The sequence below is a fragment of the Giraffa tippelskirchi genome, chromosome 5 (assembly GCF_054371585.1).
Source record: "Giraffa tippelskirchi isolate mGirTip1 chromosome 5, T2T-mGirTip1v1.2.pri, whole genome shotgun sequence".
Taxonomy (NCBI): domain Eukaryota; kingdom Metazoa; phylum Chordata; class Mammalia; order Artiodactyla; family Giraffidae; genus Giraffa; species Giraffa tippelskirchi.
Genome location: NC_137279.1, coordinates 3,169,435 through 3,241,523, shown reverse-complemented (window position 1 = coordinate 3,241,523; position 72,089 = coordinate 3,169,435). Strand labels below are relative to the sequence as shown.

At 40.3% G+C, this 72,089-nt stretch overlaps 1 protein-coding gene and 1 long non-coding RNA gene across 2 annotated transcripts; one reads left to right on the top strand and one right to left on the bottom strand.

The window, feature by feature from the left end:
* Positions 1-15,332: 15,332 nt before the first annotated feature.
* LOC145504736 (uncharacterized) lies at positions 15,333-67,961 on the bottom strand. The gene is made up of 4 exons (XM_081486036.1): positions 67,706-67,961; positions 24,360-24,520; positions 20,461-20,575; positions 15,333-16,878 (listed from the first exon to the last, which is right to left on the bottom strand). Exons 1-3 carry the CDS (start codon positions 67,930-67,932, stop codon positions 20,526-20,528), a joined length of 438 nt encoding a protein of 145 aa, XP_081342162.1. The 5' UTR covers positions 67,933-67,961; the 3' UTR covers positions 15,333-16,878; positions 20,461-20,525.
* Positions 25,299-34,433, top strand: LOC145504737 (uncharacterized). Its single transcript, XR_014052462.1, has 6 exons — positions 25,299-25,332; positions 25,575-25,726; positions 26,172-26,298; positions 29,036-29,159; positions 33,321-33,573; positions 34,263-34,433. It is a non-coding gene; the product is annotated as an uncharacterized LOC145504737 (long non-coding RNA).
* Positions 67,962-72,089: the final 4,128 nt, after the last annotated feature.

Sequence of the window (72,089 nt, the reverse complement as noted above, 5' to 3'; positions counted from 1 at the left end):
TCATGATGTACTCTGTATATGAGTTAAATCAGCAGGGTGACAATATATAGCCTTGATGTACTCCTTTTCCTATTTGGAACCAGTCTGTTGTTCCATGTCCAGTTCTAACTGTTGCTTCCTGACCTGCGTACAGGTTTCTAAAGAGGCAGGTCAGGTGTTCTGGTATTCCCATCTCTTGAAGAATTTTCCACAGTTTATTGTGATCCACATGGTCAAAGGCTTTGGCATAGTCAACCTATATGTATTTGTTCTTTTTCAAATTCTTTTCCATTGGAGATTATTACAAGATATTGGATATAGTTCTCTTCTAGGGAATATTCCAAGGACCTCTTAGCTCTCCTCCCGGGCTCCAGTGACAGCTTTCAGGTGTAGGGCTGAGGCCCAGGACAAGTCCTCTGCCCCAGGGCAGCGTGGGGTCCCCAGTGAGGCATTGCTCTCAAGGAGGATTCAGCACAGCCACCAGGGACAGAAAGTCCGTCCCCAGGGAAGCCTGGGGACAGCTGAATGTGATAAAGAGCCCTTGTCTGTAGCTCCTGGCTCTCTGCTGAGGATGTGAACACAGACTGGGAAAACGCAGCCCCACAGAAGTACAGGGGCCTGAATTATAACATAGCGATTACTTAGGGCAGCTCCAACTCCAAGTTCTGGAGTAATGAACGTGTTTTCAGGACAAAGAAGCTAAATTCATAATATATAGTTGGCACTGTGCCCATTTCCATGCCTTTTGGACAAGTAAATAATTAGAAACCTACATATTGTACCAACTCTATGTGATTTTTTTGACAAATTTTTGTAATCTCTTTGGAATTAAATATAGCACATGCTTTAAAAAAATGTTTTTAAGATTTTTTTTAATGTACATCATTTTTAAAGTCTTTATTGAATTTGTTACAGTTTTGCTTCTGCTTTACGTTTTGGATTTTTGGCTGTGAGGCATGTGGGATCTTAGCTTCCCAACTAGGGATCAAACCCACACACAGCCCCTGCATTGGAAGGCGAAGTCTTAACCACTGGACCGCCAGAGAAGACCCTAGCACATGCTTTTTAAACTTGTCAAATAAAATCTGTGTCTTGTAATAACCTATAGTGGAAAAAATAATATATATATGGCTTCCCTTGTGGCCCAGCAGTAAAAGAATCCAGCTGCCAAGCAGGAGACATGGGTTTGATGGCCTGACAGGCTATGAGTCTGTGGGGTTGCAAAAGAGTCAGATATAACTTAGCAACTAAACAACCACCACCACACACTGTCAAATCCACACTCTCATCAGGGTTTACATGAATGATTACTTTGCCCCCTACCTCTCTTCTCCTAACTCCATGTGCTTCAGTCACATGGCCTTCCTGCTATTCACAGAACAAAAATACAAATGACCTCAGGGCCTTTGCACATGCAGTTTCTTCTGTCAAGAACAGTCAGCCATTGGTTACCCCATGGTTCATTTTTCTCACTTTATTCATGTCTTAGGTCAATGTTTTCTGAGAGAGGTCTTCCCTCTTCACTCTTTTTAAAATTAGTACCCAAGGGACTTCCCTGGTGGTCTAGTGGTTAAGACTTTGCCCTCTAATGCAGGAGCCATGGGTTCAATCCCTGGTCAGGGAACTAAGATCCTACATGCCTCACTGCCCAAAATCCAAAATATAAAACAGAAGTAATATTGTAACAAATTTAATAAAGAGTTTAAAAAATGGTCCATATCCAAAAAAAAAAAAAAAATCTTAACAAAATAGTTAGTACCCAAGTTTGCAAGACTAGTCAGGAGCTAAGCTGGAACTCAGTCTAAGTCAGTCTGATGCCACAATCTATGCTTGACAGGCGTCAGCAAACTGCAGTCCACTGGTGAAGTCTAGCCCAATGTTTGCTTTTGTAAATAAAGGTTTATTGGAATACACGCATACAAAAGATAAAATAGTACCGTGGTCACTTTCTCTGTCAACTTAGTCTATTTTGCTTAATTGCAAACATCACCATAGGACATTATATTAGATATGAATTTAGTCATTTAATAAATAGATCATGAACTCCCGATAGATACCAGGTGCATTCTAGACCCTTGGGATAGAGTAGAGAATAAAACAGACAAAGGTCCCTCCCTTCCTGGAGTTTATCCTTTTGTGAGGAAGCTACAACATAAACAAGACAAATAAGTAAAGATAGGGTGTGTTAATACCAAGGGTCAAAATTTTTTAAAAAAAATAGGGTAGAAAAACAATACAGGTTGTGACAATGGTTGACCTGAAATTTAAAGTAGGTAGCAGCAGCTGCTGCTGCTGCTAAGTCACCTCAGTCGTGTCCGACTCTGTGCGACCCCATAGACGGCAGCCTGCCAGGCTCCGCCGTCCCTGGGATTCTCCAGGCAAGAATACTGGAGTGGGTTGCCATTTCCTTAGCAGCAGCAGCAGCAGCCAGTAAAGGTGACTTTTCCGTAAGAATCTTAATGCTAGGAAGGGTCTAACCTTTTGCCCCTCTATAGAAAGAAAGCTCCAGGAAGAAGGAATGGCCTTGCTTTGGGTGGAGGAAGGAGAGGGCCCTTTTTTGGATAAATCAGTTTATCAGCTCAGTCCATGGGGTCGCAAAGAGTCAGACACGACTGAGCGACTGAACTGAACTGAACTGAGTTTATCAGCTGATTGCCTGTCTCCTAGCGCTAGAATGAATGGCCAGGAGAGCAGGACTTTTATCTGTCTGGTTCAGTGATAAATCCTCAGAGCCCAGAACCAAAAGCTCCCACTAAGCATGTCTGAATGAATTAAACACGTTTACGTACAGTTTGCAAATGAAGAAGTTGAGACACAGCAGTTGAGGAGCCGCCCAAAGGACCCAGGCGCACATAAGTGGTGAACGTGCACGCTGAGCAACAGCAAAAATCTCAGCTACAGTCTGCGTTCTCACCACTGCTGTCTGCTGCTATTCTAGGAGCCACCAGTTCTCTCTGAAGGCAAGAACACAAGGTACCTAGACTGAAGGCTGAACTGGGAATCAGAAAAGGTGACGAAAAGAAGGAAAGAAAGGAACTCTCCTGGATTATCTGTTTTATTCCCAATTTTAAATTTAGATTCAGAAAGCCTAACACACATTCCCCAAGTTTCATTCGAATATTATCTGAATTGAAGACTGATGTCATCATTGCTTGGCAAGGAATGAGTGGTTGGTCTTGGCCATTTTATACCACTGTGTGATTTGGGGCGATATTTCTCTCCACGCCTCAGTTTATTTTGCTGCAAGTAGAAAAGGTTGGACTGGATAATCCTGACATCCCTTCCCACTTTAATGGTCTCTTTTCTCTAAACATTAAGTCCCTGAAAATAGTCTCGAAAGTTTTGAACAACTCTTGTCCATTAAAGAGATAAACAATCCAATTTAAGAATGGGCAGAAGAACTGAATAGCTAGCTATTTTTCCAAAGAGGAAATGCCAATGGCTAACAGGCCCATGAAAAGATGCTCAGCTTCACCACTCATCAGGGAAATGCAAATTGAAAACACAGCGAGATAGCATATCACACCTATCAGAATGATTATCATCAAAATAACACAAATAACAAATCTGGGCAAAGATATGGAGAAAAGAGAACCCTTATGCGCTGTTTGTAGGAAGGTACGTTTATGAAGCCACTATGGAAAACAGTATGGAAGTTTCTCAAAGAATATAATCATGTAACCCAGCTCTTATGTTCCCGGGTAAGTATCCCCAAAACCCCACTAATTTATAAAAACATATGAGCCCCAATGTTCTTAGAAGCATTATTTACAACAGCCAAGACAGGGGAACAACCTAAGTGTCCATCAACAGGTGAATGGATAAAAAAGATGTGGCAGCCACCCAAAGAATGAAATGTTGTTGTTTACAACCACATGGATGGACTTGGAGAACATAATGCTAAGGGAAATCAGTCAGACAGAGAAAGAGAAACAGTGTATGAAATAATTTATATGTGAAAGCTAAAAAATACAAAAAACCAGTGAATATAACAAAAAACAAGCAGACTCACAGATACAGAGGGCAAACGAGGGGTTACCAGTGGGGAAGAGGAGAGGGGAAATACAGGGGGTAGGGGATTATACAAACTATTAGGTATAAAATAAGCTACAAGTATATATTGTAGAATATGAGGAATATGACCAATATTTTTATAATAACTATAAATGGAATATAACTTTAAGTTTGGAATCACTGTATTGTACACCTGTAAGTTATTTAATATTGTACATCAACTACATTTCATATAACAATAAATAAATAAAATAAAAATGAATACATATAGAGATGAGCAGAATTTATCCATGAAAAGAAATGGACAGAGGAGTTCCAAGGAGAAAGGCATTTTTAATAAATTTTATTTTTACTTTTTATTTTATATTGGAGTCCAGTCGATTAATAATGTGTTAATTCCAGGTATATAGCAAGGTGATTCAGTTCTACACATACATGTATCTATTCTTTTTCAAATTCTTCTCCCATTTATGTTAGTACATATCAATTCAGGCTTCCCAGGCGGCACAGTGGTAAAGAATTCACCTACAATGAAGGAGATGGAGGTTTGATTCCTGGGTTGGGAAGATCCTCTGGAGAAGGGCATGGCAACCCACTCCAGTATTCTTGCCTGGGAAATTCTATGGACAGAAGAACTTGGCATGCTACAGTCCATGGGGTCGCAAAGGAGTTGGACACAACTCAGCAACTGAACAACAACGTCAACCCCAAACTCCCAATCCATCCCCTCGCCCCCGCCCCCTGAGAAAGGATGTTTAAGAGAAGGTAACGGGGCAGAACAATTTATGTGTTAGAAAAATGGTGCTCAACTATTAGACCAGGAGGATTGGAATATATGCTGAAAAAGAGAGACAAGGTGGATGTTTGAAGATGCTAAGTTTCTGAGCTCAGAAGACAGCTTTCAACAGCCTGGCAGAAAGTTTGGACCCTATTTGATGAGTAGCAGAACATATGGACACATTCTACAAAGAGTCCACGGGGTTGTTCTCTGTATTTCATGTTAGAACGGGCTTCAGCAACGATCCGTTTCTTGTCCTAAGATGCTCTCTTTAAGACAAGGTGAGAAAGAAGAAACAGAGCTTTAAAGATTGATTGGAAGAATTATGTAGATGCTAAAAAGCAACATTAGCAGAACTTCCTTTCTCCCTTCCACTTTCTGCCCTGTGCCAGAACCTTGTAGACCGGGAGGCATATGGTCCACACTCGCGGCAGCTCATCCACAGGTGGAAGACAGTGTTAACAGACACAGAGCCTTATTCTCCAAGTCACTTGACAGTATATACAGTCTAAGACTTAAGAGACCAATTTTAGTATGAAATTCTAGAATGTTCAAATTCTAGAAAGATAAAGCCAGTTGTTTAAAAGACTTGCACGTGTATGTGGAATCAAAAGTACCACACACGGACTTCCTTGGTGGTCCAGTGGTTTTGGACCAGGGGTTGTGAGTTCAACCCCTGAGGAGCTGGGATCCCATATGCCTTGGGGCCAAAAAACCAAAAAACAACAAGCCCATAAAACCCAATATTTGTACCAAATTCAATCAAGACTTTAAAAATGGGCCACATTAAAAAAATCTTAAAGGAATAGGGTAAATAAAATAAAATACAACACAAAACCACCTCTCTATGAAACAGAAACAGACTCTGACTTAAGGAACAGACTTGTTGCTAAGGCGGAGGGGTGTGGGGGAAGGATGGACTCGGAGTTTGGGGCTGGCAGAGGCAAAGTACCTATTACATACGGAATGGATGGGCAAGAAGGAGCTCCTGTACAGCACAGGGAACTCTATGCAGTGTCCTGGGATAAACCATAACAAAAAGAATATAAAGTAGAATGTGTGAACTTGTATAACTGAGTCACTTTGCTGTAGAGCAGAAACCAACACAACACCGAAACCAACTATACTTTAATTAAAAAAAAAATGTTTTTAAAAAAGAGTTGCAGAGTTCTTTGAGTGGTTGGTTCAGTGGTAAAGAAGTTAAGGGACAGTGAAAGCCGCCTACCGCCTGCCCTGCCCCCCCCCACCCCCCAATCCCCTCATTTCCCCTGCCGGCCTCTCCCCTCCTCCCCCTCGTTCCTGGTCAGGCTTGGCTGCAGCCGCCTGTGTGAAAAGCTCAGAAAGCTCCTTTACAGACCGAGATTTGCCAGGTTTACACAGTGTTGCATTTCTTGGACTTACATGTCGGGTCACCCTTGTGCGCCCTGCATTTTTAACTGGAGATCGTGTGTCCTGCCCACCCCCCAACCACAGACTTGTGTATAATTCACGTAGTCTGTAACACATTAATACTTCTACAATACAATTTAAAAAATTAAAGTATAGGTTCTAGTAATAGCTGGTAAAATGCACTAAGAAAATTGAGTAGAAATCCATTTCTGAACAGATAAGTCAAAAAGAAAAGAAAAGGCTCTGGGCTTGGACCATATTTGAAAGGGACCATTTTTACCTACTTAATAATTCATACTCCAGGAATCAGTATGAATTCATACTTTCAAATCCAAATACTTAACTCATACGAAATCCATACATTTGACTTAGGCCAAACCGAGTTACCTCTGTAAAGCAGAATGGAGAGAGTAGCATGGAAACGTATACACTACAACCTGTAAAATAGACAGCCAGTGGGAATTTGCTTCTTGATACAGGGAACCCATCCCGGGGCTCTGTGACAACCGAGAAGGAATGGATGGGGTGGGAGGTTCAAGAGGGAGGGGACATACGTGTACCCATGGCTGATTCCTTTTAGTGTACGGTAGAAACCAACACAATATTATAAAGCAGCTATCCTTCAATTAAAGATAAATAAATTTAAGACATATTTTAAAAACGCTAAATTAAAAAGAAAAAGAAGACTGACAAAATTCTGGAAACTACTGCAATATCTACCAGTATATTGAATTTTGAAAAATCAAATTTGTTGTACTAGTCATTGTTTCAAAGAGGCAAAGGGATTATTGCATTGATGGTTTTGATGTGTACGCGTGTCACACATATCAACCTTTTGGTAATATACATGTATATGTATTTTAAAAATAGTATCATTGCCTTGCTATAAGTAGTGAATTATTGTCACAAGTTAATTAATTTTGCATATAAGCTTTATCTTGCCCTTCCCATTAGATCCTCTTATTTCCCGTATTTCTCATATTTAAATTTTTTTTTTAATTTTTGGCCTCACGGTCCGTTGGATCTTAGTTCCCTGACCAGAGATTGAACCCACGCCCCCTGCAGTGGAAGTGCCAAGTCCTAACTACCGCACCATCCGGGAAGTCCCTGTATCCCCGTATTTCCTCAGCAATGACACTCACGCTGCTGCTGGGCTCTGCTCAGTCAAGGCCAACTCTCTGTGATCCCATGAACGCCACCAGGCTCCTCTGTCCATGGGAGTTTCCAGGCAAGAACACTGGAGTGGACTGCCATTCCTTCTGCAGAGGATCTTCCTGACCCAGGGACTGAATCCATGTCTCTGGTGTCTCCTGCATTGGCAGGTGGATTTTTTTTTTTCACCATTGTGCCACCTGGGAAGCCCAATGACACTCACAGAACTCCCTTACTTTCCCCTATTGTTCTTCCCTCTGCCTTCATGACTATCATTCATATATTTTTTAAATTAAAGCCTTTTTTTACTCACCTGCCCTCATATATATTTTTTTAGAATATACGTTTTACCTTCAAATTGATGAAAGTTTTAAGATAATCCTGGGTCTTACTTTGTGTACCGTTGAACAATGAATATTTGGAAATGTCTGGAAGAGCGTTGTTATAAAGGAAGGGCCACTTCACAAACTTGAAAACAGGCTCTGGAGAAATATCTTCTAAGAATCAGAATGCACCCCTTCCAAACATAAATGATTCTATCAGCAGTAAATGGCAGATGTTTTTTGGCAAAGTGGATATCTGAGAGATAACTATTTGAACTTTGTAAGGGAAAAAAAAATCTGTGTGATTAATTAATCCATTGCAGCAAAAACAAATATTATTTTTAAAAGGGGAAAGTGAAGACAAATAACCATTCTTCCTTGGAAATGAAATTACGTTATCCTAATATGTCAGGATGTTTAGATTTTTAAACTGCATACATATTAAAATGATAAACATAGGTATGTTTCTATTTTTCTCTAGTGAGTTCTATTTTGCATGCATCTGAAAATATTTTGATAATATTATCATCTTTCTTTTACCAATAATATATTTTTCACTTCCTTTATTTTAGGTTTAAGTAATGATTAAGCTCTGTTTTGTATTATGCTAACAAATTTGAAATGTGGAATGAGCGAAATCAGTTGCACAAAAGTTAGTTTATTTAATAATTCATAATCCAGGAAAGAAGGACCATGTGGGTGTGGATGAGAGTCTGTTGGAGCACAGGCTTCACTGGAGGATTACAATAGAGGGGTCTCCCAAATATGCTGTCTACAAGAGACCCACTTCAGTCCTACAGACACATACAGACTGAAAGTGAGACATTCCATGCAAATGGAAATCAAAAGAAAGCTAGAGTAATAATATTCATATCAGACAAAATAGACTTTAAAATAAAGACTATGATAAACGTCAAGGAAGGACACTATATGATGATCAAGGGATCAATCCAAGAAGAGGATATGACAATTGTAAACATTTATGCATCCAAAATAGGAGAGCCTCAATACACGAGGCAAGTGCCAACAGCCTCAAAAGGGGAAATCGACAGTTAACACAGTAATAGCGGGCTCTTTAACACCCTACTTACACTAATGGACAGATCATCCAGACAGAAAATTAATAAGGAAACACAAGAACCTTAAATGACACATTAGACTGGATAGACTTAATTGATATTTATAGGACATTCCATTCAAAAGTATACAGGGCTCTCTAGGTGGAAATGAATTCCCACAGCAGGAGAGATGATAATAAATACACTTGTAATAAGAGGATATGATTTTCCATTTTTTTTTAGCATGAACCTAGGAAGGTATGGATTTTTTTAAAGCACCTCATTTTTTTTTAAGCTATGTATTTTAGCATTTACTGTGCTTTTCTCCTCTTTCTTTTTGGAAAGACATTACATTAAAAGGGGCAAAGATATTTTGCTGAAGTGACTAAGGGGTAAAAGTTTTAGAAATAAGAGTTCAATTAATCACATTTGTACCTGTTCATGGGCATACGAGTGCCAGGAATCAGCAGCCCAGTTCTTTGACATAAACTGGGTTAATCCAAAGGATAATGAACAGGTACCTTTAGGGGATTTGCCCCTGTGTGGTGATGCACATGTGACATTTTTTTGCACTAAAATTTTCAAAGTTGGCTAAATTACAAGTATGTGTAGTGATAAGTGCTGCATTTTTCTGTGGATAGATGATTAGCATGTTGGAATCCACTAAAAAGCCCTCTTATTGGGAGCTACTTATAAAGATCAGCGGAGGTGGCAACCCCTCGGGGATTCAGATCTAAAGCACCCATGCAATCTTACCTTATCAGGTCAGGACTAGCAGGAGCTGTAGCTAAGCTTAAAAATATCTTTAATACTACAAAAGCATACGTGTGCTCTAAGCTCATACTTAAGGAAACCTTGTGCAATAAATTGTCCTAAATGTAAAGAGATTAAGGTCCAGGTGATGGAGATGTGAGTTCAAGCTCAACAAATCTAAAATACGAGACTCGTTCTCTTGATAAAAGAAGCATAGTACCAGGCAAGCTTCATACTTCACTTATTTTTGAAAATATACATTCGATGTAGAGACTTCAGACTTCATCTTTCAGGGAAATGCACAGTATGTTAACTTCAGCAAAAACCAATGACATCCATGGGCTGCATAGGTTCAAAAAGACCCAGAAGACCTGAGTTTTTGCGCTAGCATCTATCAGCTATGAAATCTTAATTCAATGATTTAACGTCTCAAAGCTCTATTCCGCCAGAGAAAATGGACGGCTGCCAACTCCCCAGTAATCTCAGGGTGTTTGGGTGAGGATTCAGTTAGCTGAGGGGGGGCAGGATCCATCACAGTTAAAAGGACTCTGGTACCAGGGAGGCCTGAATTTGATTTTTGACTTGGCTGATTTTTTTAAAAACAACTTTTTTTTTTTTTTTTAAAATATTTGAGTATATTACTAAGTGCACTGAACTGAACTGATAGCCAGTTAACAATGTTCTGATGTTTTCAGGTGCACAGCAAAGCAACTCAGCAATGCATACACCCATGTTCCCCCACATTCCCCTCCCATCCAGGAGGCCGTGCAACACTGAGCAGAGTTCCCTGCACTCTTTGCTACTTTTGAATTGAAGGACCTTGAACACTTAACCTCTCAAAATTCCAGTTTCACCGTCTGTAAAATGGGTATGAAAGGGTCGAGCCGGACTGACTGGCTATCTATTTACCTGCGTGTGTGTCTGTGCTCAGTCGCTCAGTCATGTCTGACTCTGTGTGACCCCATGGACTGTAGCCCGTCAGGCTCCTCTGTCTATGGAATTTTCCAGGCAAGAATACCGGAGTGGGTTGCCATTTCCTCCACCGGGGGATCTTCCTGACCCAGGGATTGAACCCATGTCCCTTGCGTCTCCTGCCTTGGTAATCAGATTCTGTACCATTTGTACCACCTGGGAAGCCCATCTATCTTCCCACTACTGATTTATTTATCAAGCAATCATCACATCGTGAGTTCTGGTAAATATTAATAAGGTAAAATGTTGTGCAGATTAGTATTCCACACAAGGGTGCCCTATTATTAATAGAAGTAGTATGAGAAAGATTGCTTTTTTAAAATGAGCCCTTCAAAGTATCAGCTTTACACCTACAGTTAAAATACTCAAGCAATTTCATAATATTGAAGTTAGAGTATAGCAACTTGGATATTATATCAACGTCTAATTTTTATTCCTAGAAGAAATGAATACATTCAAATAACAGAAAAAATATTGTAAAATTAAAACGTATAAAAGCTAGTTTCCTCTATCCTTTCTTCTATCTAAAGAATGTATCCTTAGAATTTTCATTTAACCCCTAGAGGAGTAGTTGCTGAGGATACTGATTCATAGAAGTTCTTAAAAATCTTCACACCTAAAGAGAACTGCAAGCAGGACTCAAGAAGATACTGGTACACCCACATACAAAGCAGCATCACTGACAATAATCAAATGCTGGACACAACCTACTATCCATCAACGGATTAACAAAATGTGGTTCTGTACACACAACAAAATACTATTCGGGCTTAAAGACAGAGAAAGTCCTGCCACATCATGAATGAACCTTGAAGACACTATTCTAAGGGAAACAAGCCAGTCACAAAAGGACACATACTGCAATTCTACTTAAGTGCCTTGCTGCATGCATGTGAAGTCACTTCAGTTGTCTCTGACTCTTTGCGACCCCATGGACTGTAGCCCACAGGCTCCTCTGTCCATGGGATTCTCCAGGCAAGAATCCTGGAGTGGGTTGCCATTTCCTTCTCCAAGGGATCTTCCTGACCGAGGGATCAAGCCTGCATCTCTTAGGTCTCCTGAATTGGCTGGCGGATTCTTTATCACTGAGCCACCTGGGAAATATACAGAGACAGAAAGCGGAAGGGTAGTTGCCAGCCACTGGGGTGGGGGATGGGAGCTTTTGTTTAATGAGGGTAGAGTTTCAGTTTAGGAAGATGAAGAAGCTTTCGGAAGATGGAAGGTGGTGATAATTGCACAACAATGTGAATGTATATGAAGCCACTGAACTATACACTTAAAAATGCATAATTGCACTTATGTGCATTTTACACCATAAAACAACTTGCTATCTAATAATTTTCTGCATGCTTTTCTGCTTCCTTATATCTAAAACTGTAATTGCAATCTTCAGTTTTTGGTGTGTACATTCAATATCTTCAAAACATAATTTGAATGGCTTGAACAGGGCATGGAAAGTGGCGTAAAGTAGGTCGTCTTGGCCTTGGATGAGTTCTCTAATTCCAATCCTTCTTTCCTAAGTTTAAAATAAATACTTTTAATCCACATTAAGATAACCAAAAGGGTTTCTGGCTTTGCTTCCTCTTCTGGCTAATGGATTTGGATAAATGATTAATTGATTGTTTCACCAAACCAGGAATTTCACAGAACCACCCAAACAGCTACTTATCGGTGGAACTAATGCATAGCTGCAAATACTACTTGTACAAATACTGCAAGTATTAGAGACTTTTGGGTCTTTTAAAGAAAGCCTTATCTAGCCCAAAATAACATTCTTCATATAGGGCTTTAAGTTTTGCTTTTCATATTCGCATCCTCAATCCATGCACAAACCTTAAGACTCAGAAAGTCCTATTCTAGCACATACCTTAGAGCTTTGCTTGCCCATGTGTACCAAAAGACGTCTACGAGGATATTTACAGCCACAGCATACATAACTGCCAAGGAGATAACAACTCAAAGAAGTTTACAATTTCCTGCTTATACCTACACTTCTGTAAAAATGTAACTTCTCATTTTTATATCTACAGGAATATTCTAAGTGCTGATTTTATTTTTGTCATTACATAAACATTCTATTAAAGTACACATTCAAATTAAAGCTTGTCTCTCCAGTGACATTTGAAACACACTATCCAGACTGTGTGTTACAAAAGAATTCAGACCACGGACCCGTTCAGTTACATGTGATGCGTATCAGTTGCTCTGTTGTGTCCGACTCGGCCACCCCATGGACTGTAGCCCACCAGGCTCCTCTGCCCATGGAATTCTCCAGGCAAGAGTACTGAAGTGGGTTGCAATTCCATTCTCCAGGGGAATCTCACTGACCCAGGGATCAAGCCCAGGTCTCCTGCACTGAAGGCAGATTCTTTACTGAGTCACTCTGTCCACTATTATATGTGATAGTCACTCTCTTATATATCAGTTTAAACTGATACAAAACACATTGCTTTGAGAAAAAAAAATTCAGCTATAGTTCATTAAGTTCATAATTATATCAAGAACATATGCTCTTGATTTTCATTTAGTAAGTGTCTATAGTATATTCTATACAGGAAAGATTATAATCCTAAAAACAAAAATGTGGAGAGGGATATTGCAGATAAAAAGGAAGAAAAAATTAGATAAATTAATTAAATCGTAATAATGTAAACCAAAGTCTGCTTCTTCTCCTGCTTGATTAGGTCAATGCATAAACCCAGTTTAAAAGACAATTTGCTCAACTTTTCCAGTAAAGGAGGCAAATGAGGACAAGTACAGTATGGAAGGTTTTTAAATAAGACGAACTGACAGATTATAATATGGTGTCTCATCGGATGACGTGGTGTTTTGACTGCACGGCTACAGAAGGGCTATAATTTAAATGCCATTAAAGACACATAAGCTCTAGCATGGAGACAGGAATACTGTAAAAGTTTTTGGTCTGCAGTCACAATGCAGATAAAATTGTTCCTTTGATCTTGCAGTGCCAAAGTCTGTTGTCCAGAAGGGAAATGTCTTTGTGTTTCTGTCTTAAGCTAAGACAGATTTCACTTTCCATCTAAGTCATTTTGTTAACGCCACATAAAAAAATGAAGTGCATTTTATCAGCAGAGCTTAGTCTTCTTCCATTGTTATTTTAGGTTACTGTATGATTATGTACTACTCAAAAAAATGTACCCAGAATACCCTCATCTGGGTTTAAAGTGACAAAAGTCTAACCTCAAATGTCTTCACAGGGGCAGTTCAGTAGCATTTGTGTCTGAGGAACTAAGAACACTGTAATTTTCTTCTTTTACACACTTTTCTTCTTAAAGAAAAAGGACACATTTTGTTTATTAGACTCAGAAGCACATAAACACACACATCTGACCTTTGTGAGCAATGTTAGCAGCTAATAATCTGTAATAAAATCTATGCTCCAAACATTTGGAAAGCATGGTGAATTCTTTCCTGAGCAAGCCTCTAAATTATTTAAAATCTTGTGAAATCTTAACAATTTTTTTTGGCTTTAAATTGTAACTTTATATACTACATTTAAAGGGGAATATATGGTATGGAAAATTTTTCATAATAGATTAATTATGCTTTATTCTTTGGAAAACCATGCAAAAGGAGTTAAATCACTGTGATTTTCACTTAGCCCTGATGGTGCATTGTATAAGACCTGTTTACAATTATATCAAAAACCTATATTGTTTTGGGACCATGGTACATAGATGATACTCCCCAGAATCTAGCGAACTTTGAGTCTTAAGCATTTATATTTTGACTCTTCTATATTAAAAAATGTGGAATAATCTCTTTTAAAAAAGTATTTTTTAAAAAATACTGAAAATTCAGTATTTTGCAAGATTGAATCTAATATGACAAACCTAATTTGTATCTATCTCTTTCTATTCCCATTATACTTAAGAAAGAACTGGTTCAAGTTTCTCTTCTAGGTGAAATTCTGGGAATGATTGAAAGAAGTATGTTTAATGGCCAAAAATAACATTTTTTATTCTGTCAAATGTATGCTGTGAGGTGGGACAATATTGATAATAAACTACCAAAGTCAGGTTTGGAAAGCTTGAAGGCAAAATATCTTCTGCATGAACAGTGTTTCTTTGATTTTTTCTGCCTTGATACATACTATTATAACATGGCATAAGTAAATTCTAAAGTCCATTTTCTAGTGAATAATTCTTTGGGAAATTAAAAGTTATTTAAAAAGTGTAAGAAAAATGTTACAAAGCTTAATCAACACTTTCTGGCACAAATTCTGCTCAGAGTAAAACAACTCTAATACACTGGGCATTTTTCGAAATGTCCAATCAACAAGCAAACAAACAAAATCAAAATCCAGATCTGTAACTGAACTCCTCCTTAAAAGCTGTTCTTCTCAGTATTTGAGAGAGTGGTTTGACTTCAGTAGAAACGGGGTGGGTGGGGTCTTTTGCTGCCTGTCCCAGCGTGGGGGCTAGTGGAGAGGTCTCTATGGAAAAGTCTTTTCTAGCGTGTTCTGCTACCCACCATGGCATGTTATGAGCAGATTCAGGAGTGTGACCCTCCCCCATGCCAAGCGCACACATCCTTCTGTGCACCTCCCCCATCAGACCTGGACGAAATGACCTCCCCACCTGCTGAATGGTGGCCCAAACCTCTTCTGTGCACATGGATTCTCTGTCCATGAAAAGTGCATTGTTGGCATTTTACCTGAATCTATGCATAACATAAATGCCATGTGAAAATGCTATCCATAAAAATAATTTTGGTTTTATTGATTCTGAACATAATTCATCTACCTGTGAATGTCCAGGAACAACACAAAATTGATACAGAATGTCCTATTACTCAGTGTCTGCTGATGAAAAGTGAATTCTGGTTAAGGTAGTAAGAAAGGCAAGTGGTGCAGATGGCAACAAAAAACAATCCTTGAGAATACATTGGATATTTTGCATCTGATTCTAAAATGTTTTTTTTTTTAATATTCATAGCAACATCTTTCTAGAAAACCATAATTGTTAATGGTTACAAGTATCAGCCCCAGGCAGACTGCAGAGCAAGATTTTCTAAAGTTGTAAAGGTAAACAAGCCATTTACTATGCAAACAAATATTGTTTTTATGGTTATTTAAACACTCAGTCTACATTGGAATATTAAAATCCTAGGAGAGGCACAGATCTTCTGATCATCACAGGAAGAGCTAGATAAAATGGACCAAGTGCTTAAGCATGTGTAGGATCAAGAGCATAGGGAAAATACAGTAAACCCAGTGCTAAATCATTTCTAACCAGAAGGGGAATCAGAGATTACAGTCACTAGAATAGAAGTCATAAATAATTATTTAGAATCAATTCTTAAATTATGAGAGAGAGAGGATTAATGTCATCATTGAGTATAAAATTCCACAAGAAATAACTAAACAAAGAGAAATACCAAATTAAGTTGGAGATGAAGGCCAATACAAATATTCAGTGGGAAATACTGCTATGTTTTGGAGGAAATGTAAGAAAGAGAAAAAAAATTATAAAATGTGTAAACTAAATGCAAATCATCCATCATTGTATTTTTGCAGAGGTCTGCTCTGAATCAGAGCAGTCTTCAATCAGGTCTGCAGCAAACCAGTTCAGTTTCAAGGAGATCCCTGATAACAATTTTGATTAATGAGGTAATTGTAGAGTGTTACTAGAATCCATTTCATTCTCAACTTGCTGAATAAAAAGCACTAATGCTCTTACAATGAAGGTAATAATTATTTGTGGCCATTTCAATGATAAATCCAAAGTAAATCCATCCAGTAGTTATTCTCCTTGATTTTTTTTAAAAGATGAAAGCATTCTGCATGAACAGTATATAGATTTTATCAGTTCAAAACTTCATTTCAGACATTTCGTGAAGCCAAAATACAGTCGAGCTTGCTCAGCGCTGAATAATTTTGCACTTCCTTTGGAGATCTCTTGATTTCTAGCAAATCTATACGGATCTGAAAAGTCTCTGTTAATGCGGACATTATGTAAGGTTCTCCAGAGCACAGTGATTCCCACAGCACTGTGAGACTCGAGTCCTGAGCTCGTATTAATTCTTTTTCTTCCGAAGATTTAGAGTAAGACTTGAGAAAATGGCGGCAGAGTGAGGTCGTCCGACCAACAGACCACGGCGAGTGTTGTGTGGACACAGCCTCCATTAACTCTCTTAGAAAGCACTCTGTACCTCGCACGGTTACATTTGACGCTGGCTCACCATGCGCAGTGATGGCCATGAAGACGAAGACAATATCTGATACCGGGAAGTAGTTCAGGTTGCGACAAGTAACCCTTTTGTGTATGGTTCCAAAGTGAGGTTGGTACAAAAGAGTTTGCCCTCCAAGATCCAAGCTTCTTGAGCTGCCAGAAAAATCTCAAAACAATTAGGGCTCTTTGGAATGCGTGGTTAGCTTCCTGCTGTAGGACAGGAATGCCAGCTGCTCCTGTAGCAGGTGGGTCTCCAGACGTCAAGGCTGTATGGATAGTGAGGTAATTGCAGGAAGGAAGGGATACAATTTTGTTATCACAGATTACCATCCCCATTGAAAACCATGGCTACGGCATTAATGTCAGCGCTTCAGAGGCACACAGCATGATGGGAGGTCCCCGCGTTCAAGTGTGGAGGTTTGTACAGTTGCTACTGTGCAAAAGGATGGGTCAGAATGATCAAATGTGTGGGAGCCCAAGAGAGGGAGCCCCTCAAAGAGACAAAGAGAGGGAGCTCCCGCTCCCCAAAGCTATAGGCTACCAGGCCTTATCAGTGAAAATAGGTCTTATAAGACCAAGAGCCAAATAACAAGGTTTAAATTTAGTATAAGTGTTCTGGAACTATGGCTTGCCCATTGCATTAAGAAAAACAAAATGTTTAGACAAAGATTAATTAATCAACAACTCCATTGAGGGCTATCTTTGGTTGTTAGTGACTGTTTAGGGGAAAGTGGGTGGTGATTTTCCAGTGTTCATCCAAGAATAATCTCTTTCTCAATTTCTCCTGCTGTGTTATCAATAGACCATAAATTATCAAAAGCTCTATAGACTTTTAAAAAATATTTGTTGGAGTATAGTTGATATACAATGTTGTGTTAGTTTCAGGTGTACAGTAAAGTGAATCTGTCATAAATATATACATATATATATATATATGCATATTTTTTTAGATTCTTTTCCCATACAGGCCCTTGCAGAGTATTGAGTAGAGTTCCCTGTGCTATGCAGTAGGTCCTTACTAGTCACCTGTTTTACACATTGTAGGGTGTATATGTCAATCTCAACATAAACTTTTATTTCAAAGCTGGAATTGAGACTCCATGTTTCTATCTGGGAATTTTAAACTACCTTATTTTGGCATATTCCACTGGCAAAACCAGTCTATATTTCTTCCCAGATTATTAAAATTAATTAAAAAATCAATTTAGCAATTTCTTGCCTTTCTGTTTAAGGATCTCAATTACTTATATGCTGAATGTAGAAAATTTTTTAGTTTCTTTTTTGACTCGTGGACCATTTTTATAGTCTTTATTGAATTTGTTCAGTATTGCTTCTGTTTTATGTTTTTTTTTGGCTGCCAGGTATGTGGGATCTTTGCTGCCTGACCAGGGATCGAATCCTCAGCTTCTGCATTGGAAGGTGAAGTCTTAACCACTGTACTGCCAGGGAGTCCCATAGAACATTTTTTAAACATTGCTTGTAAGTGAACAGAACAGTCGGTGCTTTGGTTCACCTACGAACATGGCAGCATCAAGGATGGGGTCTGAAAAGTGCTTGATTCTGGATTCATTCTACCAGCCATGAAGATAAAGTCCTTCTCATTAACCCTCACATCAAAAACTCTATCCTACTAAAACACCCAGGTGTTCATGGCTTTGGTGGGCAGTTGCATATTACTACTGGCTTACACTGAGCTAAGAGCAGTCAACTAAATAGCTCTAAATCACCTTTGCAATTCTTAAGCCAGGCCTTCCCACCCGCTAGAATTCTGGAGTTAGGACAAGACTATAAGCCTGTCTTGTTGAACCTGCCCTATGGCTTCTGACTAAGGCACAGCTGATGGCATGATTCCAGCAGACCCTTGAAAATGTTTTTGAATCCTGAATAATTTATTCAAAATATTATATTCCCTGGAGCTTAATAACATCCTAAAAATCATAAGATCTTACCAAGTGCAGTGCATTTAAGGTACAAAACATCTAAGAACAAGAGCTAATGTATACATTGCAAGGGGGAAGACCTTGAGGGTAGACAATGATAAACTCTTTTCTGACAAGTGGAAAAACAATAATTAAGGAGAATATGAGCAAAATACTGACACCTAAGTGTTTGCTGGTGTAGAAAAATAAACTTTTACATTGTAGTAAAATTTTTTAGCTAATTTGAATCCCTGTTTGAGAGTAGTGCATCTGTTCTGATTTTAAGGATTCCAGTCTTTCAATGGTACGTGAAGACTCTTATTAAAAACATTCACTCTCATAAGTCATTCTTTCCAGTGACAAAGATGATTTGGTCTATTGCCGATGAGTAAACCCAAATTTATACAACTCCTTTATGTCTTTATGTTTATAGCCTCTGCCATTTCCAATAAAAGGTTACCCAGTCAGACTGAAAAGCTCCATCTGAAGCTGAACCCATCTCCAGGCCAGGGGATGTCTCTGGTCCTGGCTCACCTGACAACTTGTGAGAAATGCAGGTTCTCAGGCCCTGCTGACTAACCAGAAACTGGGCATAAAGCCCAGCAATTTTTATTTCAACAAGCCTTTCAACTCATCTGATGCAATGAAATTCTGAGAAACTTTGACCTAGGACATCTGTGGTAATCAAAATGTTTCCTCAGTCACTAAACAGCAAGCAACAGTCACACAGTATGTAAGTAAAAGAGATGGTCATTTCTTTTCAATTTCAACATATTTGCTAGAAAAGTGTTTTGTTACTTTTCAAAATTCCCTCGTGTTGATAATTATCTCATATCCACACCACCCCCCACCTTGTTTGCATGTTATTTATTACCAGGCAGCACCTTCATTGTCATTAAAATCATGCACATACAAAAATAAACATTGTCACTCTGAGCTCTTAGATTCCTTTTTTTAAAAAAAATTTTTTGAGATTCCTCGATTTTGTGTGCTACAGAAACACTTGCTTTATAGAGCTATTCTGCACTTGATACACGCCAGTTCTTTATGCAGAGTTTCTAGGACAGTATTGGGAAGAGGCAGCCTAACTCATTTTGCACTGAGACAGGAGAAGAAATGAAACATGTTCACACAAGCAGTTCTCCACCAGCGACCGTGTCTGCAGATACCCACGTGGGGGGGAGGGAGCTACCCCATCTGGTGAACAGAGGCCAAGGATGCTGACAAAAACCCTGCAATGCACAGGAAATCTTCCACACCCATAATTATCTGGTTCAAAGTATCAATAGCACTTCTGTTGAGAAGTTTTGGCCTAGACAAAAATGGAGTCATATTTCATCACACTAAGTTAGTGATAGTCACTATAATTTTGAATTGTGGTGCTTGAGAAGACTCTTAAGAGTCCTTTGGACTGCAAGGAGATCAAACTAGTCAATTCTAAAAGAAATCAACCCTGGATATTCATTGGAAGGACTGATGCTGAAGCTGAAGCTCCAATACTTTGGCCACTTGATGCAAAGAGCTGACTCATTGGCAAAGACTCTGATGCTGGGAAATATTGAAGGCAGAAGAGGGCAGCAGAGGATGAGATGGTTGGATGGCATCATCAGCTCAATGGACATGAGTTTGAGTGAACTCTGGGAGATAGTGAAGGACAGGGAAGCCTGGCGTGCTGTAGTCCATGGGATAGCAAAGGGTCGGACATGATTTAGCAATTGAACAACAACTATAGTTTCCATGTTACCCACTTGGGAAGCCCAAAGATTTTTACCACAACTGTACAACCCTGGAACCCTTTCTTATACTCAAAATCTCCAATTCCACACCAATCCCCAAGCCCTGAGGAGAGCTTTCCTTCTCTTCCTTCTCAGCAGAGAAAGTACAGCTAATTATTACAGACCAGCATTGAATCCCCTTTTAGGAGCTCACATTTTTTTGCATTGGCATTTTGAATTCCTGGCATGTTGCCTTGTGTGAATGTTCAGCTCTGTTAGTCAACTTCTTCTTTCCAAAAACATGTTATTTACTTGAAAGAAGACTTCATCTTGAAAAAAAACAAAAAAAACACAACCATTTACTTCACTATCTATAGGTTTATTGCTCCTAACAAGATTCTTTTTACATTTTATCTTTTTCTCAATTTTCTTTATGATTGAACTCTATCAATCAGGTTGATAAAATATTAAAGCATAGCCCAGTTACTAAACAAAACATATTTTCCATTAGCAAACATCTTTCAATGGTCCTTTCAGCAATTCCTGCAACAGCTCTGAAAATGTTTTCCAAAGGCATGTGATGACTTTTTCCTTTGTTAGCCAAAGGATGTTTCTAGGCTTCTGTGGCTAAAGATACCATTCAAAATTTAGTAGACTTGGGCGACATGAAATTTAACAGTGGACAGATGTTACTATGCATATATAATTTATCTGCGAGTACAAAGCACAGACTGGAGCACTGTATTTCTGTGTAATCTGATTAGAATTTTCATGGAGCTACTTCCTTGGACACTATCTCTAGAAAGCAGCAGGTGACTCACAGCTTCACCCCACTGTTCCCGAGGATTGTAGGAGAGGCCATTCGAGGTAAAGCCTAATTAACTCTGCAGTGTTTGATCCTGGATGTCTTTAAGAAAAGCACAGTTCCCACCCACGTGCAAACTCTGATGTTAGCCATGAACTTCTTCATAGCATTAAGAAAGGAAATCGCAAACCCCACTGCTGCAGAATGGTACACAGAATGGTACGCAGGAAAGGTAACCATGCACATCCTTGTGTGTGCTGATTCCTCTCGCTCTTTTCCTTAAATCCACATTCTGTTATATTACACTGCTCTCTGTTCTATAAATTACAGGGCTTCCTGGGTGTCACTAGAGGGAAAGAACCTGCCTGCCAATGTAGGTTAGATGTAAGAGATGCGGGTTCGATCCCTGGGTCGGGAAGATGCCCTGGAGGAGGAAAATGGCATTCCATTTCCATACTCCAGTATTCTTGCTTGAAAAATCCCATGGACAGTGGAGTCTGGCAGACTGCCATCCATAGGGTCACACAGATTCGGACACGACTGAAGCAATTTAGCATACACAGGTGTAAATTATGACAACAATAGAGACAACTCAGATCTTTATGCTGTTTCACTGAATTTGGAGTCCCTGAAACACATATCAAGATTTAACATGAAATCAATCCCCAAACTGCTGTTTAAATCTTTTTTAAAAATTTTATTTCACTTAGATGTGTCAACAAAGTTTGAGACCGAAATTTATGCCCTGAACAAGCAGCCAGAGTTTAATTCTAGAAACTGACAACCTCCTGATTTTTACTATTTCATCAAAATGCCCACTTTTAATGGAGAAGGTTGCTGTCTTTTAAATATTTTTATCAAAATGTACTTTAAACTAAAAAGTTAACCAGCTTCTTTCTTTCTTTCTACCTATCTATCTATCTGCCTATAAGGTTTGCATTTTTAGCCCTAAGACAGTGGGTCAGGCTTTTTGGAGGTCAGATCTTCTACTTGTTTAATTTATAAAAATACTAATTTGCAGTGGCATCGATATACACATTTCCATGTGACATTTTCACACACTAATCTGAGTAAATATTTCTTTTCTGAGTTGTCTGATATCCTAGAAAAATTAGAAAGCCAGGTTAGGGGTATAATTAAAAATGTAAAAGCTTTGTTTCTCAAACATATTTTGGGTGTGCATAATATTTTCTTAAAAGAAGAAGTCTACTATGTTTTCAAGAGCAAATGCTATATTCTCTGGAATACCACCAACCGCCTTGAGTAATGGGATCTCGCTGTTTATCTGCAGTGGATTCCTTCCCCTCTCCCCTTTCTGCCAGTTCTTATGAGAACACTCAGAAGTGGGAGGTAGGGATTATTCTTATTCAGTTTTTAGGAGCGCAAGGTTAGTGACAGAAAAGAACCTCTGGATTCCCAACATCGTTAGAACAACTTACCTTCTTTTCTTCCGGGAGATCCTTTTTGTTCTGATCACAACTATGGAACTACGAGTAACACGCAACTGGGATACACAAAAGTCAAAAAGGGTGTTGTACTTATACACAAAATGAGTATTCATTCATGTGCGTAATTTGTACATGGTTTACGTACTTTATACAAAGATTAAGGATGCTTTGTTCTGCGATTAATATCCCCAGGCAACTTCAATATATATTACCGCCTATTGAATGATAGGGATATTTTATTGCAGATATATTTTCACAATGATATGTCTTCTCAAACATTTTTTAACCAGTCTTTGGAAAAATATTTTTCTTTTTCTAAAAATATGCAGAACTACAATTAAACCAATGGCACTTATATATAAGCAGAACGACTTTCTGGGCTTCATGTTCTTCGTTTCAATCTGAGAGCTGTGTTACAAAAGTTCTACGATTTCTACCAGCTCTATGGCTCTATTAATTCCAATGAAAATATAAAAAGAAGGCCAGATCATGAATTGAAACACCCAGGATCACAGTGACTATTATGTAACCTAGACAGACGCCTATATCTCACCATTTTATGAGTGATCCTGTTACTATTATAATTTATTCTTCAGATCATGCCATCTACAGGTTGGATTGCCTGACATCCATATGTGCATACATGTTCTTGAAAACCATTCTGGGGGAGGGATTCTTTCTGGAAATCTATGGCCACAGCATATTCAAAAATGAACAAGGTCAAGTGAGGACACCTCTGAGATGCAGTGTCTTCTTTTTTTAAAAAAAAAGTCTGTTCTTTGTTGCCTGGGAGGCCCCAGCATGGAGCAGTGGTCAGAGGCCAAGCAACTAGTGTCTTTAAAAAAAAAAAAAGGTAAAAAGGGTAAAAACTGTGAGGAAGGAAAATAATATATGGAATTGTCAAAGACAGGGAGGGAATCTAAGGGAATGGGGAATGGAAAGCAGAGGCAGACAGGGACCTAGCACGCAATCCCGACCTTGCAGTGTCTACACCGCTGAGTCAGGAGTGTCCTGTCAAGTCCTTCCCAGACTCTGTGCCAACTGACTGTCTCTTTAAACTGCCTCATCCAACAGCCGATTCAGTTGCCACCACAGAAATAGAAATTACAGCTTTCAACCCTTCATTTTATCCCTCTTACCTATAATCCTCTAGTTCCAGTCTGTCTGACCACTTGACAACGTTGTTGGTTTTTTTTTCTTTTTTTTTTAAATTAGCACGGCTTTGGGGGACCGCTTAAACATGCTTTACTCACAGACAACAGTAGATATCCCTAGAAACTCTTGATGAGGAAAAAAAAATCCTGCTGAGGACGTAAAATGGCCCAGAGAAAACAGAGCAGATCCTCATCATTGAGGCTGTCATGCGTCTTATTAAAAGCCATCAGTTTACCTGGAGGTCTCTCTTTAAAACCTGTTAAGATTCTTCACAGATTTCACATAAAGATTTTTTTTCTTTCGAAGGCTCACTGATCTACTTTCACGTGTGTGTTGTTTGCTGGGTCCTTCAAAGGGCTTCACGCTTTACTTTCATATTTTAAGAGAATCACCGTGATGAAGGCCATTCTTTGAATGCGGTGCCTTCAGAAGGACCAAGATGCTTATTATAACTGCCCTGATGAGACCGTCATAGCCTCTTGGGACTCTCAGGCTCCTCTAACGTGTATTTAGGTGTCCTGCCGGATGGCTTGCCTAAGTGATGTGGCTCAGATTTGATGAAAGGAGAGCAAATAACATCAATTATAAAGGACATATGTTAATGAGAAGAAGAAAAGAGAGAGGGAGTCTGGGGTGGGGGGAAGAAGGAATTATCCACAATAGAAAGAACAAAGCATTTCCACCGAACAAAGAGAAACACCGTACCTGAATCATGTCCTAATTTTAGGGCATGGCTATGTTCTTTAGAGGCATATGTCTTTGGAGACGTAACGTATTTCTTCAACTTTGTGGGACTGTCATTGAAGGTGCAGATCAAACTGCCTTCAGTCTCCTTTATGACCTTGCTGGTAATTTTGCCACGATCCCTGTACAGAACAAAGATACTATGTAAAGCTCAGGTCATGGAAAGCCAAATAGCTAAAATTGATTTTTATCTTTTTACAGAAATGTTTTCCAACCTGGCGATCCTTAGAGATCTGCCAACTTTTCATATCCTAAATTTTCCCTTTCTTAGGGTTACCAATTTAACCCAGAAAACATTGCACACCACTCGTCCCCCATAAAATAACAAGCAGAGACCCTTGAAAGGATAAAACAGGTAGTTTTGCCAACCACCACTAGGCTAATTAATTATAAGGATTAGTTTTCCTTTAGATGTATTTCCCATGTGTAAAAAAGATTTTAAAATATTAAATACTATTAGCTCAATTGATAAATAAATCTAGATTTCATCCCCAAACCCATTAAATATATTTGCTTTATTTTGATCATCTAACTTCTCTGAAGAGACTAATTGATCTAAATAATACTGTGCTGTATCTCTATCGTTCTTCTAGTCCATAATAATGGTTGAATTTTCAAAAATGGAAATACTGAATGTGATTAAGCAATGTGGTTTCTTCCTTTCAATTAAACTAAGTGAAGACAAACTAATGTGCTTCCCCACCCCCTTTTTACTATGAAACCAGAGAACCCTGGTATCTTGTTTTAAAAAATACTGTAAAAGACAGTGTTGAGAGGGCTTATGAGTTTGTTGATCTTCTTCAGTTAGACAATGCACTCTCTCTTTAATAATGTATCTCTGTTACTTTTATTTTAAAAGACAATCAGTGTTCTCTGCCCATGTCACAATGTGTTTCGTTCGCATACTTTTCTCCTGTGCTCTGGGGCACCTGGGGTGAGGCTCTCGAGACGGTTCAGGGGCGCCGGCGAAGGGTGAAGCTACAAGGAGGGGTGATGGACACGGCGAGCCTCCCCTGCCTCCACGAGGGGCCTCCCCAGGCAGAGGCTGTGGGTGTGGCGCTGGGGGAGGCGCTTAGCACAGCTCCTGTTTCAGCCGGGCAGTGGGGAGGGGGCGGGCTGGGGACCCCTCTGATTCACGGGGGCTCACCCAGCCACTCCGTGCACATCCACTGACAGGAGGAAAGCCACTAACAAGTGGAGAACCAGTTCCTTTAAAGAGCTATGTCAGATATGCTTAAAGAAATTCAAAATCACAGTGTCAGCTGTAACATTACGGAAGGCTGAAACACTCTGAAAAGGCCACGCATACACCCAGCAGCCGCTCTGAGGTATGGTGATAGCCGAGATTGTTGACTGATTTATTTTACTAAATGTACAAGAAACTTCCTGTCTCTGTTCATGACACCAAATTGTTCTTCATGTGAAATTTAAAGTTTTCAGACAGGACTGGAGTTTAACCTGCCCCCTGCCCCTATGCAAACACATATGTCTGCATTTTGGAGTCCATGTGGCATTTGTAGGTTTACCCTCAATTTTCTATGATTGGCAAAATTCCTCCTATAATAAATTGGGAAACTGGGACTCAGAGGCTCACTAAAATTACAGAGTGACTGAATATGCATAAAAAGTTATGTGCCCAAAGGTGTGGAGAAAAGAGAAACTTCCTACACTGTTGGGAATGTAAGTGGGTGCAGCCACTCTGGAGAACAGTGTGGAGGTTCCTTAAAAAACTAAAAATAGAGCTGCCATATGATCCAGCAATTCCATTCCTAGGCATAATCCTGTAGAAAACTTCAGTTCAAAAAGATACATGTACCCCTGTCTTCACTGAAGCACTATTCACAGCAGCTAAGACGTGGAAACAGTGTAAATGTCTAACAACAGATGAATGGATAAGAAGGTATGATACACTATACAATGGAATACTACTCAGCCATCAAAAAGAATGAAATAATGCCATTTGCAGGAACATGGATGGTCCTAGAGATTATCATGCAAAGTGAATTAGTCAGAAAGAAAAACTCAAATACCATATGATATCACTTGTATGTGGAATTTATGCCACAAATGGACCTGTCTGTGAAGCAGAAACAGACTCACAGGCCTAGAGAATAGGTCTGTGGTTGCCAAGGGGGGCAGTTTAGGGGAGGGTGGAGTGGGAGGTTGGGATTTGAAGACGTAAACTGTTATATATATAGGATGGATGAAAAACAAGGTCCTACTACACAGCACTGGAAACTATATTCAATAATCTGTGATAAACCATAATGGAGAAGAATGTAATAAAAGGATGTATATATGTGTATAACTGAGTCACTTTGCTGTACAGTGGAAATTAACACAACCTTTTAAATCAACTATACTTCAATAATTTTTTTTTTAAAGTTATGCTCCCAAACTCCCAAACAAGCACTCCATCCACCTTATTCCCTTTTCATGGCAAATAAGTGGGTGCTAGGGGCAGTTAGAGCATTGTTGATGCCACAAATAAAACCTCAATGTTCTGAACTCATGTTATAAATTTCTTGTGTTTTGATTTGATTGGAAAGGAAAGGTAGAAAGTATCTTGACTTGAACTTTAAAAAATTTACAATAAAGGGTTTGTGTGAAACATGTCAATGGTCATAGAACTTATCTAATACTTTCATCGTCCTCTCAGCCATCCTTTATTACATTATGCAGTTAATTTTTAGTTGCCTTTTCTTTCCACTATTCCTATTAATTAAAGAAGTATAAGAATAGCAAGAACTTGGAAGGGAGGGATAGAGGACAATAGGTGTTCTCAATTTAAAAAAAAAATTATTGCGAATTTTAAAAATTAAGACTGACAACTGTTATTAATTACATTTTAGTCTATTAATGGCCTGACACTTTCCAGTATATTTTAAGCCCATCCCAAGTATTCCGCAAGGATCGAACCCATTTATGAAGAACAGAGAACTATTGAATGGGCTGGGCTGGGGATGAAAACAGACTTAATTTGGGAGAGAAATGTTTACAAAAGTTTTCAGTGGAGCACTCGGTCAAAGCCCACGATATCTTGAGTAAAATAGAATTCTACCAACTGGTTCATTTAAATCTTCTTATAGAGTTGTCTCCTGTCTAAAGGTGGTCCCGTGGTCAGTTTTCATATACGACTGAATGTGTTTGCGTGGCGTGTGAAACGAAAGAAACACAAAGATGCACCAATGCTGACAATCTCAGAAGGCAGGCAGGGGAAGTCCCCTCCCTGGCTTTAAACAATTATGATGAACTTTGAACTTTCTCTCTTTCTCCCTCTCTCTAGGGACTTAGAACAGATTTAGAGTATCACTTGAAGATATGTTCCAAATTAATTCCCTAATTCATGTTGTGATTTTTTCCCCTCATATTTCTCTTTTCAGCTCTGAAAAAATTTAGGGAGAAAGAAAAACATGAGCTTCCGTAGTCGTTGAGGATGCTCCTTCTTTGTTTGCTGGCCCCAGCCTCTGCACCTAACCAGCAGGGCGCGGGGGCGAGGCCAGGCAGACGGCACTCCCCGGGAGATGCCGAGGGGCTGTGGGAGCCAGAGGCTCACAGGCTACAACTTGCATGCTTGGCAAGGCTCAGATGCCATGGTTTGAATCTCTAATAAACCACTTGCTGCCTCTCCAGTAATGATACCCTGGGGCTGCTGGGAGGGGATTCTTTTTATAGAAAACATACTCATACGGATTTAATATTATCTCTCTGAACCCTTTGATTTAATAGAGTATTTTTTTTTTAACTTTCCCCTTTATTTTGTAGACCCTGTGAACTGAACCAGGGTTAATTCTTGATGTAGCAGTAGAATGAAATCAATGTCTCTCTACTGAGCTCAAGACTCTTTTTCCTTTTGCACCATGTGCTTAAAAAAAAGAAGTATCTTACCACTGAATGTCTTTTTACAGACTGAAAAGACTTTTTAGGTTAAACAACATTTGTTAGGTTTTTGATGCAATCAAATGCAATTTCAATCTTCTTGAAAGATCCGGCCCTGCCTCTCGAAAATTGCACATATGTGTCAGCTTTCCGTTTTTCTCACTCGTGTTTCGCACATGAAGTCTATTTTCACTGAGAAAATGGAATCTTTGTGTCTTTGTCTCTGCACTCCCTGCTCCCAGGCATGTTCTGGCAGCGGCTTTGACTGTCTAAGCTCCGGGGGAGGGGCCCGGCCGTCATTTGTCAGCTTCCCTTTGCATCTGTAATTTCTGGCCACTCAGCAGTATTAGGGGGTCTCAGAAAGGGGGCGAGGAGCATGGGGGGAGAGTTTGTCTCTGATGAAAGCCAAATTCTGCCTAAGTGCCCGAATTAACGACCAAAGAGACAGAGGAGAGTCTGAAGAACTTTTATTGTGCTTTAATGCAGAAGGTTTTTTTTGGAAATGGCTAATTTACAAAATTGCACATGGTAACATTTTCAGATCTCAGTTGAGGAAGCCCCTGTCCGTATTCCGTTACAGATTTCACTGCTTTTAGCTTGACATTGGCTCATGAAACGATTTTAATTTTCCACCAGTGGCTTCTGGTTATTTCTGTCCTTCTTTCCTCCTAACGTAACTGACAGGTCAATTAAACATCTGCATTTTTTTAATCTGGATTTCCCCCATAACTATTTTGCTTTTCTTCTAAAACTTCCAGATGTTTTGGCTCCTTTAGGATTTGAACGCATGCAAGTATATTTGCTCCTATTTCAAAGGCAGAGAGCTAGATGGACCGACCAGATGTTTCTCTAGGAAAAGCTTGGTAATACACCAGAAATCAGGTCAGTATTTTTGTTTCTTTATAGATAACTTTACACTGGAACCTCTCTTCCTGTCTTTGAGCACTTTACAATTTTAGTTGATCTTGGAAACATTTTTGTAAGTTTATAGAGTTCAGACTTCATGCTGTGATCTGTTAATTAATCATCATGAAGAACATATCCAATTCTGTTATCTCAGTGTCTAGAGATGGGAATAGAAACTGCTGTGATTTGCCTTTTTTTTTTTAAATTATTATTATTTCTGTCTTTACCCCACCCCTCTGTGAGAGATAAGACGTTGTAAGCTATTCAAGGCAACAATGTATTTTAACTCTGTTTCCGGCTCTGTACAAACATTAGAGGAATCACCAATACCTTGCCTTGTCTGGAGGAGACTTGAAAGAGCCTCTAATGTACTTCAAGAAAACCTGCTTCCCATAACTAATAACAGGAAGCTGGGTAAACAGACATTTGCTGACACATGAAACTGAAACAGTAACATATGCACAGAAAGCTGGGACATGAAACAACCATGCTTACACAGAGGGCGGCTGGGCTGCGGGGGGTTCAAGTCCAGTGTGAGTGGCCCTGCACTTTGCATTGCAAGGCGACCCCTGGCCATTTAAACGCATGCTCACAGAATAGCCAGTTCTCCCCGGGTTAGTGTTTGGACGTGCTCCTCATACTCTTTTTAAGATTTAGGCAGAAAAACATTCTTTCCTGGAATATAGATTTTCCAGAAGTAAATAGGAAGGAAGACAAACTTTTCTTGGTTTTCAACATGATTATGAAACTTTTGAGCCCATTTCACTTCTAGAAATGAAAACACTTCGTGGGAAAATCTTGGTGTGTGTGAGATTGCCTTATTGGGGAGGGGTGTGTGTTCGTAAGGTCTCAGGCAAACTGAATGCACCAGTCATCAGACGGAAATAAAGATCCCTGGGCCACTTGGCCCACTTGTCATTACGACTCCAGACCAGTTTCCTAGGGAAGTAATGTGTCTTTATTGTCCAGCTGTATCGCATAGTCGGGACTGTCTGAGCTGAGGACTTGAACGCAGCAAACTGATGTGACGTGTGGTTCTCCTGCTTCTTAGAAAACACTGGGCTTGATTTGAATTTGGGGATTTTTGTACAGTCAGCCGCTCAGTGTGCAGTTAATTTTGAGGTACAAGTGACTTGGTCCTTATAAGTGAGATTTTTGTTGTTGTTGCTGCTGTTACATTTTAAAGGTGACTCTCTGAGAACTGTTCAGTGTAAAATTAAATTTCTTGGAATGTTTCTTTCTGATTTTGTGAATAGGAGAATAAGGAAAGATGGCAGAAGTGAGGAAATGCATGTGTTTTCTGATGTATTAGAGGATTTATTAAAGGATTAAGGATGCAAATTAAAGGATGCATTTTGACTAGTCTAGTGTAATAAAAGCTACACTGTATCACACAGCCAGAGTGATGTACCTTCATGGTAAGCTCCCAGTAAGTCTCATCCTAGCACTAGAAAAATGCAATGTCTTGGGTACCAGGATTACAGGATTTTGCATCCACGTAACCGATCTCAAAACTGAAAGCCAAATGTATTGTTTTCTTAGCTAATCTGCAGTAGATATAAATTTAAAGCGGAGGTGTTAGAGCCGATTAGTTCCAGTTAAAAGTAAATATAAATTGTTTCATGTTTTATATATACATGAATGAAGCAAAGTAAATAGGAAACACTTTATCTCCAGAATCTTCTATTTGTCATGGAAACTGGAACCCACCCAATGGATATCTTAAGTTTAAAGAAACAACGGAGTTGGAGTGAGTGAAGCTGCATTAATTTCAAGTGAAAACTAAGACATTTTGTAAAAAGCTGCAAAATGCCAGTGAGTTTGTAAAAGAGCAAGAAAGCTATATATTGATTTAAAGGGATTAAAATTTAAAGTGTACTTATTTGGAATTTTTATTAAGTATAGGATGGACTATATATTGACTATTAGGAGTACACTAGCTATTCAGAATAGTTTTGTAAGGAAAGCACAAGTTAATGAATTTTAAATTACAAACAAAAAGTACTGTTCTCTTTGTTAGAGCCTATGGAAAGAAAAGGAAAGGCCAGGTAGTAGAATTATGCCATTTGCAAATTGATGCTTTGGAAAACAAAATATTTTTCCAAAAATTTTAGCTGAGGATCTTCTTGGAAGATTTTCAAGTAGGAATTATAAACTCTTTACTGATAACGATACATTTTAGTCATATGGAAACGATGATATGTTAAAAAAATAATGATTTTCACAGGCAGACTCATTATTGTACACCTTTGTCACGATATTTAAGTTGTCCTTAGAAATGTTTCATCATAAAGATCGTGTTGATGATATGAGTTACATTGTTCAGTGAAGACCCTAGAGCCATCCAAGCTATGGTTATGCTTATTCCTCAGGTCGGTTTGGTTGAACAGAATTAGCAAAGTCTGGTAAGAGTAATAGTTTCTCTCCTTTCCTGGACTTCATCAGAGCACAATGTCTTTACCTGCACCTGAGAAAATTTGGTCTATTTATCAAGAGAACAATAAACTCACAATTGTGACAAAGTCAGTAAATCCTCTTGCTTGTGTAGGAAACTACTAACTAAAGTTTCTTAAAAATGAGAAATGAAAGACAAAAAAAAATTACAGATAGTAACCTCAGTATTATACTGAGCACAGGTCAGTATTTCAAATAAAGAGCTAAAATATATAAAGCAAACTTACAAGTTAGACCCGCATAAATGTTCTAGGAGTGAAGCCCTTTGGTTCAAGTGGCTTGTGTATGTATGTGAATTTCACGCATCTGTTTGTTCATCATATAAATGTTCGCGTGATGAGTGCTCATCACCCTTTTCTAGCTTCTGTTTGCTTTTTAGGAAACTGCCTCGGGAAAAGCTGAGCATCTATTTCCCGACTTCTGCCTCTCCCTCTTCTATTTTGATGTGTGTGTATTTATGTATGTATTCAGTCCTTTGTAAATTTTCTCTGAAAGCTATTTCAGAGAGATAAAATATATGGATATGAATGGAAGCTGGCAGAGTTATTGATTGATTATTTAGAGACTGCTGCCTTCTTACAGCTTTAGGACTTGCTGTAGTCTACCCGGTACCCAGTAAGCTTCCGTTACAAAGCTGGGAGATTTCTTTTGTGACTGTCAGGTGTGAACCGGGCGATACCTGTTAAGACTTGGCTAGGAAAGAGTTCAGGGTACACATTTTTTGACAGAATTTGGCAGTTTCGACATGACCTTTCCTGCTCCCTCTTAAGCATCATCCCTATGATCAAACAGAACTCTGAGACTCTTCCACACTTCTCAAAAAAAGGAAATGCTTTCAAACTTCAGCCAGGTTTCTAGAGAGCCTTCTGTCTTGCATTTTTGTGGGCTTTAGTTAGCTTATCTCAGTATACTTCCTGTCATTGTCATCTTCCTAAACACTGCAACTTGCGATGCACATTGAACCCGTTGCTGGAAAACCTATCATTTATAATGAGCTAGCAGCAGAAACGAGTAAGATTGAAGGGCGGTTTTTCAGCATGACCTCAAGCATGAACTAATGACGGCTGTGATAGGCCCTCCACCGAGGCAACAATTAAAACTGTCTTTGTAGCATAAACATAGGTCACACCTGGACAGTTGTATGGCCTATCAATATTAGGAATGCTGATTCTTCTGTCATAACAGAAAGTGCCTGAGATATAAAGATTGACCTCTTTTTATTTTATTTTGTTACTTTACACCAAGAACATAGGAGTGAACTATCGCTGCCACTCAACTGATGCGCTCCTTTTTTCTTTCCTGACCTGCCAGTTACATATCTTCTTTGTTCAAAGGAAACCAAATTGGCTTTGCTGGAGGGGAAATTATGTTTATAAATTTTAATTTTAGAAAGTAAAAGCATAAAGTGTGTCTTGGCGGTTTAACAGGTCGAGTCTATTTCATCCATGATATATTTGGGAACTGATTTAGTTCTGCTTTATAAAATCTGAGGATATTTAATGGTAAATGTAATTTTAAAGTATAAGTTACATTTTCAAATGAACGTTACTATTTAAATGAAAAATTTGAATGATGGTGCTTAAAAGAATTCCTAACTTTTAAAGAAATTGTGGATTTACTTATAAGTTGTTTAGAAAATCTAAGGGTGTATCATGCATTTTGTTGAATTTTACTGACTTTCAGATAAAAGATTTACTGAAACTTTAAAAACATGGGTCATAAATTTTCCATGAGAGAAACCTACAGCAATGCACAAGTAACTTCTAAGAACTGATGCTGGTCACTTCTACTCTTCTATTCCACATGGGGTAAAATATACCTAAAGTTTTCAGCTCACTGGTATTGAAGTGGCATTAATAGGCAAGTCAACTGTACAGACAGAATCGGACACAAGTAAACCCTGCCTGTTTCTGCAGATTCTTCATTCCCTAAATAAGTATGTATTACTCATGTAAACAGGGTGTGTGCCCTTTCATTTGGCAGGCCCTGTTGCTTCATTGGGGTCCACATTTCACAGGATGGGAATAGAATCAGCAACCATTTATATATCTGGGAAAAATAGATGCATTGACTAGGAAAACCATACATTCTTTTCCTTTTTGGTATGTTTTGCACTTTCTCTTGTAAATTCAGTGGCAACAAGCCATCCTCAAGGCAAATTTGGTACACGAGTTTAATTTATAATTTCATATAATAAAAATTCTTGCTTTAAAAATGTTTACTAAGCAAACATTCAACACTGATTTTTTTTTGGCATAAAGCACAATTAATTGCACATAATACAGCAATAATTTTTTTTAATAATTAAATGCTACAAAGTTAACATTATTCAGATTGTGAAATTTATTGTCATTATATTATACAAAGAGAACTTCCTTATTTTTTATATTATATAACTAAATTTCTCTGTGTAATTTCAAGAGGAATTGTTTGGTTATGGCCTTAAAGCTCTATGAGAAAATATGTCTAAAGTGAATTACTGGTTTCATAAACTTAGATATTTGAGATATTTGTGGTTTTGAGTGGCAATGTACTTTTTTGTTAATGGGATTAGAAAATGTTGGACTCTGGAACCTAACAAAAGGACCAAATAACCATTTCATTGTACTCTTCCTTCATGTTTAGTGGAAGCACTGAGAACAGAACAAGGAGAGACAGAAGACCCGGAGCATAACAGACTCTGATTTCTCCGCTTACATAATCTGATCTGTTGAAAACAACTAAAATAAGCCAGTAGGTTTGAAGCTTGTCTGACTCTCAGATAATCCAACAGGCAAAAAGTGGGTTTGAAACTCAGTGACTCTGACAGGATAAATTATTTTGTCCTACATACGGGGAATCTACACACCTCCGTTCTAGCATCTTCTAAGACAGGAAGAGTCCCTTTAACAACTGTGTGGGAACCTGAAGGGTTTTCACTGGAAGGTGCCCTGCGTGTGTGTGCTCAGCTGCTCAGTCGTGTCTGATTCTTTGTGACCCCGTGGACTGTAGCCCACCAGGCTCCTCTGTCATGGAGTTTCCCAGGCAAGAGTCCTGGAGTGCGTTGCCATTTCCTTCTCCAGGGGACCTTCCCTACCCAGGACCAAACTCGCATCTCCTGCGTTGGCAGGTGGATTCTTTACCACTGTGCCACCTGGGAAGGCCCAAAGGGGCCCCAGACACCCTCTAACCGATGAGACTGTTCCTAACAAGTGTGCACAGTCATCCTGAGCACCCTGGGGGACCACTCTTATTTAAATAGAGACGCTCCTTTCTGTATCTCCACAGAACCTTGCTCCAGTAAATATGTATTGAATGAAATCCCTGACTCACATCTGCAAATTCTCCTACTATCCAGGATTAGCAAAATGGTGAGGAACATGAAAAGAGATGATAGAACTCGTCTTTGATGAAACAAAGTATGGTTAAAAATTCCCTTTGGACACTTGGAAAAATACTCATTTTAGGACAGGGAACTCCACTCGGTGCTCTGGGTGACCTAAAAGGGAGGAAAATCCGAGAAAGAAGGGATATATGTCTGCATATTGTTGATTAATTTTGTTGTACAGTAGAAATAAACACAACATTGTAAAGCCACTATACTGCAATGCAGGAGACTCCAGTTCAGTTCCTGGGTCGGGAAGATCTGCTGGAGAAAGGAAAGGCTACCCACTCCAGTATACTTGGACTTCCCTTGTGGCTCAGCTGGTAAAGAATCCGCCTGCAATGCAGGAGACCTGGGTTCGATCCCTGGGTTGGGAAGATCCCCTGGAGAAAGGAAAGGCTACTCACTTCAGTATTCTGGCCTGGAGAATTCCGTGGACTGTATAGTCCATGGGGTTGCAAAGAGCAATTTTCACTTCTTCACTTCACTTCAGAAATTAACACAACATTGTAAAGCAACTATACTCCAATCAAAATTAATTTTTAAAAAAGAAGAAATTGGTAGACTTCATCAAGTGTCATTATTTAGACCCTCAGCTGAATGGCAGGCCTTTCTTCAGATCATGTCACCTGAAGGCTTATCCAGGAGTCAGGTCTTCAGAGAGCAGGGGCTGTGTCCAAGTTCTAGATTAGTCTTCCTACTTCTGGGCCAAAATACGAACCACAGGACCATCCACAGATGCAGAATGCATTCAATTCAATTTGAGTTTCCGGAGGATGGGATGGGGAAGGGGAAGAAATAAATTCTTGACTCAAGAGGCTGAGAGTTTTTTCCGAGTCAGGTGTGGGTCTAGGAGAAATATGCAGGAAAAAGTCTAGTGGAGGAAAATGACTCACAATATGTGAGGGGAAGCCTTTTTAATGTCAATGTCCATATTTCTTGTTCAAAATATGGGTAATTGCATCATGCATTCTAAATATAATAGCAACCAAGACTCTCTAAGAACAGTTAAATTCTTATTTGAGAACAGGAAGGAAAGAATTGGTTAGAATCCTAATGTTAGAATAAAACGCACTGTCTAGCAAAATACTGTTATTGCAATAAGACCTATTCTTGTCTTGTGCTCAGTCGTGTCTAACTCTTTGCGACCCATGGACTGCAGTCCACCAGGCTCTTCTCTCCAAGGGATGCTCCAGGCAAGAAAATACTGGAGTGGGTTGTCATTTCCTCCTCCAGGGGATTTCTTGGCCCAGGGGTCAAACCCACATCTTCTGTGTCTCCTGCATTTCAGGCACATTCTTAACCTGCTGAGCCATTAAGCCTGTGAGAGGATTGGTTAATGACTTAGAGTAAACGCATAAGTGATTGAGAAATTTTTCAGGATTAAATAAAAAGACATCATTGGCTAATATTTCAGAATAAATAAGTATGTGTATAGTCAGGAATAGCAACAAACTTACATTTGTACTCTTAGAAAGAATTTCTTAAATGGCATTTTCAGGTAGGCTTTTAATAACATTTAAAATTTAGACACATATTTCAAAACAAGGCAGCAGAGAAAATATCACTTACTGAACGTAAGCACTCCCCTACACAGTGCACTTACTAAAATTGCTCAAATAGAAATTATTGCGTTATTGCTCGGGGCCTATAAAATAAGAGTATTGCTAAAATTCAGTACTTTAGTCTTTTGAAAATAAGATGCTACTGATTTTTTATGAAGTTAACCGTTTAGTTAATATTCAGAATTTCCCCTAATGCTAAAAGAATACTTTACATATGGCCTTTCTGATCAAAACTCCTCTTAAGTATGCAGAAGACAACTGGCAAAACATGAGACTGAGTGGAAGGAACAGCAGCTTTGAGCTCTGGGATCTGGCTTGACTTCTGACACAAAGCCTGTCACCCAGGTTCTCTGAGAACAGGGGTTAATCCTAACAGCTGAGGCCCTCAGAGAGGAAGGTGGGGCATGATTGCCAGGATGCATTTGTTATCACAGAGTCCCAGAAGAAAAGGAACTTTTCTTTCCTCTACCTCTCTTGGAACCCTACTTAGTCTAAAAGAGTAATGTGACCTTGAAAGTGAAAGTGAAAGTTGCTCAGTTGTGTCTGACTCTTAGGGACGCCCACAGACTATACAGTCCATAGAATTCTCCAGGCCACAATACTGGAGTGGGTAGCCTTTCCCTTCTCCAGGGGATCTGCCCAACCCAGAGATCGAACCCGAGTCTCCCGCATTGTGGGCAGATTCTTTACCAACTGAGCTATAATGTGACCGTGGTTCTGACAAAATGCATCCAGCATTCAGCCGCTTCTCACCAATCCACAGCTACTGCCCTAACACCAGGACCCTCATCTCTTGGCTGGTCTCCTGCTCTACAGTAAGTGCCCCATGGAAGAACAAGTTCCATTCCGAGAGAATGTTCATAAATCCAATTTGTTTGTAAGTCCAACAAAGTTAGCTTAGGGACCCAGATAACACAATTAGCTATATGCTGCTGCTGCTGCTGCTGCTAAGTCGCGTCAGTCGTGTCCGACTCTGTGCGACCCCATAGACGGCAGCCCACCAGGCTCCCTCGTCCCTGGGATTCTCCAGGCAAGAGTACTGGAGTGGGTTGCCATTTCCTTCTCCAGGGCATGAAAGTGAAAAGTGAAAGTGGAGTCGCTCAGTCGTGTCCGACTCAGTGACCCCATGGACTGCAGCCCGCCAGGCTCCTCCGTTCATGGGATTTTCCAGGCAAGAGTACTGGAGTGGGGTGCCATTGCCTTCTCCCAATTAGCTATATAGTACTGTACTATAGCCAGTTTGCTTGGGCTTCCCTGGTGGCTCAGATGGTAAAGAATCTGCCTGCAATGTAGGAGACTTGGGTTCGATCCCTGGGTTGGGAAGATCCCCCGGAGGAGGGCATGGCAGCCCACTCCCATATTCTTGCCTGGAGAATCCCATGGACAGAGGAGCCCGGTGGGATACAGTCCATGGGGTCACAAAGAGTCAGACACGACTGAGCGAAGAACACTTCCACTTTTCTTTCACTATAACAGGTTTATAATACTTTTCACACAAATAATACATAAAAAGCAAACACACAAAAATAAAGAAGACATTTCTAATCTGATAGTTCAGGACCTTGAATAGTACACTATTAAGTACAGCAGCTGGCACACAGGGGCTGGCATACAGTGAACGGCAGGAAGGGTTACTGATGGAGGAAGAAGGGGTGGAAGACGGTAGAGCTGGAGGGTCATAAGGGATAGGAGATGGAGGGCAAGCTGCAATGTCGCTCACGTCTGACATTGATGGAATGCAGTTTGCATCTTGGAAAGTTGGCCACCTGAAGGTTCATATGTAGGGGACTTACTGTATAGTGTCCTAAATGACTCCCACACTTCATCACTACTAATCACCACCAGCCTAGCCGAGCCTGATCTTCACACAGAAGCCAGAGGGACCTTTCTAAACCTAGATCTGAGTCACATTAAGTCCACTGCCCAAACTCTCCAACAGATGCCCATCTCACACAGAATAAAACCCCAAATCTTAACTGTGTCCTGCAAGGGCCCCGCATGGTCAGCCACCCCACCCATTCACACCAGCTCTTGCCAACTGTTGCCTGTTCACTCTGTTTTGACTCTGATGGGCTCTTACTTTTCCTCGAGAACCAAGTAACCTCCATGCCTCTGGGCACTTGTACTCACTGTGCCCTGGTCTGGAAATTTCCTCTTTGGATGTTGCTGCTGCTCCCATCACCATTTCATCTAAGGCTCGGTTCAAAGGCCACCTGTCCTAGAGGTATTTCTTGATAGTCTTCAATGCAAACTCACACCCTGCTTACCGGCACCTTATTGACTTTATGTGTGTTTACTGTAAGCAGGGAATTTATTTACCATTGTCTTCTCAGCAGCGAGAAGGGTGTCAGAGTTAAAATATAAATGTTCGCTAAATATTTGTTGGAAAAGACGCTAATGCTGGGAGCAGAGGTTGAAGATTGAAGGCAGGAGGGGAAGGGGGCAGCTGAAGATGAGATGGTTGGATGGCATCACTGACTCGATGGACATGAGTCTAAGCAAACTCTAGGAGATGGTGAAGGACAGGGAAGCCTGGAGCACTGAAGTTCATGGGGTCACAGAGTCGGCCACAACTTAGTGACTGAACAACAACAACAAGATATTTGTTGAATGAAAGAGTGGATGGAGAGCAATCTGTCTCAGAGAAGTGTTAGCTGTACATCTCTTAGGGTCGCATCTATTTCCTGCATCCTATGGTCTACTCTTCTCCTAATCTTAAAATGGTACTTTTGTTTTATGTCATTTATTTCTCAAGGTTATTCTTTGATGAGCTCTTTATCTGCAGTTATTAATGATTAGCACTTAGGGCATACTCCCATTCAAAGATTTTTATATTCAGCTTATAAAGAGAATTGGGACTGCTTGATTATGACAGTTTAGACAGAGAAAATTTAGTGCTCTTAAAAGTGCTAGAGCTGTTTCAGTTCTAGGACCTGCTCTTGGATTTCTGTGGGGGTTTTCTCAGCTCTTATCTATTCAGTCTATATCACAACGGTATTCACTTTGCACCTATTAAATGAAGACTGCTCTTCTGAGGGACTGAAATCCTACCTTCAGGGATTGTTCTTCTAAGAATGAAAACAGCAACTCACGAACAAAGTGCAGACTGCCCTGAACGGGTAGATTATTAGATCATTAGACTATTAGTGTTTAAGGAAGGGACTAAGTTCCACAGAGCTGGGAGAGGTGGGTTGGAGACGGTGACGTTTGACTTAGGCTACGTTTGGACATTCAGAGAAGAGAAGGGACGAGTCATTTCAATAGGAGGAAATAGCAGAAGCAAACCAGAGAGGTATATGGAATACAAAACAATAGGCTCACATAATAATGGGAAACCTTGGACCATGGCTGTTTACACACTTAATTTTTTCTGTGTAAGAGCACACTAGCTCTAATATACACATGGTCTAAATTTAAATGCACTTCTGTGTGCACTTGAAAAATACATTTAAAAAGATAAAAACGTTCTAGAAAATTTCCTCTAATTGTGCAACATAAAACGAAAAAGAAATCCTCAATGATCAAGGTAGATGAGGATATTCAATAAGTAATAATTACTTATTGTAATTATATATTATTAATTATTATAGTATTATTATAGTAATAATTACTATTCCAGGCAAAGCACGCAAATCTAAATTTGAGTCCTTGCGGGAAAAGAAATTGCATAAAAATTTTAACCGTTTTCTATAGTCAGTGTCTTAGGAAATGTGCCACATGCATTAGATAACATTTTAAATGTGTTAACATTGTCAGGTCTTTGCTTGCATGGCAAGATGCTTTGCCTGCATCTGCGTGTTGGAATGTGTTTCATCACATTCGTGCTGAAATGTGTATCCAGCGAATATAAACATGGTGAACTTGCTAAGAAACCTGGGGTAAACTGTTCTTCCATGTCTACGTTGTGAGTGAGAATCAACATTTTATTCCCCACGTGCAGTTTATGACTTAACAACTTTCTTGATCCATCACATCACTGGCAGATACATGACAAAGGAAGGGAATTCTATTTTAGTTAGAATACCAGCTTTGTGTGTTTTCTTTCTCCCCACCCCAAAGCACCTTTCAGTTCACGTGGTTTCAACATTCCTGTGCAAAGTGGATTTGGAGGCTCGCAGAGCAGTGATATTGGGTGCTGGGAGTCAGGCCAGTGTCAGCCCCTCAGGGGCCAGCGTGCTCCAGAGACGAGCCACCTGAGTTGTTCCCACTGCAGGCTGCGTTTGCTTTGGAGTTTTCCAACCTTGAGACGCTACCTGGTTGGAAACTGCATCCTCCGAAGGTGTGGATGAGGGCAGAGACAAGGACGAAAACTAGCAGCTGCTGGGTTTTAGTGTTTTGTTAGAAAGACAAACACTTTGGGGAAAGCACAAGTTCCACGCCGTGCTTGGACCGTTACTTAATTTTCGGCAATGACCGGGTTCCCGTATTGGAACTGAGGCCCGAGTTATCCTTCTAAGGTGCCCCTCAGATCCTGTCACCTGTCCCCTGCTCCGTAACCCTCAGCTGGCTGCCGGTGTGTGTGAACGACGCTGTGCTTAGGGACGAGCTCAGTGCGATTCCTGGCATCAAGTGCTCCGGGTGTATGGACGGGGCTTCAGCTGAGAACGGAATGCGGTCTGTTCCTGTGTCCACCCAGGACGTTTTGTGGGAATCCTGTGGCAGACGGCTCTGCACAGCCCCTGCAGCGCCTCTCGGGTCTCCAGCCTGCAGTCCACCCTTGGACGGGCCCGCAGCCTCCTCACCCGCAGCAGGAGCCCTTAAACACGTCTTTCTCACTCCTCTCTTTCTTTCCTTCCTCTTCTTTTGTCCTTCCCTTCCCTTTCCTTCCTCTTGTCTTTTTTTCCCTCTTCTTCTTCTCCTTTTCCTCCTCCCTCTTCTTTTTTCCTTCTTCTCCTTCTTCTTTTCTCTCTCTCTCGCCACAGACCACCTACTGGTATCTCTGGGGAAGCCTCACTGGTCCAGGAGTAGGGGCTCTCTTAAAGATGGCTCCTTGAATACCGAGCAGCCTCTTCAGGGCTGTTTGGCTGTGAGGCTCCTTGGTAAATCCTGTCTCACTTAGAATGATGTTGGAACTAGGTCAGCAGAAATCCGTTTGCTGCGTTGGCTTCACCTCTGCACCAGGATTATCCCACCCCGCGGGAGGGGCTGTTCCAGGCATCACTAGAGCATCTCTAGAAGGTCTGTGCAGGAAGGCGGGCAGTTTTGAAGGTTATTTCTGCTCTCTGCTCAGCCACCCTGCTGGAAGCTGCCCCCAAGGCGGAGGGTTGGTCTCGGGAAGGGTGAAGAGCAGAAGAAGATGCAGGAGAGACAGGAGGGAGCCCCAGGCCCCATCAACAGTTGCACCAAAGTTGTCTCCAGGCCCTGTGGAAATTCATGAATCCTACATGCTGAGATGACTTGGCTAAAGAGGTTTTCTTCTTGTGGTTATGATGAAAGACAAGTATTTGGAGAAGACTTTTATCAAATATGAATCTCAGGCCACAAACTGTTCATTTGACAAATTATTGAGGTGGTTTTAGAAGGAGCCTTCTTGGTAGGAGACATGTTGAACGGAATCCTTTATTAAAAGCACGTGGTTAACGTGATGGTGAGAGTGGAGGGGTCGACTTGGCTGGGGTCAGCCTGTCCTGCCCTCTAAGGTCAGAGCCCCATCCGGGAGCCCTGGGCAGGCTGGAGGGAATCTGCCTCTGGTGAAAACCCTCAAGGGCTCTCCGTGGGGATTAGTGACAGGGTTGCTTCGGCCTTGGGTCCCTGCTTCCCTGGGGCAAATTCTCACTTTATTACCATGTGTGTCCGGGTATTTGTCAGCCACTTTTTGAATATCAGTTTTGAAAAAGACTCAGAGATGGGACGTTTTCTTTCACCTTAAAGCTACCTGTTCCTATTTTATCTATTTTATCTTCTAGTTTTATTTCTTTTATGTATATCTTGTGCTTCCCTGGTGGTTCAGTGGTAAAGAATCCACCTGCCAATATAGGAGGCGCAGGTTAGATCCCTGAGTCAGGAAGATCCCCTGGAGAAGAAAATAGCAACCCACTCCAGTATTCTTGCCTGGGAAATCCCATGGACACAGGAGCCTGGTGGGTCACAGTCCATGGGGTCACAAAGAGTCAGACATGACTGAACAACAACAGCGATGAGAAAGGCTTTCATGTGGAGTAATTCTAGCACCACAGTGCGCTTAGCTCTCTTCCTTGTTCCAGACAGGCATCTAATGGGAAAGTTCGGAAGGGAGAAGTGGGCAGGGGAGCCAGCGGATAGCCATGACTCTGTGTGTGTGTGTGTGTGTGTGTGTGTGTGTGTGTGTGTCTCAATCACTCTGCTCCTCCCCCTGAAGAATTGCTCTGCCTGCAGCCTGCACATCCCTGTAGGACCTTCTGCTTGCTCTCCAGCCCATGAGCTCAGTAAGCCACAGTCTTCAAAATGATCAGCAGCAGCAATGATAGAGGTGATATTCTCTCTCCATCTGTCTTACTTTTTATTTCAGAACTTGACGGGGGAAAGGGGTGTGATTTCTTGAGAACCCAATCATCAATGCATCGCTTGAAATAGACAAAGCCTTGTCTTTGGCATGAAAACGAAATATCACTAACATGTATCTGTCCATGTTTCATGCTATTATTACCAACACCCGATTTTCTTTTTAAATGCTGACTCAGAACTGTGTGTGTAGTATGTTCCGGTGTGACGTAGTCTCATTTTTTCCCTTTAAACCATACATATCAATGTATTCAATTAGAAGTGCCCATACTTCGTTTTCTCTGGGAGTAAAACGGATAATCTGTACCTAAATTTGGATAATAAGTCAAATGATTACAGATTAAGACTTTTGATGGCAAATACCTGTACTTCACCTTCCTTTGCTCTGTTAGGAAATATAAATTTGACCCCAAATGAAGCAAACAGTTTTAACGATTTTCTTTTTCTGTGTTTCAGCACAGGTTGTGCTATTTTGCAGAACTGATGTGCGCTGCCATTACAAATCCTTTCAATTCCTCATGACTTTCAGGCCCACAAGGAGCTGAGGTGGAGGCTGATGACTCTGCACTATTACTGAATTATGATTTCTTTACCCTTCCTTGAATGTTCCCATTAATTCAGAGGAGGTATTTCCTTCCAATGAGAATAAGCACTAAAGCTAAGAGCAAAGTGAAAATCTGCCTCTTCATTCACTTTCTCGGCAATTGGAACCTCTGCACCACGCGTCTAGCATTCTAACGTTCAACTCTATAAAAGCAATAGCAGTTTCATCAGAAGTCTCGACGCTGCGTGTACTGGGGTCCAGGAGGTACAGCAGGCAACTGGAGGCCGGCATTCACACAGAGCCGCTCGTGACAGACGGTGCACAGGCTGACAGGGAGGAGGAGACTCCTGGGGGCACACCCTATTAGCTGCTCTCAGAGCTGCTGGGGATCCCACAAGAAAGAGAGCAGAGAACAGAGCTCCAGGAGCCGCCTTTTGTGACCCTTGCAACCTCTTCAGAGGTGGCGCTGCATGCCTGAGTCTCTGACCATCTAGAAATGCAGCTACTGTTTCCAGAAGCCTCACCAGCTTCCTCCTGATTCCTGGTCCCTCGGACTTCATGCTGTGTCCCTCTGCCACGTCCCTGCAATCCATTTTTAAAAAATTTTTATTTATGTTTAATTGAAGCATAATTGCTTTTACTATGTTGGTTTGATTTCTGCCGTACATCAACACGAATCAGCCATAGGTATACACATGTCCCTTCCCTCCCACCTCCCACCCTTTCTCACCCCCCTAGGTTGTCACAGAGCCCCAGTTTGAGTTCCCTGAGTCATATTGAAAATTCCCATTGGCTGTCTGTTTTACATGTGGTTGTATGTAATATGCTACCATGCTACTCTAGCCATTCATCTCACCCTCTCCTCCAACAGTTCTATCCATGTGATCTTGGAAACTCGCCTGGCTTGACAACTTTTTAGCAGTTTTCTTTGGCACCCAACCTCCCAGGACCACGCCCAGAATGAATCAAAATTCCTCATGTTCATGTGGCAATTTCTAGGAAGTATCATCCTGTCTTCTGGCTCAAATATCCCAGAAGGTTAACTGTGGATGAATCAAATTCAAAACAAGTCCCTTCCTATCTGCTCTGCACCCAGAAGGGAGTAGACAATAATGAAGGCAGTACTGATGGATGAGATGGAATTAGATGAGGCTTCAGTGGTGTGATAAAGGTTCTAAGAAAGTAGACCCACATTTCAACGTGACAAGTGGCAAGGACTCAATTGGCCGTTGGACCAATGACTCTCAAATCAATGTTCCATCAATTACTACTGCCACCAGACCCCAAGTCAAACCAGAAATTACAGCTTGATATGAATATCCAGTCTCCATCTGTCTAGGCCCACAGGAATCGTGGCATTGTTAATTCTGCTGTTTGGAAATGATTTTGAGACCATTACTTTTTTGATTCTCAGTTCAGCTGAAAAGATTATATGGTATGATGCATTCAAGCCACATTCAGGCCAGCTCTAATCTTAAGATTTTTGAGGTCAAATCAGGTGGGACTGAGCTGACCCAGAACACATGGTCAGTGCTTATGCTAACTGTCCTCAGACTATGCCATCCACACTCTCAATAATATCATTGGTTTGATGAAGGTGGGGACTGGAATGCTGAGAATGACATGAAAGAATTCCAAGATTCCAGGTGTTATTGGAATGTATCTGAGTACTTCCAAATGTCTGTAAACTTATTGGAACAAATGTTCTGCAGCAGAAGCTACTTGTTTGGCCACATAGAAGATATTTCTGCTTGGTGTTTCTTTCCCTTCATGACATGGACATTCTCTAGGAATTGAGGAGAATATGATTGCAATCCACTAATAATGACCTTTTGTAATTGTATTGCAGGCAGTCGTCAAAAACCATGCCCAAGAAGAAGTGAAAAGGCAAAATGGTTGTCTGAGGAGGCCTTACAAATAGCTGAGAAAAGAAGAGAAGTGAAAGGCAAAGGAGAAAAGGAAACATATACCCATCTGAACGCAGAGTTCCAAAGAATAGCAAGGAGAGATAAGAAAGCCTTCCTCAGTGATCAATGAAAAGAAATAGAGGAAAACAATAGAATGGGAAAGACTAGAGATCTCTTCAAGAAAATTAGAGATACCAAGGGAATATTTCATGCAAATTTGGGCACAATAAAGGACATAAATGCTATGGAACAAACAGAAGTAGAAGACATTAGGAAGAGGTGGCAAGAATACACAGAAGAACTATACAAAACAGGATCTTAATGACCCAGATAACCACGATGGTGTGATCACTCAATTAGAGGCAGACATCCTGGAGTGTGAAGTCAAGCGGGCCTTAGGAAGCATCACTATGAACAAAGCTAGTGGAGGTAATGGAACTACAACTGGGCTATTTCAAATCCTAAAAGATGATGCTGTGAAAGTGCTTCACTCAATATGCCAGCAAATTTGGAAAACTCAGCAGTGGCCACAGGACTGGAAAAGGTCAGTTATCATTCCAATCCCAAAGAAAGACAACGCCAGAGAATGTTCAAACAACCACACAATTGCACTCATCTCACACACTAGCAAAGTAATGCTCAAAATTCTCCAGGCTAGGCTTCAACAGTACATGAACTGAGAAATTCCAGATGTTCACGCTGGCTTTAGAAAAGGCAGAGGAACCAGAGATCAAATTGCCAACATCCGCTGGATCATTGAAAAAGCAAGAGAGTTCCAGAAAACATCTATTTCTGCTTCATTGACTACGCTAAAGTGTTTGACTGTGTGGATCACAACAAACTGGGGAAAATTCTTCAAGAGACGGGAATACCAGACCATCTGACCTGCCTCCTGAGAACTCTGTATGCAGGTCAAGAAGCAACAGTTAGAACTGGACATGGAACAATGGATGGTTCCAAATTGGGAAAGGAGTACGTCAAGGTTATATATTGTCACCTTGCTTATTTAACTTCTATGCAGAGTGAAAGAAAGTGAAAGCGAAGGTCACTCAGTATGTTTGACTCTTTGTGACCCCATGGACTGTATAGTCCAAGCCAGAATACTGGAGTGGGTAGCCTTTCCCTTCTCCAGGGAATCTTCCCAACCCAGGGATCCAACCCAGGTCTCCCACATTGCAAGAGGATTTTTTTTCCCAGCTGAGCACAAGAGTACATCATACTAAATGTCAAACTGGATGAAGCAAAAGCTGGAATCAAGATTGCAGGTAGAAATACCAGTAACCTCAGATATGCAGATAACACCACCCTTAAGACAGAAAGCAAAGAAGAGCTAAAGAGCCTCTTGATGAAAGTGAAAGAGGAGAGTGAAAAAGCTGGCTTAAAACTCAGCATTCAAAAAATGAAGATCATGGCATCCAGTTCCATCACTTCAAGGCAAATAGATGGGGAAACAATGGAAACAGTGACAGACATTAATTTCCTGGGCTCCAAAATCAATGCAGATGGTGACTGCATCCATGAAATTAAAAAACGCCTGCTCCTTGGAAGAAAAACTATGACCAACATAGACAGCATGTTAAAAAGAAGGGACATTACTTTGCTGACAAGATTCCTATATAGTTGAAACTATGGTTTTTCCAGTAATCATGTATGGATGTTAGAGTTGGACCATAAACAAAGCTGAGCGCCAAAAAGAATTGATGCTTTTGAACTGTGGTGTTGAAGAAGACTCTTGAGAGTCCCTTGGACTGCAAAGAGGTCAAACCAGTCAATCCTAAATGAAATCAGAACAGAATGATCTCTGTCCTTTTCCAAGGCAAACCATTCAATATCACAGTAATCCAAGTCTATGCCCCGACCAGTAATGCTGAAGAAGCTGAAGTTGAATGGTTCTATGATAGGCCTACAAGACCTTCTAGAACTAACACCCAAAAAAAAGATCTCCTTTGCATTATAGGGAACTGGAATGCAAAAGGAGGAAGTCAAGAAATACCTGGAGTAACAGGCAAATTTGGCCTTGGAGTACAGAATGAAGCAGGGCAAAGGCTAGTAGAGTTTTGCCAAGAGAACGCACTGGTCATAGCAAACACCCTCTTCCAACAACACAAGAGAAGACTACACATGGACATCACCAGATGGTCGATACCAAAATCAGACTGGTTATATTCTTTGCAGCCAAAGATGGAGAAGCTCTATATAGTCAGCAAAAACAAGACCAGAAACTAACTGTGGCTCAGATCATAAACTCCTTAATGCCAAATTCAGACTTAAATTGAAGAAAGTAGGGAAAACCACTAGACCATTCAGATATGACCTAAATCAAATCCCTTATGACTATACAGTGGAAGTGACAAATAGATTCAAGGGAATAGATCTGATAGACAGAGTGCCTGAAGAACTATGGACGGAGGTTCATGACATTGTACAGGAGGCAGTAATCAAGACCATCCCCAAGAAGAAGAAATGCAAAAAGGCAAAATAGCTGTCTGAGGAGGCGCCTTACAAACAGCTATGAGAAGAAGAGAAGCAAAAGGCAAAGGAGAAATGGAAAGATGTACCCACCTGAATTCAGAGTTCCAAAGAATAGCAAGGAGAGATAAGAAAACCTTCCTCAGTGATCAATGCAAAGAAATAGAGGAAAACAATAGAATGGGAAAAACTAGAGATCTCTTCAAGAAAATTAGAGATACCAAGGGAACATTCCATGCAAAGATGGGCTCAATAAAGGACAAAAATGGTAGGGACCTAGTAGAAGCAGAAGATATTAAGAAGAGGTGGCAAGAATACACAGAAGAACTGTACAAAAAAGATCTTCACTACCCAGATAACCATGATGGTGTGATCACTCACCTAGAGCCAGACATCCTGGAATGTGGAGTCAAGAGGGCCTTAGGAAGCATCAATATGAACAAAATTAGTAGAGGTGATGGAATTCCAGTTGAACTATTTCAAATCCTAAAAGATGATGCTGTGAAAGTGCTGCACTCAATATGCCAGCAAATTTGGAAAACTCAGCAGTGGCTACAGGACTGGAAAAGGTCAGCTTTCATTACAATCCTGAAGAAAGAAAATGCCAAAGGATGCTCAAATTCCACTCATCTCACAGGCTAGCAAAGTGATGTTCAAAATTCTCCAAGCCAGGCTTTAACAGTAATGTGAACTGTGAGCTTCCAGATGTTCAAGCTGGATTTAGAAAAGGCAGAGGAACCAGAGATCAAATTCCCAACATCCACTGGATCATTGAAAAAGCAAGAGAGTTCCAGAAAAACTTCTGCTTTATTGAGTATGCCAAAGCCTTTGATTGTGTGGATCACAACACAATCCCTTGAAGAGATGGGAATACCAGACCACCTAAATTGCCTCCTGAGAAATCTGTATGCAGGTCAAGAAGCAATTGTTAGAACTGGACATGGAACAACAGATTGTTTCCAAATACAAGGAGTACGTCAAGGCTGTATGTTGTCACCCTGCTTATTTATCTTATATGCAGGGTACATCATGAGAAATGCTGGGCTGGATGAAGCACAAACTGGAATCAAGATTGCCAGGAGGAATGTCAATAACCTCAGATATGCAGATGACACCACCCTTATGGCAGAAAGTGAAGAACTAAAGAGCCTCTTGATGAAAGTGAAAGAGAAGAGTGAAAAAGTTGGTTCACACTCAACATTTAGAAAACTAAGATCATGGCATCTGGGCCCATCACTTCATGGCAAATAGATGGGGAAACAATGGAAACAGTGAGAGACTTTATTTTGGGGGGTCTCCAAAATCACTGCAGATGGTGACTGCATCCATGAAATTAATAAAAACACCCCTGCTCCTTGGAAGAAAAGCTATGACCAACCTAGACAGCATATTAAAAAGTAGAGACATTACTTTGCCAACAAGGTCCATCTAGTCAAAAGGTATGGTTTTTCCAGTGGTCATGTGTGCATGTGAGAGTTGGACTTTAAAGAAAGCTGAGTGCCGAAGAATTGATACTTTTGAACTGTGGTGTTGGAGAAGACTCTTCAGGGTCCCTTGGACTGCAAAGAGATCCAACCAGTCCATCCTAAAGGAAATCAGTCCTGAATATTCATTGGAAGGAGTGATGCTGAAGCTGAAACTCCAATAATTTGGCCATCTGATGCAAAGAACTGATTTATTGGAAAAGACTCTGATACTGGGAAATATTGAAGGCAGGAGGAGAAGGGGACAATGGAGGATGAGATGGCTGAATGGCATCACTGACTCAATGGACATGAGTTTGAGTAAGCTCCAAGAGTTTGTGATGAACTGGGAGGCCTGGCCTGCTGGAGTCCATGGGGTCTCAAAGAATCAGACATGACTGAGCTACTGGACTGAAGTGAATAATGGCCTTACAGCACTTTTTATGCACTATTATAGCAAGCAGTAATTACCTGATTAAAATCATTCCTTCAAATGACATGAAATAAGAAACCTTAAAACAGATACGTCTGTTTTTTTCTGAAAATGAATTGACATATTTGATTAATAATTGGATTCTCATTTTCAAATACCTTGGGAATCAAGGAATATACTTTATCCCCAAATTATTTTGAATGTATATATATTAGTTCTGAGGCTTCCCAGGTGGCACTAATGGTAAAAAACCAGCCTGACAATGCACAAATCGTAAGAGAGTCTGGTTTGATCCCTGTGTTGGGAAGATCTCCTGAAGGTGGGCATGGCAACCCACTCCAGTACTCTTGCCTGGAGAATCCCGTGGACATAGGAACCTGGTCGGCTATAGTCCACAGGGTCGTAAAGGGTCAGACACGATTGAAGTGACTTAGCACACACACTGAATATAACCCAGTATTTATTTTTATAATTCTGAGAACATTACTCCTTTGGTCTTCATGTTGAAGATCAATTATCTTTGAAAGGCATTGAATAAGAACAGTTTTGAAAACGCAATTCCGCCCTGTGTCTAATTCCCAATTAAACTGACTAAAAAATATAATTATTTGAAATATCTCCTTTTGCATCCTGCATACTTAAAATATTGCTTTCCTCAAATTTAAGATTTTTATGATAAAATTTCTTATTATCATAGAGAAAAGTAATTTTCTATTTTTAACTTCAGTCTATATTTTAAATAAAAGTTGATTACCTTGAGTACTTTTCATTTTTTTCTGAATCAACTGGACTATGAACCCCTTGAGGGTGGAGAATAAGTTGTGGGGTTTTTGATACAATCCTTCCTGTGTAGCCCCATATTCAGAATAAGTAACAGCTCAATAAACAGGACCTGACTTAAAGTAGCACAGTGATCCAGTTCCTATCTTTTCACCTTGACCATAATCTGTAAAATTTGCCAACATCTCTTTTGCTTTCTACTCCTCAGAAATACAGTTTAACTTTATTCCTTCTGTATGTGGTAACACGCATGTTTCACTGAATGATTCAGAAATCGCTTCTGAATGTGAGGTCAAAGAGCAAATGGGATGCAAATTATGGACAAGCATTCAGATACAAAACTTCCTGATGAGAGTATAATGACTCTTGCAATAACTATTCAACAACATTTGAAAGACCTATTAGAGCACTTATTTTTCAGGAATTAAATAGTGGAACTTATTCGGGAGAGCCAACATGACTTTAGAAGACAATTTCAAATTCATTGTAGAATTTCTCAGAAATGAAATCTATGCTGCTGACAGGAAACTGCCACAGTAGCATCCAGCCCATGGCTATTATGGTACCCCTGAGCTTCAGAAAAGGTTTTACCCTAGTAGACTCAAATTTCACATAGACACACTAGATTAGTGTTTTAAAATAGTGAATACCTTCAAAGATATTTTAAGTGAATGACAAATATATATGGCAGGAACCCTCTCAGAGGCCGTGTGCAATAGAAAGTGCTCCACTGCTCTCCGTATAACGAATGCGTGTCTGCAGGGAAGTTCACTACCTGACATGAACTCAAGAACTATTTTCATTTCCATTTTTTTTTTTTTTTTAAGAAAGCTGAGAACTGACAAGAAAATTTTCGGGCAATGAGTTACATTTCTTCTCCAAGAGAGAAGTTGATTTGAGTCAGAGTTCCACATCTAGAAATACCCAGTTGATTAATGCTTCAAGAATCACGAGAGAGAAAGTCTTATGAGTCCAACCAAGTCTCCCATGAAACTAAATTTCAGTTGTTTACAGAAACTTTAGAAAATGCCAGACAAAATTGTAGGGGTGTGAGATTTTAGGATTTCTAAGTACACAGTTTTAATTCTTGACAGAGCCCATTTACTCTGATTCAAAATTGAGATTGTCTGCATGCATTTCTTTCTTTTAACCATGAAAACATAAACTGTGCTGATGGCCAATGTCTCCCCTAGTGTTAATGCTCAATAAACATTTTAGATTGATTATGCAATGGCTACATCATAGCAATTTGACAGCACTGTCCTTGAATATAATTTTGTCCTTTTGTGAGGATTATCAGTGGCTACTTTCATTGGGATGGAGGCCATTATAGGCTGGACTTCCAATTCAGTTCATTTACTAAAATGCTCTGTGATCAATTTATAAATTTGGAACCACAACTAATATACTCTTTTGAGGCTTTACTTCTATTAAGATGGAGTATCAGAATGTAATATGTTGATTAGGGAAAGGAGATAAAAACAGGAAACTGATGAACCATGGGGAAATATGCCTGAAAGCAAACTGATTTCATAAAACAAATATAATTGGCATGGAAATGAAGGTCGTCTTATGCACACAGGTCAAATTCTATTACAGTGATGTTCAAGAGAGTTTAGTACAGGAATTTTAGATAAATCAGGAAAATAAATGGGCTTCTCCATGGTGCTTATGTATGTTCTATCTCAATCTTTCTTGTAATAGAACTCATTAGAGAGACCGGACCTACACATTTAAAAACTGATTACCCAAGATAATGTGAGATGGGCCCGGTATCCTTTCTAGAATTAATCCCATCTTGCAAGTGTAAAATGCTTTAATACACTGATGTTTCCATACACACACACACACACATTGCTTCATGTTTTAGGACAATAAGGGAAGAAGAGCCAGGAAGTAAAGCAGTTAGATTCACAGGTGAACAATCTGGCCTTTGGGTTCAAATGTAGCCCCACTCCACAGGCATCACGACATCTTGGAGTTATTACTCAGTCAACCCGTTTCTAAGTGTCCTTGTTTCCAAAATAGAGATAATGAAGGGGCTGACATCATAGAAACGTGGATGAGAGTTGGATGCAGGGTCTATGGCCTGATGATTCACTGGATACAACCACTTAATACACATCCCTGGTATTGTCAGATGTATAAGGCATGTATCAGTCTCTTTTCAAATGAGGAAATCGAATAACAGAGGTGAAGGGCTTCTGTAGGAACTTTGATGTTTCTTATTGGAACAAATTGACCCAACTTTACCTTTAGCAGGACTTCTATCAAAACTAGTGTTTTGAACCAGACAGAATTGTGGTGCTTTCCATTTTGCTTTATCCACTCATTTTTAAAGAGACACCTGAGAAATGGAAAGAATTCTATCCTCTCCCTCTAGGTAATTTATTCCATGATTTTGGATTTCTGTCTTCTCTTTTCAGGCCTCAGTTTCTTTGTCTCCTGGTAAATCTCTAAGGCCCTTTTCTGAGTGAAAATAATATTAATTTACAAACTAGATAATCAAATTCTTGACCTCAGATATTTAACTCTAATAAATAAATATCTTAAAAGAAAAAGTATCCACATTTTGATCATAAAAAATATTGTTACATGTTAATCTATACATATTATTCAGGCACTGATATTTTCTAGGTCAGTTCTTCCTTTGGTTTAATATCCCATTTGAGAAAAAACTTGTAATGGAAATTCAGATGCATAAATTCAAGTTAATATTTACAGTAGTTATGGAATTAAAGTTTTCCCTACCAAGTCCAAATATGACCATTAATAATGTATTATGTATTAGTGTGTGTACATGTGGTGTATTGCATCACAACTTCACATGACAGACAGTATCTAAACCTAAGTAAGTGTTTCTGAAATTCTAATGATTTTCATTAAACATCTTATTTTACACTTTCAGCTAAGAAACTATGTTCTAGATTTAATATGATCTGCTGCTACATCTTTTATTTTTCTCTTTTATATCTTCACTTTTAAAACTTGGACTTTTATGGTTACTTGAATACAATGATGTTTTTCTTTTTAAAGAAAGATGAACAAAATAAATGACATTTCCACAGTTTCATATTATGGCTATTTGATGACTATTGATTCTTGATCTTTGTATGCTGTGGATATCTATAAAAGTGATTCAATTTGGATCTATTCTGTGTTTATACACTATTTTAGGGGCAGAGATAATTTTGATGGACATAGGTTTAAGAAATTTGTTCCTAATTTTTTGCTTTATGAGATGATTGGATTAGTTGTTGGTAACAATTTCTTAGAAGAATAAGTTAAGTCACTTGTATAAACTTTGGTGGGCTTCCCTGGCAGGCTACAGTCTGTAGGGTCGCAAAGAGTCAGACACAACTGCAGTGATGGAGCACGCGTGCACACACAGCCCTTAGTGGGGAAGCAGCCTCAGCACGTGTGCACACACAGCCCTTAGTGGGGAAGCAGCCTCAGCACGCGTGCGCACACAGCCCTTAGTGGGGAAGCGCCCTCGGCACGCGTGCGCACACAGCCCTTAGCGGTGCAGCGCCCTCGGCACGCGTGCGCACACAGCCCTTAGTGGGGAAGCAGCCTCGGCACGCGTGCGCACACAGCCCTTAGTGGGGAAGCGCCCTCGGCACGCGTGCGCACACAGCCCTTAGTGGGGAAGCGCCCTCGGCACGCATGCGCACACAGCCCTTAGTGGGGAAGCGCCCTCGGCACGCGTGCGCACACAGCCCTTACTGGGGAAGCGCCCTCGGCACGCGTGCGCACACAGCCCTTACTGGGGAAGCGCCCTCGGCACGCGTGCACACTCAGCTCTTAGTGGGGAAGCGCCCTCAGCACGCGTGCGCACACAGCCCTTAGTGGGGAAGCAGCCTCAGTATCGTCATAGCTCTGTTGTTTCAGGTGATTGATTGTCTGTGATTCTCCTTGTGTTTCTTATTTCACTCCCTTGACATGGTGGTTTCCTCTGTGGACTCCCATAGGTCACGTGGAACTCTCAGTTTTTGAATTTTTATTAATATTCGTGCATCTGATATTTGAAGCTATAAGTTCAATGCCTTTATATTCATTCCCCATGGAAGTTCAGTGTGTGTACACCACAGTTATGAACTCATGTCAACATAAAGCATCACCTGAGTTACCAAGAGACTTTATAACTTACCTAAGTTCATAAATTAAGAAACCTGAGTAAATTTGCTAAAACTCAGGGTAAAAATGTTGGCAAGATTCCTCAACAGATTCTCTCAGTGACCAACTTCCCTATCATTAAAACAGTGGTAGTGCTAACTCGAAATATAGTAACTTTTGGTAATACCTTGAGGGTGTCTATTATGTAACTCTTAGTTTTCCAAATCAGCATTTGGAAAACCCCCAAAATCATATCAGATGATTGCAGTAATAACAGTTAAGATCCATCCCATAGAGAATCCCCTATTTTGTTGTGCAACCCAATGGTTCAAGGTTTTTGTGGAGTTAGCACAAAATATCCTATTCAAAAAGGATCTTCACAAAGAAGTGATTATGTTGTTCCCTGCCCTTACTGATCTCGTCAGCAAAATGCATCGTCAGAATCATCCAGCATCTCTTTAAACTACACAATTTTACATATGATTCTTCACACCAGAAATCAGCTGATTCAGATGAAGACTAACTATCACAAGGTATATAAAGGAATCAGAGCTTACACAGAAAGGAATTTAAAAAGTGAAAATTAACCCTTAAAAGGAATAGTCTTTAACAGGTATAAGTGTGTCTATATTTTTTAAAGGATGGGCCATTTGTCACATGTGTAACACACTGAGATAATTTTGACAGCTCAGAATTCATCGATTTCAGAGTCTCAACTTCAGTTAATCATGCAGACATATGCCTCAGCACCTTGAAAATCTACTAGCTCTAATTCCCCCACACTACCGATAGGGAAATTGAGGACCAAAAAGAGTCAATCAGATATTTAGTAAACATCTTTTTTACTTCTCATGCGGTACCTTCATTTGCTGGGTGACTATAATGAGAAACAGACATAAGAATACTGAAAGATAGTTAATGAATCGACCAGAATTTTGGAGAAATAAGAATAAAAAAGGCCTCAGTGAATAACACCTACTCTGAAGCTCTCTGGGGGGAAGGAATACTGGTAGCTTAATGGCTGAAGAATGTGATAGGTGGCCGAGAAGAAGAAAAGAAAAGAAAAAGTCAAATAAATAGTCAATATGTTTGAAGCTCTTTCTGACTTATAATAAGAGAGTTTTTAAAGATAGCTTTCCATACTCTCGAATGCATTTTATACTAATAATGTGATGTCTTTGAAAAAAGGCCATGGGGTCACAAAGAATCAGACATGACTGGCAACTGAACAACAGCAACATACAAAACTTATAAAAGAAATATATTTTCAATACATTATGCAGCAATACATGAAGAAATTATGCAGTCAAAATCACTATGCCATTTTTTTTTTAAGCACCTAGCACAAAAGACTTGGAGTGACCTTTATTGAGGGCTACAGTATACCCTGGTTTAAATATGAAAAAAAGGTGGAGTCTTGCATAACTGGGTGTCTTTATCTTCCAACTGTGTCAGCCGAAATATTGTGTGGAGTAAATATTACTAGTGGTTGCCAGTTGTCTAATCTTGAAATAGAGTATAGTTCATAAGTGCAAGTTGAAAATAGTTTAGCAATCTCAAGTATGTAACCCAGGTATATTAGTTGCATCTTTTCCCTTTGGGAATTAAGATCTTAGATTAATTTTTACATTGACTGCAGGTATCTCTTGATATGAGACAGGCATGGCAACCCACTCTCTTGCCTGGAGAATCCCCATGGGCAGAGGAGCCTGGTGGTTTACAGTCCATGCGGTCACAAAGAGTCTGACACGACTGAGCGACTGAGCACAGCACATCTCTTGATATAGGGTTTCCCTGGTGGCTCAGTGGTAAAGAATCTGCCTGCCAATCCGGGAGATGCGGGCTCAACCCTTGGGTCTGGAAGATCCCCTGGGGGAGGAAATGACAACTCACTCCAGTATTCTTGCCTGAGAAATCCCATGCAGAGAGGAGCCTGGTGGGCTACAGTCCATGGGGTCGCAAAGAGTCAGACATGATTTAGAGACTAAACAACCCAACAACATCCCTTGACATATTGCCGCCTAGTAAGGAAATGATGGGGAAAATACATTTGAACTCACTTTCGCGTTACCCTGAAGTTTTCTCTCTGAAGATTACGTTTCAGAGAGCACAGGGCCTTAAAGGTTCTGATGTGGATTTCTGCTCTGAGGCCCTCAGAGAGAAGTCTGAATGTTAAGGTGTCCCTGCGGAGAGGCACTGCCAAGCAGTTCATGCAAATCCACCATAAAACTGTGTTCAAATAAAGATCTTGGTTTCAATACACCTTTTCAGAAAATGCATTTGCTTCTTTATTAAAGGAGAGCTGGCTCAAGAAGAAGGGTGAAAAAAATCTTCTACAGTCAATGTTCATTTAACCATCACATCGTAGATATTGTCTTAGCAAATCAAAACAGAAGTGACTTTGGTGACTCCTTAGAATAACTTAAAATAAGCATCCTAACAAGATGCTATGAGAATGTAAAATGTGAACATTTATATTTATGCATGAAGCTACCTACGGCATGTTCTTTTTTATGAAAACAGTAAAATGAGACCAATGGAGATAATACTGAAGTATAAAGTTCTAATCAATCACCAATACCTTATGTAATGTGAAAATGGTTAAAATTTAAATCACTCAATTCTAAAGAATCTGAGTAAAAAGGATAGGTAGGAGGAATATTTTCTCAGTTTCCACAATCAAGAAAGTTTTGTTGAGGCAAGGTAATGAAATCTTTTAACCTAACTTTTTATATTTAATCAGCATTGCATTGTGGTTTTTAAGCCAAAAATAAATAAGTAAATACTATTTCCAGTGAATATGTGTGTTTGAAAATTTTTCAATAATTTTGAGGTAAATTTAGAAAAAGTGAATTTAGGAACTTCATAACTGATAGCTTGTTCACTTTTTGCTTTTTCTTTTGCTACATTAGTAGGTGATTAAAGTATAAAAATGGAGATATGAAAATGAGCTAGCAAAGAAAAGATACTAATTACTTCTATAGCCAGAGGGGTATCAGGAAATGGAAAGGGGTTTGGAGTCCTCCACTGTATATTTGTTTTTTGATTGCTTGGAGTACATAGATAAAAATGTTAAAAGTTATAAATCTTGGTTGTGGAAAGATGACGGTTATTACATTGCTTTTACTTTTCAGTATAGTCTGAAATATTTATCAATTGAAAATGAAATTTTTTTCTATTTTTTAAATTCTAACTAAAGAAGACATGTTTATATGTGATTCGGTTAGTGAAAATTTTAAAATTTCATTTGATTTCGTTGTCTTCTGAATTCAAAATTTATATTGAAAATGAGTTAGTTTATGTAATTTAGAAAACTATCTGCTGAACTAAACACTCAGCAGAAAGATAAAATCCTAAATATTTTAAATATATTCTGATACCTGAGGAGCTTTCTTTCCCCCTTTTATGTTGGTATAGTTTATTTGGGGACATTTTATATGCTTCAATACAAGTTAATATTTTAGAGGCATAAACATGACAATTTTATTCAAGATATCAATTAACGAATATGAATAAATTGGTTTTGTCTTATATTTATAAACGCTATGTAAGTACAGAAATACATTTCATGGAATGCTGGAGTAAGAAAAGCTTTACTATATTTTGGGCTAAAGTTCCGTGGAATTGTGTGTTTCCTTTTCTTAGTTAATGCAATTTTTAAAAGTCAAACCAATCCTTTGGAAAAACACAAAAACAAACCCTGGAACATAATAGCCCCTTGTATCACTAAGAGCGGACATGTGAAAATTTTAAAGCAATCATTATACAGGTTTTTCTCTGTTGGATTTATTAGGCAGGAATCACTATTTTAAATATTCTTGCAAAACCTTCTCATAACAGCAAAGGGACCAAGTTGGTTTAAATGTAAGCTGCACCTGAATAGCCTTGACAATAGCTATAGTCACTGTATTAATTATTAAAGGAATTGGATGTAAGTTTCCAGGTCTTGATTTTTTATTTTAGTGTGGGCACCCTAGCCCCTGGATGGCCTGCATGCTCAGCTTATCTGTTCATTCACAGCCTGAAGTTTGCACACAGTTTGCAGTAACGGGAAAGTCCTTGCAATGATGTCGCACCTGGACCAGGCAGGCATACGGGGAGCAGAGGTCAAGGCCAGCTCTTAATAAGCGTTGACTCCACAGACTTCAGACTGTGAAAGGTCCAGACAACCCCTGCGGCGCCATCTTACAGCTCTGATTTTCTTCTTTTCAGGATGTAGTATAATCCATAAGTACAACCAAATCACGAGCGGCTTAGTCTTTGTTTTTTATCTTCCAGTTTTGTTTTGTTTTTCCCCTACACAGAGATTTAAGAATTAACCCTCTTCTGTCCTCAGACTAACCAAAGAGTGAATTTCTTCGTCACTGTTGTCAGTTTAAATCTTTTTTTTTAATTTTCTTTTTTTTAAATTAATTTTTATTGGAGTATAGTTGCTTTACAACGTTGTTAGTTTCTGCTGTATAGCAAATTGAATCAGTGATATGGATGCGTGTCTGCATGATCAGTCACTTCAGTCGTGACTTTGTGACCCCAAGGACTGTAGCCCGCCAGGTTCCTCTGTCCATGGACTTCTCCAGGCATGAACACTGGAGTGGGTTGCTATGCCCTCCTCCAGGGGATCTTCCCTGACTCAGGGATTGAACCCTGCATCTCCTGCACAGGCAGGTGGGTTCTTTACCACTGTGCCACCTGGGAGGCCCTAGTCCTCTGTTTTAGATTTCCTTCCCATTTAGGTCGCCACAGAGCACTGCATACGGTTCCCTGTGCCATGTGCTACCAGCTTATCTTCACGTCTTTTCAAGGCAAGAGTAGGTACTTGGTGAAGTGACTTACAAGAACCAGAGCAGCGGCCCCTGTTTCATTCTCCCCCCATATAGGTTAATAATGTCTTGATAGGAGGCTAATCGTAACAAGGCAAATCAGTGAAGTCAGTCTCTTTAACGAATGTTTCTAAAGCAGGGAGCTTAGATACTTAAATCCTTAAATGGCATTTTTTGTTTCACTCTGATGGCCCATCCCTCAGAGGCTATGTTTACAGACAGGCTTCTGGATAATCCGGCCGTAGGATGAACATGACTCTCGTCCCCTTTTCTGGCACATGCTCCTCACGGGGGCTTATCTGGTCAGCTCACGCTCTCCCATGCTGACGGACATAATCTTTTATGCACTTACGTTCTGTTTCTCTAGTCCAACCTTTCCTGAGGGAGAACTTCGGTCCTAACGATTATAATAGTAACTTCCCCGCAGGAAAGACACCCAGTCACGTGTGCATTGCCAGGGTGAACAGAGTCCAGCTCACGCGCCTCCCTTGAGAGGAGCCTTCCACCCCCACGTGGGCACAGACCACGTGCTGGAAGCAGCGGCTGGCCAATCAAATTCAGTCTTATTGGTCCACAGTCATGCAGAATTTCAGGATGCCAGAGACACCTGCCTCTGCAGGGACAGGTATTCTTCTGATGTCCTGTACATCCTGCTAGCCCCATTCTCCCCACAGGTTAAAAATATAAAGTTGAAGCCTCTTCTGTATAGCGCAATGAACTATACTCAGCATTTTGTAATAATCTATAAAGGAAAAGAATCTGAAAAAGAATCTAAATACATGTATATATAACAAATCACTGTACTGTACACCTGAAACCACTACAACATTGTCAATCAACTATATTTCAATAATATATATACATACGTGTGTGTGTGTGCGTGTATGCTTTTTCTTGTCTGGCTCTTTGTGGCCCCAAGGACTGTAGCCTGCCAGGCTCCTCTGACCGTGGGATTTTTCATGCAAGAATATATCTATAGTTTAAAAATTATAGCTCTGAGTGTGACCCTTAGCTGGATAAGTCAGGCTGAGGCCAGTGGTGCCCTAGCAGAGATGGCTGGGGACCTAGAAAGCTCAACGGTTGGGACGTGTGAAGTCTGGGGAGAGAGCATGGAGAAGGAGTACAAAACAGATCCAAAAGGGGTTCCCGGGACAGTCAAGGAACCCTTGTTTCTCAAGGACCTCCATCCCCAACAGACCCTCACCGTGTTGTGGAGCAGGGAGGGGGAGACATTTTACACAGCTCGCAGCTTCAGCGCGAGTCACGTTCTCCCAAACTGTCCCCTAAAGTGCAAGGACACACAGGGTGACAGGCAGAGGGACAAGCTCCACCACGACCCCGCAGGAATACAAACACCCACGTTCCCTTAGTATCTGATTACTCAAGATCCTGCAGAAGCAAGGCCTGTCTGCTCTTCACATTAATGTGGAAGGAGGGAAGGTGGGAGGAGCTCAGAGTCCCATTTCTTTTTTTTTCTTTTCTTTTTAAAAACGTTTACTGGAGTTGTTTACAGCTGTTGTATTGGTTTCTGTTGTACAGCAAAGTGAATCAGCTATGCATGTATCCCCTCTTTTTTGGATTTCCTTCCCATTTAGGTCAGCACAGAGCGCTGAGCAGAGCTCTCTATGCTGTAAGGAGATTCTCACTAGTTATCTAATGCATAGAGTTCTATTTCTTATTCACACCTGTTGTGGGTGTCTTAGGTTCAACCATCTGAAATTACAACACCAATATAATTTTAATAATTTTCCCCAAGATCCTGTTTTCCATCACCTCCTCTCACATACAGGGCTAAATTTATTGCTCATTCAAATCTATAATTTTAAAATTAAACCTAAAAGGTAAACATTATGTATAATTTAATACCTTGACTCTGAATTATACTTTGATTTTCTGCTTATATTTTGACTTCTTCTATTTCTGACTATATTTTAGAGTAGTAGAAAAAGAATAAGCTAAATCACTATCCTATATATATTTTTCTAATGAATTTTTATAATTCATAAATCAATGGAAAAACCTTACCAGATAGGAGCAAGACATAGTAATCAAAACATATACTTAATGGCATAGTGAGAGGTCTAATATTTTGGTATCACAAGTTGATTCAGATATATATATATATGTATAAATGACATATATATACACACAATGACATTCATCTCAGATGACAGTCATTTCAGAAATTTAAATTATAAGCTTCAAAACAAATTGACTTTGCAGGCTTAGAACATGCCGTCATAGTTGTGAATCCCATGGGTGATTCCATTTTAATTTTTGTGTAATTTGGATGCAAAGAAATTCTAATTGACCTTATCAGTCATAAGGTGCATTTTTTTTCAAACAGTTCCACTAATGTAGCTTTTGATGAGGCATCGCATTTTTGACAAACTAGTAGACTGGCTTGAGATCAAAGTTACCTGAAGCAGACTGTGCAAAGAATTCGAAACAGACAGTGCTGTTGGATGACCAATAGAATTTCAGTACCACTGATAGCTAATTTGGGGTTTTTCTTATCTCTAGCATACATTTTAGAAAACATATCCCTTTGGTATGTGTTCCTTTCTATCTTTATTACTCCAAATAATCAGTTTTCAGAAAGAAAACTTGTTTTCGTCTAACACTTTTACTGTCCTAAAATTAAACTTTTCAAAAGAGAACATCTTTGTGGTAATAAACGCTGAAGAAAACTGATTCAAGAACTTATTGGAAAGAAGCTGAGAATTACATGCTCACTTTTATAGCAAATATGATTTGCTAAGCTACATGACTCTGCAGATTATATCCAACTCTTGATGTATCTTTTACTAATTCCAAGTCTAAACGAAATGTCCAGAAAAATATAGCTTTTCTTTATATAATAACTATACATATTATGAACCAAGAATTTTAGATAGTGGATATTTTCATGGTAAATTTAATATATATATATATATGTATTTCTAATAATGATGATTTATTCAAGTGACAAGGAAAATAAATTTAGCATCATCCCTCTTCCATCTGAATTCAACCAGTATGCTAAATCTCCGTGCATTTTTAACCAATAAATGGCTTTCCTGCTAGTTGAGAGACTATGGAAGTGCCTGATAACTTAAAAAAAAATGAATTATAATGAAATGGCAGAAACGGTCATCTCAAATGATTTGCACTGAGGATTAACTTTGCAGCTATATTAATATTAGTAAAAATGAAATATCTGTGATTCGTTTAGATTGGCTGGTAAGACGAAAACAGAAAGACAAAAGTGAGGCCGGGAGGCTCACAATGCCCCCACTATTCCTCCACCGGCCCTTCCTCTGCACATGGCCAATTAGAATTGAAAATCCTGTGCTGATTTCATTCGCTGGAATTTTTAAACAGGTCAGGAAGAAAGATGTTATTGAAAGGAAAATCTCATCTAAATAAGAAAGGAGCGCAGGGCCATCTGGTCTTAGCTATACGTATAAAAAGTTATTTCAGCTGAACTGCAGGACTGATGCTTCAAAAGGTGTGCCAAAAATCAATCCCAAATCTGTTTACTGTAAAATATCCCCAAACGTTCCTCCTTAAGCCTCCAAATATGCGATACACAGCTCATTTCCTATCTGTGATTCATGAGCTGGTCTGACCCCAGAGCCTCCCTGAGCTTCCCGGGGTCTCAGGCAGTAGCAGGGCGCTCAATCACTCTTCAGACATGTCTCCCTCGTGGGGCATCCACAGGGCTGTGGACCTCGTGAAAATTGTGAAAATGACTTTGATAGTTTTCCCTCACATGGATTTAGAGTGCAGTCTGCGTGGAGGCTTGGAAGGATAAAACCTGAGGCTTGAAGCAACCACCCAAACCAGTTCCCCTTCTTTCCTCGTTGAGACTGGCGGTGGGTTCCTGTGCAGTCCCTGTGCGGTGACCGCCTGGGCATCTACTTAGAATACTTCCAAGCCCTGTGCCTGAAAGCTGTGTTTGAAAACAACAAAACAAAATCCAAATCTCTCTTTTCATGAAAAGAAATTACGAATGTGAGTCCACTTTCAGAAATCATCTTCCTAATGGTAAGAAACAGAAAAGGTTTAAAAAATATGTTTTTTTCTATTTGCCAAGTGAGAGGCCTATGTTTTAATACAATAAAAATATTTTTGATATGAGGCATTTGCAAGAATTATACCACCAATACCTTCATTTAGCCAGTATCTGAGCACAGACTTAGTTAGCTGGCATCACCATCCAAATTTCATTGTCTTAAAATGTTAATAAACTGACTCAAGAACATTTTTAAAACTCTGGTTATAACATAATGCTAATAATTATTTTAATAATTATTTTTTGCCATAAGACTATGTTAAAATATGCCATTTACATCTACTATATGTGTTACATGCAGGTCCAAAAATACAGGGTTATAACATCAACACATGTTAAACAAGATTATAGGTTTCAACGAGTCTTTTGATACATAATTGAATTAGGTATATTCTATTCCAAGAAACACAAGAATCCTGATAGATCCCTGACATCAGATGTCATTGGTTGTTTTTGTGTATTTAGTATGTTTGTTCTGCCATTTCAAATAAATCATTACTATTGTGTGAGAGGAATAAACTGTCCTAGAGTAAACTGTTCTTTCTCTGTTATGCTCTGAAAAACCATTTGTTCTTGAATTGGCGTTACGTAGTTCAACTGTTTCAATCAAGTCCATTATCTTCTTTTCTTCGGAAGATGACTTTTTAGTAACCTGTATTCCAGAGGGCCATGTTATGTGTTGCTTTTAGAAAGTAGGCGAAATTTAAATCCAACTATTTGCTTGTTTTTTAATCTTTGATAAAACAATTCTATAATTCATCCTCAGGCAAGAACTCCACTATGTTGGGAGATCCGTTTATGTAAAAATTATGGAGTCAGGTCCAAGAATTTCTCAGAAAAGTTATTTATTAGTTCACACTGGAGTCTTACCCCAGAGAATGTCACCTAACTTGTGTAGCTTGCTCTTTCTAACTACAAAATGTGTTAGTTCTTTAGGCTGTATACTTTTATCAATAATAGTAACACGAAAGCAAAAAAAGAACGAGAGACCTTTTCGCTTGTTTTGAAAGAATCCCATGTCACAGCAACAAAATGAATCTCATTAATTTGTGTTAAATAAATACTGCTGTTCGTGGACATGCGATTTGCAAACCTTTCAAAGTTAACCCTTTTTTAGTGTGTAAGAAATAAGCATTAAGAGAAAATTCCAAACTTAAGAAATGACGTGTCAAATACTCAGTATATAAGAACAAGTAATATACCCAGTCATTCTATATTAATGAAGATTAATTTAAACTACAGACCAAAACTTGGTAATTAAGAGACACTATGTATACACAGTTGTTCTGTGTTTATGTCTCAGATATGGCAACGTGCTTTGGTAAAATCATGAAACTTTGTTCTATTTGAGTTCAGTAAAATAAAATCATGTACTTAAACATACACATCATTAAAAATCTGTGAACAGTTGCTTGGTGAATAACTGTATAGTGTAAGACCCATAAAATAGACTTGAAAATAAATACAAATGCTGTACAACCCCGCAAAATTTTAACCCAACTATCATCTACCCCAAAGCACATGAACAGAGCGTTACTTCTAAAAAATCATTTGTACAGGTTCTTCCCTCTTGCAATAAGTAAATGGTAAAAATGATTGAAAAGGTGACAAAAATTTGAGTGGCAAATAAAAATCACCCAGTCATAACAGATATCAGAACCGCAGCATTTTTATCCACATGATTTCAAAATGCTCCACATTTCCACATCCTATTTACATCATTGAAATTCAGCCACCTCTGAAATGTTCAACCAGCATGTTAATCAGGTTGCCCAGGGTCAGGAAACTCTGCCTGACTGCATGTATCTTGATAAATATGGCCATCCCGCCCCACAACACATCTTCAAAAGAAAGATAGTTGCAAATAAAATGGTCCTTTCCTGTGGGTGTAGGTTAACCCCACAAACAGGAGAACTTCCTATGGGCACAAACCCAGCAGACATTGGTGATTAGGTGATTGAAAATGTTGCCCACAAAGGCGAAATTTTATATGTGATGACATCACCAGCAAACCTGGGTTTCTCTGCGATAGAATGATATACGTGCCTGGCTGAGTGTGTCTCTGGGAGTGAGTGTGTGTGTGTGTGCGTGCATGAGAGAGAGATGCTTAAAGAACAGCATCATCAGAAACCAGTATAACCTTCTGCAAGGTTTGCAAGAAATCTTTCCACAGACCTTTGACTTTCTCCAGATTGCATACAGCTCAAGTTCATTCAGAAATGCATTTCCCCGTACCAGCAAACCGTGTTTTGTTTTGTGAGCACCGCTGTGAATGCTAAAATATCCCGATGGGTCTGTGGAGATGCGATTTCTGTACCAAATGAGGCGTGGGCGTCTATGGAATAGGGTGTGGGAGTTAGGAGGGTCCCCGGGGACATGCATGGGCTCTGAGAAGACCTCTTGGTTTTGGAGGCAAGGAAGGGGTTAAAAAATCGAGGCCGTCTGGGGTAGGAGAAAGGGGATATTGTTGTCTTTAATCTTTCCGCAGTCTGTGTAAGACTTCCATCCCAGATCTGCAGAGCAGTGGGATAGGTCGGGCATGCATTGCACGCAGGCTCCTTGATTGTAGAGGGGGACCTGGCTGGGGTCCAGACAGGCTGGGCTCTGTTGATCATTATGTCTGGCCTTCAGGTGTCTCGGCGCACAGTGGGCGGCGGTGGGGGAGGTGTGGATAACAGGAGCAGACAAAGAAAAAAAAATGGTGTATTTAAAAAAGATGATGCGAAAATGTGTGTCCAAGTCCTCTAAAAAAAAATGACTCTTACCGTCTTGGACTTTTATAATTAGAACACTCGCTCAGCTCTGGTAGATCTCTTTAAGCCATAATTAGTTATGTCTGGAGCCTTTGAATAATTCCCTTCCATAATTGATGGAGTTAATATTCTCTTTCAAAAATCAGGAGGATAGGGCTTTCTCACAAACTCCCTTTGGGCTGGAGGTTTTGCCGGTCCGAGTCTTCATCAGTGAAAAATCACATCGATGTGATTTACCTTTTAATTTCTTAGGAGACTTAGCTTATAACTTTTTAAGGATTTGGATGATTCTAGAAGTGCAGGCATAGTGCCTGGCTGGATTACCCTCACTGGATGTAAAAAAGAAAGCAGTAGTGCAGGATCATTCTTCCCCATTTGTTTCCAATTATTTTATAAATAAGAAAGGTGCTTTGTATGTTGCTTCTGTTTGAAACTCCATCAAAAAAAAAAAAAAATCTTACCACAAATGTGACTTAGATGCTAACCGTACCCTTGTGTGCTAGTCAAAAGAAATCCCAAATTACTTTATTCTTTAAGCATTCTTCTATAAAGCAGCTTCCGCATGCTTCCTCCCCACCCCCACATCCTCCACCCTGTTAGGAATTAAAAAAAAAATCTTTATACACGGAAGCCTGGATCCCTAGACAGAAAGCTGTCTTTTCCCTCTGTCTTTACACTGGCCACTTTCAGTAGTCTTCCCCTTGTGCCCGGACTTGATTTCACAATTTGTGGATGAAAACCCTAAGAGCAGTTCAGTCTCTGTCACGATGAGAACATGAAAAGTGGTGGTTAAAAAATAAATAGAAAGAAAGCCCTGGCTTGAAGCCATTGTTCAGAATTTAAGAGCTATTTGCCCCCGAGTGTCTAAGCCGTCTTTCATAGCTAATTATAATAACTGTCAGATGTCTGCAGAGTGGATGGTACCCTCATCTGTGGAGTCAGCAAAGTTTGTCTTTTATTTTTCTTGGGGACAGATCAAATCTGATTAGGCATTAGGAGCGAAAAGAAGAGAAGTGAGTACATATGTGTGTGCCTTCATTTTTTTTTTTCTCTTATGAACAAAGCAGCGTGCTGGAGCGATGTTTCGAGGGGCAGTCTCCTGCAGCTACTCTTGGAATGCCTGACTTTTATTTTTCATTCTTTCCCTTTCACAGAATCCAGCATGCAACAATTGTTTCTGAAACCTTTCCCTGCCAGCTGAATAGCCTTCTAGACACACATCAAAGAGTAGCTAAAAAAAAAAAATCTTCACATATCAGATGCTTATGACAAAACTATTTTCGTCAGCACACTGGACGGAGAGAAATGGATACTCACCATTTCCAAACGGTTATCTGTGCTGGTCCCTCGTCCCCGGAGGCACGGCAGAGGCGGTGGCTGGACTGTCTGTCCTGCAGGTGCAGAGTCCCGGGGTCCAGGCAGGAGGGGGATAGCCAAGTGTTTCCCAAAGTCCCTCGGAACTCAGGCACTTGTGCACAGGCATCTCTGGCTGCTCTGAAGCCTGTACTATCTGCAGTTCTGAATTGAACTAAATTACAGCCCATGTGAAAGACAGGGGCAGCGAGTCATGTGGGAGACACACAGCTACCCTATTGGCCACCGAGACCTAGCTTAGGCATTCTGCCTTCTCCTCCATTGGTGAATAGTTAAAAATGAAAGCATCTGAGTCGTCCTCTCCAGCTTATTTGTCCTTTATGTGTGCAAGAATGACTGTAGGGTTTTACAGTGACAGAACTAGTTAAGGAAGCCACTGAAGTCATCCTTCAGAGGCTGCTGGGAGGGGTTTGGAAGCCCAGCTTTTTCACGATTTTTTTCCCCTTTTTATCCCCCTGTCCTGCAGTTCTGTCTGTAATTTGCTTGTTTGCCTGTCAGGAAAACGTGTGTGTGTGTGTGTGTGTGTGTCTGTGTGTGCGTGTGTGATTTCCCCGGTTAACTTTGGACATGACAGAAGGTAAATATTCATCTCATTTCTCTGCTGAACTCAGTTGTGTTTGGAAGCACAAAATCAATTTTTCTTCAATGATGAATTCTCAGAGTTGATTTTGATGTTGAAAGAAGCTTAATTGCTGTTCTCAATAGCCTAAATTGTCCATTAGTGACACTCAGGAATGGAATAAACTTTTTTGAGTGGCTGTTACAGTCTGGAGAAGTTGGGGGGAATTATTAAAAGCTAACAATATCAAAGAAGCTTCAGCTAAGCAGGGAAGGAAAAGGATCTTTTTTCCAAAACCATTCCTTCGTTTACCTCATTGGATAATGCAAAGTGAGCATCAAATGAGCAGGCAGAAGGTGCTCTTCAGTTAGCCCAGCATTATTTAATTCAGCTGATTCCTAAAAATCTCCAGTGCCTTTCTACAGATTTAGAGGGGTGAGTGCCCTTAGAACCGTGACAGCACATCCTACCTCCGCAGGGTGAGAAGGTGAGTGCTCACAGATTGCACCTCTCTACTCATTTTCCTGGATTCAGGATTCACGTGTATAACACATGAAGCGGACACCAAAGCAAGTAGTACCCGCGTGCTGTTCCTTGCAAACCGACGAAGAGCTGGTCACTCTTGCTTGACTGCTACAGCAGCTCAGAGGGTCAGTTTTATTACTTTCATTTCTCGGAGGCAAAAACAGACTCACATGCTTTATAACCATGGGAGTGCTCGATGTGAACCCCTATTGGAGTGATCCCATGTCAGCTTTATCAACTAGAGATATTGCTTCCTAAATATTAACAGTGGTCCTCCCTTGCAGGCACCTTCCTGTTGTGTGTGCCGGATAACGTGCCAAGCCCTTCACATCACCTTCTTCCGTCCTTACAACTACCAGTGAGGTGTGATGTGTTCAGTCACTCCGTCGTGTCTGACTCTTTGCGACCCCATGGACTGTAGCCCTCCAGGCTCCTCTGTCCATGGGATTCTCCAGGCCAGAATACTGGAAGGGGCTGCCATGCCCTCCTCCTCCGGGGGATCTTCCCCACCCAGGGATCAAACCTGGGCATTCGGCATTGCAGGCGGATTCTTTACGCTGAGCCACCAGGGAATGCCGGTGAGGTAGCCCTCCTGTTGTCTCAGCATCAGACAGAAGGAGTTGAGGATTATGCTGGTTCATAAAGTGGGCGATTGGTGGCACTTGATTCAAGCCAGCTCTACTCCAGTTTATACACCACATGGATTCTCATCAGGCTGTTGAATACAGTTTAATTCCCTTTCTGGTGTAGCACATTTGAATATTTCATGTGTACGGAGAATATCCATGTAGTCATCCAAGTGTGTTCAGTTCAGACCTACATATTACTGGTAAGTGACTGTACGTCAGCTTTAGTGGAACAGCTGAGGAGGCATATTTGCCTTTGGGCCCCCTCAAAAGGCCTTGAATGTCTTGCAACATTAGAAGCTTCCACATTTATTGAAGGAACAAACTCACCCAGGTCATCGGTCTGGGCCTTCATGTCCTACGACCGGTCTAGAGTTTGAAACCCACCAAATTGCAGGATAAGGCAAATCCCGGATCCTTTCCCAAGTAGTGTTGAAAGTTCCACTTCAGCCAAGGAAACATCAAGGGCCCTTGTGGAGTTTCCTGAATGTGTCCCCCGCTGCAGCCCAATCACACGAAGTAAAGGAAACTTCCATTCACACTGCCTGGCCTTGGGGGATCTGTTTGGAGGCTGGAGGTCATTACTCAGCATGCTCACCTGTGCTTTCAAATATATGGACTGCCATCACCCAGAACACCAGACTGCAGGCTAGCTTAATTGTAGGTGAGTAGGTGGAATTAGGGGCTTCCCAGGTGGCATTGGTGGTAAAGAACCTGCCTGCCTAATGCAAGAGACATGAGAGACACGAGTTCAATCCCTGGGTCAGGAAGATTCCCCTGGAGGAAGGCATGGCAATCCACTCCAGTACTCTTGCCTGGAGAATCTCATGGACGGAGGAGCCTGGAGGGCTACAGTCCACGGGGTCGCAAGGGGTCAGACACGACTGAAGTGACTGAGCATGCACGCACAGGTAGAACCAGATCATTTTTGTCTTATTTTTGAACTTTCCTTCAGTGCTATTGTTTTCCCCACATTGTCATCACCTCCTGCCATCCAGAATTCAGTTCTAAGCCTGCCTTCTCGTACAGAACCTATGTGATCCTATTTTCACTAAGCAAGTTTCCCCACGTAATTTATTTCAAGGACTGGGCAGTATCTCCCTCTTTCCTAATCCCTCATAATGCTTCTCATAGTAGAGATGAGATAAATATGTGTTGATGTCGTCTGTGGTCTTACAGTGATCAATTCCCGAGTAGTTACCCGATCCGAAACACAACCAGCCAGATAACGCTGCGGTGTTACAAACAACATTTTAGAATAGAGCCTAACGAGTGGGTCTGACCCTGGAGCACAAGGAGGGAGATGCTTCTGAGATCACAGACTCTCCCCAGGATTGGTGATTACTCATGGGAACGCTGACGCCCACTCAGCCGAGGTCCCCAGTGTCAGGACACGTTTACTTAACTCCTCTTGACCACTATCTATCAACCTCTCCCGTCCTTCTCATCCTCCGGGACCAGGCGTCAGGTTCTCAGATTCCGTCTGCATCCCTTGCCCTGCCACCACCCTGGTTTAGGTGAGTGTTCACAGGACAAAATGTGGAGCCATCAGCCACCTCGGCTCAGTGACCTCCTCGGTTCTGATGGCATCGCTCACTCCCTCATTTCGGAAGCAATCTCTTCCATTGGCCTCCTGGGTGCCTGGCTTTCTTTCTGCCCTTTTACGCCTTCTTGCTCTTTGGGAATCCGTGCTTCTGCTTCTCGTGTGTTTGCACTTTTTCAGAGGCTCTGTTCTCACGTCAGGAATTCACCCCCATGGCTTCGACGATGAGTCTGTACATGTGCTTTCCATCCTTCTAACTGCGGCCCAGACCTCTCTCCTGCACTGGGGACTGTCGATCTATCACATATTTCCCCTGAACCTCCAGCATATAATACCTCACAGCCGATACACTCACCATCTCTCCTGATCTAACTTCCATTACTTCCCGTCTCTGTGAACAGAACCACCAGGGGCCAGAGACAGAAAAGTTGGGCACAATATTTAAATCTTCCTTGTCTTTCCCAGGCTCATATCCAGCTCATCACCATGTCCAGATGCATCTTGAGTCTGTCCACCTTGCTGCATATCTTTCCTGGCGACTGTGCTTCAATATTTCAGATCAGACACTCCCTTTGCCTCTAGCTCGGTTCATCCATACTCCATCTCCACTCCTGTAAGAATCTTTTCTCAAACCTGCAGGGTTTTTTTTTTTCAATTTTTTTTCATAGAGACCATTTTTAAAGTCTCTACTGAATTTTTACAATATTGCTTCTGTTTTGTTTTTGTTTTTACTTATTGCTTTGACTTACAGGCCGCAAGAAATGTGGGATCTTCGCTCCCTTACCAGGGGTCAGACCTGCACCACCTGCATTGGAAGGTGGAGTCTGAACCACTGGACCCCAGGGGAGTCCCCAGACTTGCCGTCTTTTAAAGGGAATGCTTCGGTGGTCGCTCCTGTCCTTAAGGCCAAACCTGAAGTCCTCAGAGGAGCTTGTTTTTTAACCTCCTATTTTATCTAGAAAAAATGCATGGGCATGTTTAATTCTACCTCACAGTTTACAAATGCTACTATAAATAACACACATTAAAATTAAAGCACATAAAATTTTAAATAAATTTAAAAATTAAATACAT

Excerpts from the sequence above, each read along its gene's own strand:
- LOC145504736 (XM_081486036.1), bottom strand. The coding sequence starts at position 67,932 with ATGGGCTGTAATTTAGTTCAATTCAGAACTGCAGATAGTACAGGCTTC. Across the intron at positions 24,521-67,705 it reads CAGATAACCGTTTGGAAATG|GGATCGTGGCAAAATTACCA; the intron begins GTGAGTATCCAT and ends TGTTCTGTACAG. Across the intron at positions 20,576-24,359 it reads AAAATTAGGACATGATTCAG|ATGAAGTCTTCTTTCAAGTA; the intron begins GTACGGTGTTTC and ends TTTTTTTTCAAG.